At 41.7% G+C, this 72089-nt stretch overlaps 1 protein-coding gene and 1 long non-coding RNA gene across 4 annotated transcripts; one reads left to right on the top strand and one right to left on the bottom strand.

Moving 5' to 3' along the window:
- Positions 1-25680: 25680 nt before the first annotated feature.
- Positions 25681-57398, bottom strand: LOC122224911. 3 transcript variants are annotated; one of them, XR_006205010.1, is made up of 5 exons: positions 57079-57398; positions 56664-56722; positions 42694-43160; positions 35921-36046; positions 25681-25876 (listed from the first exon to the last, which is right to left on the bottom strand). It is a non-coding gene; the product is annotated as an uncharacterized LOC122224911 (long non-coding RNA). The 3 variants fall into 3 exon arrangements; XR_006205008.1 differs by having other exon boundaries at positions 42694-43113; XR_006205009.1 differs by lacking the exon at positions 42694-43160.
- Position 57399: 1 nt separating this feature from the next.
- On the top strand, positions 57400-60318 carry BTG1 (BTG anti-proliferation factor 1). Its single transcript, XM_042947349.1, has 2 exons — positions 57400-57990; positions 59002-60318. Exons 1-2 carry the CDS (start codon positions 57843-57845, stop codon positions 59367-59369), a joined length of 516 nt encoding a protein of 171 aa, XP_042803283.1. The 5' UTR covers positions 57400-57842; the 3' UTR covers positions 59370-60318.
- Positions 60319-72089: the final 11771 nt, after the last annotated feature.

Raw genomic sequence — 72089 nt, 5'->3', positions numbered from 1 at the left:
TTTCTCCTTCTGGACTTTGCATGAAGTCAGATGGGATAGATTGCCTTTGATTTTCCTTATGTAAAAATCTTCCTGCTTGGGGGATAGGTTGTTCATTTAAATTTTACTTTGGCAGCTAGTTCTTAACACTTCGGTCAGTTTTCCTTTATCTACTTGTTGCTTGTCTCTTGCCAATTTTATCATTGTTGTTGCTGCTACTTCTGTGATGATGGAACCCCCCAGGCTGTAACCAGTACCATCATGGAATTCTAAAGCTGTTCTCCATAGGAGCTGATTCCAAAAAGGCCTCACCTCCCCTGCAGACCAGGTCTAGAGGTTTTGAGGTTAACGGTATGCGCGACTTCTCCCTCTGTTCTTCCGGAGGACCTAAAACACAGTCTCAGGCTCTTTCTCCCCTGAGAATAGGAGGGGGTGAATGTTGAAGCCCTACCTAATGACTGATGGCAGATCCAAAAAAACAAGGTCCAATAGCAAACAGGAAACTGAGAGTCCATGGCAGAGTTCCAGGAGCAAAAACAAAAAAATCCAGAAAGAGAAGAGTCTTAGCAAAAATAATCAGGGATGAGAGAGCGGAGATAGATAGAAGGTATCAAGTACACAATGATTCGTGTTCTTTCCTTTGTACATTTTTTTCACAAGAGGGTTTGAATTCCTTGATTTCACTAGCTTACCATAGTTAGCTCAAAACCCTCTCTGAGTTTACCTAAGCGTTCCTTAATTCCCTGACGCCTTCAAATTAAAATAAAGTAAAACCAAGTAACAACAAAACCCAAAAACCCGGTAAAAAAATAAAATAAAATAAAATAATTCAAACTTCCTTGGACCATAGAGTAGAGCAGAAAATCATGTCTATTTACACGGTTATCTTTATAGACTTAGAGCAACATTTGAATACAAGCTCAGGGGTGGAGTGGGCCATAAATTTACCATGCCTAGAGAATCAAGTGAGCAAAGAGAAACAAATTCTCTGCTTTTATATAAATGATCAAATCTTCCTCATGAACCCTAATCCCACCAGGAGATGAGGAGGCAGGTTTTAAATGGACCAAATAATGGGGTCCCAATATGTTTCCATTTAAATAGTCTCTTTTGAATGACTCACTACATTTCAGGTAGTTTCTCAGTCTTTTAGATTTTTCTTTCTTTCTCCTTGCTCATCTTCAAGAGGTCACCTGTGTCTGGGGGAGTGACAGCTCATGGCTTGATAGGCTTCTTGGGGGTGGGGGGGGAGGCGGTCTCAGATCCACAGACTTGTCAGAAGGTCTCTCCGGCTTCTGCCATGAAGTTGCTAATCTGATTGAGTTCCTGGGCTCTAATCCGTTGAGATGTGCCTGAGTTTTGCCGGCTGATAACTCAGAACTCACGCTTAAATTCCAGGTTTGCCACATCCCGAAACGAAGTCCCCGCAAAGCCTCGTTTCTCCAACTTGAGGACCTAGCCCATCCGCCATGTTCTCGGCACTTCTGTGTCGCCTGAGGGCGCTGAGCCTCACTGTTCAGCCTGACTGGACCAAGTGCCATCTGTTCTGCTTTCCTAAGATAGAGTAATTTTTATTACCACTTTACTTTCCTCTTTCTCTTTCTTTTCTCCTCCTTTCCCTTTTCTTCTCTAAGCTAGCTGCCACAGAGAGTACCCCCTCACTGTGATGTTTTTTTGTTTGCTAAACGTATGGAATATATGTGGGAACATGTTACATCCCGGGAAAGGACAATATGCTGCAGTGGTTAAGAGCTCTCCACAGTTGAATTTAAATTCCTGTCCCAACATGTTCCCCTGCTCAGATAAGTTCCCTCACAGAGCCTCTATTTCTTCATCCTAAGAATGAAGATAACAATATTGTACGGTAAGAGACTCATGAAGACAACATCAGGCATCTCGATCTTAACACGTCCGAGGTCATACGCTTGGTTTTCCAAGCTACAGAACTATGCCTCCTCCAATGTATGTTTTTAAAGTAATCTCTACTCCCAACATGGGGCTTGAACTCGTGACCCCAAGATCAGAAGCGGCACACTCCACCGACTGACCTGGCCAGACACCCCTCCACTTCCAATCTTTCCATCTCAATAAGTGGCCATTCCTCCCTACGCATATTCCAGGCAAAAACATTTAGATGGTCCTTGGCTCCTCTCTTACTACCTTACCACATCCAAATCCTTGAAAAATCTTGTCACGCTACTGAGGATGTAGAATCTGACCACTCCTCATCATCTTCACCTCTAGCGCCCTGGTCCAAGGAAAAATGACCCATCGCTTCTTAGTTTAGGTAATCGTAGATGCTACTGTGGAATATCTCAACGGTTTAACACCAAAGAAGTTGGTTTTACGCTCTTGATCAATGGTCAGCTTTATCTCAGCAGTGAGCTTGGGAACAACCTCTTTCGTCCTTGTGGCCCGGCACCTTCGACACTGGCATCAAAGCTGCAGACGTGAAAGATCATGCAGGTGGCACCCGGGAGATTTGGAGGCCAGGCCTGGAAGTGGCATACGTCGCTTCACTCACGTCGCAGAAGTCAGAAAGCAGTGAGATGGCCATACCTCACCGCAAAGTTGCTGGGAAAAGTCTATCTGTGTGCTAAGGAGAAGAGAAAGGGGTCTGGTACATAGCTAGGCAGTCTCCACCACTCTCAACCCAGACAAACGTCCTCTACTTACAAACATTCTCTAATTCTTTCCCATTTTTACCTTTGTGCTCTCCCAGTTCTTTTTCTCCACATATCAACTTACTCATCCTTTGAAACACAACTCAGATCACCTCCCTCGTTTGCTCAACACCACCTAATGGTTTTTCATCTCGAGTGTGTATGCCAGAGTCCTTATGACCCAGGGCTTTACATGATCTGCCTCTTACCCAGTTTCATGATTCCTTTCTTAGCCTTCCCCTACTTGCTCACTCCACCACAGCCACACTGGCCAGCATAGTCTCCCTCAAATGTGCCAAGCACATCGCATTTCCTCTCTCTTCTGCCCAGAACACTCTTCCCTCCAGATACTCTCAGAGCTCACCCTCAGATTGCCTTCAGACCTATGGTCAAACTCCAGCTTATTAAGCAGCCTTTGTTGGAGAGCCAATCCAAATGACTCTCTCTCCACTCCCTTTTATGTTCCACTTCACAAAAGATGTATTTATTTCTAGGCTTAGTGTCTTCCTTCCAAAAGCAGAGTGGTTTCCCTCACGGGAGCAGGAACTTTGTTTTAACCCCAGCCCCTTGGTAATAAGTGCACAGACAGGGGCTTACCAAATAGTCTTATTAATTATTGAAAAAAATGACTGAATTAGTAGGCGAATTAATTGTTTAGCACACAGCTTGGCAAAAAGCAACCAATAAATGGTAGCATTGCTGTGATACCAAGTTTTTCTCTTAGTTTGGAAAGGATGTTCATTTTTTTCTATTTTATTAATAGTGGGTATTTTATGCTTTTCAAAAAAATGGGCAAATACAAAATTAATTTCTTCCTCATGTCCGCATCATCCTTAACATGACTTTCTCTATTCTTTAACTTTTCATTCTTATGCCTTTGCTTCAATAGATGTCCTACATCTATCAAATGAGGTGGGAGCGAGATCACAGGTAGAGAAGAAAGGAGGAGAATAATTTATAGTTGAACATACTGCTAAAAGTGAAAAAGTCAGTGACCACATCTTGTGCTAAAAAGGAATAATAAGATGTAAAACATTATAAGCAAATGTAACCATTTTTGCCTAATTGAGTTTCAGTCAAAATTGTATGTAGAGTCAAGGCCTCGATTTCTGAAATGGAAGCAATGACAATCTCTATGACTAGAAATAAGATGAGATAAATATAACTCTTTCTCTTACCTTATATAGAAAAAACAAAGCATGTGGAAAATATCTCAGACTTTTGTTAGTACAGTATTCCACCTGATATAGTTTGTATATAGGGAAAAAAAAATCACATGCCTAATCAGAAGTTGAAGGTAGCTTGAATAGAAATTCTAAACTGTGAAAAAGATCGAAGTGTGACTTTCAATTAGCTTAGAAATGAGCTCTAAAACTCTGACTGTGTCTTCAGAAATGATACCTATTATTCCTCCAGTAAATAAAAAGTGGGATGGTAAAGGGTAATTTGAGGCCGCTCCAAAGATTCAGTGTCTGATTTTGTTAACTTCTCAGCTAATTACAGGTACCTAATGAAAAATTACTAGATACCACTGAATTCTTGACAGGTTGGAAAAAAAACACATTCTGAAGAAATTGTGATATTGAGACTTATAATCCATAATTATAAGCATAATTCCCTTTAGGCTTGCTTTCTCTAGCAAGACCAAAATCCATTCAAATCAGTGAGGTTTTTGTTTGCATGTGTAGAAGGGTGTGGGTGGGGGTGAGGGCCATTTGAGAAAACTTACATAAGATCCATTGTTATATTAATGAATATATATTGTAAGGTAGGATATGAATAACACTGACTTTTAAAACACTTTGAAACTGAGAACAAACTGAGGGTTGATGGGGGGTGGGAGGGAGGGGAGGGTGGGTGATGGGTATTGAGGGCACCTTTTGGGATGAGCACTGGGTGTTGTATGGAAACCAATTTGACAATAAACTTCATATATTGAAAAAAAAATAAAATAAATAAAACACTTTGAACGCGCTACTGCTAGGTAAAGTACTTTCAAAGGAAGAGGCCACAATAACCTTCTTAGATGACGTGTGGACCAGCTATCCCATTGTTCCACCAACTGTCCTCAGACAGTGCTAATAGGATCTCCTTACCCCACCCGATGGAACTTGCCAGCTGCTCCAGCTGAATGGTGGTCAAGCCCCACGTAAGAGATGAATCTAGGTTACAGCCAGGTTGAACTTTCAGAGAACCATTTTAGGTGGAGTCAAGAGGGAGGGATAACAGATATGTAAGGGGGAGAACTCATAATTGCCGAAAAGGCATTTTATTAATAAGTTATTAATAAGAGAGTTATTAATAGGTTAGGAGCAAAAGTCAAGCTGCAGTCATAGGGACAAGCTGGGAAGCAAACTTGGGTGTAAGGGCCGTTTGCCTTGGAGCTCCTGGAGTCAGAGAGAATGCAGGGCAGCCAGGCAGAGCTTCACTTACCTGGGGATGATAAAGATAATGAGGACAGTGGGGAGGGGAAGGAGGAACAGTGGGGGAGTGGTCTTGAACATATGGCAAACCCAGAACTTGCTAAACGTTTGCCTCCGGATGCGGCTTCTCTATCACTTGCATCAGAACCCTCTGGGAGGGGAGGTTTCAGACACAGATTCCCAGACTCCACCCCACACCTCCTGAATAACACTGTTGGAAGTGGAGCCTAGGAACAGAGACTTTTAGGTAGCTTAGGCACATTTACATTTGCATGCTAAATTCCTTACCTGTGCCCTTCAGCTTAATCCTCCAACAGCTCTATGATGCTCGTGTCCTATTATTATCCCCTCCCTACAAAGGAAACTGACTCAGAGATGCTGACCAACTCAAGGCACAGAGTTTACGGAATGCAAACTCAGATATTCTGACTCTGGATTCTGTGATCGTTCATCGCTGCAGACCAGGGGTACTCAAACTTTTTCCGTAAAATGGCCAGATCATCATCATCTAAGGTATTGTCTGCTCTAGGGTCTCTGTTGCAACTACTCAACTCTGCCATGGACAATGTAAACAAGTGGACATGGCTGGGTGTTCCAATAAAACTTTACAAAAACAGGTGCCTTTCTGATGACCCCTGCTCCAGACTCAGAATTGCTTTTCGAGGTATGGTATTCAGAATAGCAGCATCTTGGGATCTTACCAGAAATGCAGAAGCTTAGCCTGCTCCAGACTTGCTGAATCAGAATCTGCATTTAACGCGGCTTCCACGTGATGTTTATGCACATTAAAGTATTAGACTCCTACTCTACGGCATTTTCAAAGGACTTCCTTTGAAGTGCATGCACCTGGCTTCTGACAGTGAGTGTGTTGACTGGGTCCCGAAAAAAGTTTAAAAATAAATAATAAAAATCTTTAATCAGGAAAAGAAAACTCTTTCAACTAAACTTTTTTTTTTATTTTTATTTTTTTAACGTTTATTTATTTTTGAGACAGAGAGAGACAGAGCATGAATGGGGGAGGGCAGAGAGAGAGGGAGACACAGAATCAGAACAGGCTCCAGGCTCTGAGCCATCAGCCCAGAGCCCGACACGGGGCTCAAACTCACGGACCGAGAGATCGTGACCTGAGCTGAAGTTGGATGCTTAACCGACTGAGCCACCCAGGCGCCCCTCGACTAAACTTTAATCAGTAACTCTTACTACTTCTTTTACTGTCTTTATTCTTTGCAGCACATAAAGGATCAGTGTTCATCTCCAAATAGTAGGAAGACAGTGGGAATGGGATTAGTATTTAACTATTAATTTGGTATAGGGGCGCCTGGGTGGCTCAGTCAGTTGGGTGTCCGACTTCGGCTCAGGTCATGATCTCACCGTTTGTGAGTTCGAGCCCTGCGTCGGGCTCTGTGCTGACAGCTCAGAGCCTGGAACATGCTTCGGATTTTGTGTCTCCTTCTCTCTCTGCCCCTCCCCCACTTGTGCTCTGTCTCTCTCTATCAAAAATAAATAAATCTAAAAAAAAATTAATTTGTTATAAACTTAGAGAAAAGTTGCAAGGATAATATAAAGTACTCTTCTACCCCATACTAATCAATTTTTACATCATTTGCCTCACTATTATGTACCTGTCTAGATAGATAGAAAGAAAGACAATAGAGATGGATGAGTAGATGGATGGATGGATGGATGGATGGATGGATGGATGGATAATTTTTTCTTTCTCAAACTGAGAGTAGATTGCAGAAATCATTCTTTTTATCCCTAAATACTTCAATATGGTGAATGGATGGATGGATAGAGGGATGGATAGACGGATAATTTTTTTCTTTCTCAAACTGAGAGTAGATTGCAGAAATCATTCTTTTTATCCCTAAATACTTCAATATGGATTTTCTTAAGAATAATATAATTCTTTTACATAACTAAAGTCCAATTATCAAAATCAGGAAATTTAATATTAATATACCTTTATCTAACCCACAGCCTATACTTAGATTTTGTCAATTGTCCTATCCAGAGTAACGCATTGTAATTGGTTGTTACCTCTCTCTGTTGCTCTCTCTCTCTTTTTTTTAATGTTTACTTATTTTTGAGAGAGAGCACGTGCATGAGCATGAGAGAGAGCAGAGGAGGGGCAGAGAGAGAGAGAGACAGAGACAGAGGATCCCAAGCAGGCCAGGTGCCATCAGCACAGAGCCCGACATGGGGCTTGAACTCATGAACCGTGAGATCGTGACCTGAGCTGAAACCAAGAGTCGGAGGCTCAACTGACTGAGCCACTCGGGTGTCCCACAGTTGTTACATTTCTTTAATCTTTATTAATATGAAAGAGTTCCTCAGGCTTTCTTTGTGTTTCTTGACTTGATATTTTCGAAGATTACATACCAGTTCTTTGTAGACTGCCCTTCACTTTGGGTTTGTCAGATGTTCCCTCATAATTAAATACAGGTCATGCATTTTTGACCGGAACATCACTAACGTAGCACTGTGATCCTCTTGGTGTATCATGTCAGGAAGCACACGATGTCACTTCGTCCCAGTGTTTGTGATGTGACTTTCGGCCACTTAATTAAGGTGGTCACTGCCAGAGTTATCTACGATACGGGTACTATTTTTAATTTGTGATGAAAAAGTTATTTATGGAGAGATACTTTGAAAGTATATAAATATCCTGTTCTTCATCAAATTTTTACCACTAGTTTTAGCACTTATGGATGATTTTCTAACCCTACCATTCTTTCTATTTGCAGTAGTTGGCATTCTATAAGAAAGAGCTGGCCTTTCTCACCCACTTAGTTTGTTTTAATTTTTTTAAATTTTTTGAGAGAGAAAGAGAGACAGAGTATGAGTGGGGGAGGGGCAGAGAGAGAGGGAGACACAGAATCGGAAGCAGGCTCCAGGCTCTGAGCTCTGTCAGCACAGAGCCTGACGTGGGGCTCAAACTCACGAACTGTGAGATCATGACCTGAGCCGGTCAGTCGCTTAACTGACTGAGCCACCCAGGCGCCCCTCTCACCCACTTATTTATTGAACTATTAACTTACATCATTATGGAATCTCAGATTCTCCGAGATAATATTTAGATCAGCCAAGGTGACATTTGTGTCAATGCACCCTGAGTTTGAGAGCCACTATATGAAGGAAGGAAGTGAGGTCCAAGAAGGTTAGTTTACCCAAGGTCAGAGAATTAATGGAAGACTAAAACCCTCTCTCCAAATCTAGTGGCTTCTTCATATCGATAACTTCCAAGTCTGGAGACTGAATACCTACAGAATCATCTGAAGGCAGATCACTTGGGAAACCTGTCAAAAATGCTGCTCCCAAGTCTAATCCCCAGGGATTCTGATTTGGTAGGTCTTACATACAGCCTAGCAATTTATACCGGAAAGCAAAACAAAACACACTCAAAGAATCCTTTCTGCTTATCTCAGTTGCTTTTTAAAAAAAAATACATATTATGATATGTCTTCGAATCCAAGGTAACAGGTACTTTAAGAAACCGCATCAACTTAATAATGGCTTTGAAGGCAAAATAAGAATCAATGGCACATTGAAAACACACCTTAAATGTATATATTTTATACAGTTTGGGCTTCAGAAAGATTAGAATATGAAAAATATTAATTTTATACTCGGGGAAGTAAGAATGTAAGATATTCATGAAATAAGTAGGTAACTATTCTGCTTGGGAGTACATATATTAGTTGAAGCTGGTTATTTATTAAGTTATGTGGTAATGAGTCCCCCTGCCCCTTGCTAGACAGTTCTATAAGGGAGTCTCCATATTTGGTTAGCACCTACATGAGCTGTCCACAGCCAGTGTTCACCAGATGGCAAACACTGTTACCACGAGAGTCATACGTCTAAGCAGGGTTTGTCAACTGCTAGCGACATTAGGGACCGGGTTATTTTGTTGTCGGGGACTTTCTTGTGCATTTTAGGATGTGGAGCAGTGTCTCTATCCCTGGCCTCTATCCCCTCCATGTCCCCAAGTTGGGACAAGCAACAATGTTTCCATGCAGGATGACACTGAAGGACAAAATCACCCTTGATCGGGGACCAACGGCACTGAGTTGAACAGTGACCCCTCAAAAGACAATTTCACCAGGAACTGACCTGTAAATGTGACCTTATTTATAAAAGGGTCTTTATAGATGTGGTTTCAAAGGAGATAATCCTAGATATATGTGGAACCTGAAACCAATGACCGGCAGCTTTATAAGAGAAAAGCAGAGGAGTTTCAGGAGATGCTGAGACTCAGAGAGATACTACAGACAGAGGCAGAAATTCACATGCTGTCGCAAGCCAAGGATACCTGCAGCGAGCGGAAGTAGGAAGAGGCAAGAAAGATTCTCTCTTCAAGACTTTGGAGAAAATGTGGCTCTGCCAATGCCTTGATTTTGGACTTCTGGCCCCCAGAAGTTTGAGAGAATAAATTTCTGGTTTGAAGCCACCAAATTTGTGGTTATTTGTCATTGACACCCGAAAGAACTGATGCACCACTCACTGGCCTAAGGGAAAGAGAAGCTTTAGTTCATATTATGTGCATGTGTACTTAGGTGTAATTGTTACTTAATCGCAAATGAGAGAAGTACAATTTGCACCAGTAGCCAAGGGGATTCATGGGGAGAATATTGAGGTACTTGAAATAATCAAGTACAGGCTGACCAATCAAACTTTGCAAAAGTCAGAGATTCAGTTAGCCTTTAGAAAAAAATAAATGGAAATAGGTGTTTATACCTTGCCCACTCACTCCTTTTCTCCATCTATGATTTTCTCTTTGTTTTTCTCCACATAATGGCATGTTCTAGGTTCCAGGACTGAGGCCAATTATGGTCTCCAAGGCTTACACCTGGAGAGTCCCACAGTCAGTGAAAGTCTGACTTCTCTGCCCTCCATTCAGTTTTTAAATTATGGGGAGAGAAAACATTGACCTCATGTTGGTCAGATGCTCATTCCTAGAACAAGCAGGAATGGCAGGGGGGCAGGCCATGTAAAACTCTGTTTTTACCTTATGGTAAACATTATGGATGGCGGGGGGGGGGGGGGGGGGGGGGAGGGGGGAGGGGTGTGCCCTGGTGGCTTAGTTGGTTAAGCGTCCGGGGACTTTGGCTCAGGTCATGATCTCACAGTTTGTGAGTTCAAGCCCCGCATTGGGCTATGTGCTGACAGCTCAGAGCCTGGAGCCTGCTTTGGATTCTGTATCTCCCTCTCTCTCTCTGCCTCTCCCCTGCTTGCATTTCTATTTGTCTCTCTCTCTCTCAAAAATAAACATTAAAAAAACTAAAAACAGGGGTGCCTGGGTGGCTCAGTCGGTTGAGCGTCCAACTTCGGCTCAGGTCATGATCTCACAGTTCGTGAGCTGGAGCCCCACATTGGGCTCTGTGCTGACAGCTCAGAGCCTGGAGCCTGCTGCGGATTCGGTGTTTCCGCCTCTCTGTCTCTCTCTCTCTACCCCTCCCTGGCTCGCACTCTGTATCTCTCTCTCTCAAACATAAATAAACATTAATAAAAAAAAAATTTTTTTAAACCTAAAAACAAAAAAAACAAAAATAAAACTCTTATGGATGGGATTAAAGAACAATAGTTTCCAGGAGAAAGAAAAGATTTCGAGCAACCAAACCCACAAATATCTGCCATTGTACATAAATCAACATGATTAGCTTTAAACTATAATTTTCATATCAATACATTTCTCAGAAAGCGTGATGGCAAACAAATTAATATTTCCTCCACTCTAAATTTAGTCATTTGGCCAAATATATAGATAGGCACAGTGGTAGTAAAATATATATGTGTGTGTGTGTGTGTGTGTGTGTGTATATATATATATATATATATATACACACACACACATATATATGAAAATATATATATATTTATTATTATAAATATATATATATAAATTTTATAAATATAAAAATATAAATATTATTATAAATATATATTATTATATATATTTATTATATATATATTTTATATACACACACATATATATGAAAATATATATATATGAAAATATATACATACTATATATATATATATATATATATATATATATATATTGGAAAACATAACTAGAACCACCCAATGGTTTTAGTGTCACGGAAGTTCAGTAAGTGAAAGAATAATGGAGTCTTCAACAAAGTCCTGGGTGTGAAAATTCCATAACAGAACTTTTTAGAAGTGAATGCCCCACCTTAGGAATCCAAACAAAGCCCATAATGAATCATTCAGATGTCCTGAAAAGAGACCTATTTCCAAATTGATTAGAATGATCAAGCGTATTGTCATTCTATCTTGAATGAGATATAAAATAAGGCAGGATAAAATTTTAAATTCTCTCTCTCTCTCTCTCATTAATCTGTTAGTCCTTAAAGGCCCTGAGCTTCCTGCTTCATCAGTATTGGTAAGTATATCATCGGGTCCCTCCCCGCTTATGCCGGATGTAGGTCTTTTGTCTCCGTGCCTTATTGGATTGCAGAGATTCCTGAATATTTCCTCTGACCAGCCTGTCTAGGAATTTAAAATGCACCATCCTAAAATGGAGGTGATGGCCTCAACACATGGAATGTAGCACCTTGTTTGGACAGTAGAAGTGGGACTATAATCGGTAACATCTTACTATCACTTTCTGTTGCAAGGAATATTTTCCTCGTGGTAGGCTGTGGCTGAAGACTTTCCCCCAAATCATAGAAGTCAGCAAATACTCTGAGATCAAGGGAGCAAAGAGTGATATTTAATAAATATATTCTTAAGATATTTTGCATGGTTGTCTCCTCTACTGCATAAATAACCCTTTGCTCAATATTCAGTTACTACAACGATGGATTGAAAGACACAGTCCCGAATCAGGGTGGCAGACATCCGTTTTGGAACCCAGGGACTTATCCTTCCAGATTCTGGGAGTGGCGGCTACTGACTCTCACACTTGAGTCCCTCTCCATGACTGCCCTTGGCCCAAGGGAACTGCCTCGCCCTGGTCACATCCTCTCTGGGAGTAGCCTGCAACCCAGGATTCACCGTGAATGCAGGGCACACAGGCCCAGCCACTTTGCCTCCATGGGGATAAGTCTGAAGAGCTAGGTCAAGAGCTCCCTGTGTGGAGGACACACTGAGGCCCTACTGGCATCTGCAGCACAGGCCCAGCTCTCTCTCTGCTCCATCCTGCTGCTCAGTCATACACACATGTGTTGTTCCCAAAAGCCCACTCCCACCCCGGCCCAGTTACCTACTGGTAGGCACATCTCTGCCTCAGAAACCTTGAAGACCCCAACCTAAGACAAAGGGTCGTGTCAGAAATACTGAACCCAGAAGCAGAGGATCTGAAAACCATGGAGAACATAACTCTGGTAAGGAGTGTGTGCTCTTTTCGTCTTCACACGGAGATACCACCTCACGCCGCTCAGAGTGGCTAAAATGAACAAATCAGGAGACTATAGATGCTGGAGAGGATGTGGAGAAACGGGAACCCTCTTGCACTGTTGGTGGGAGTGCAAACTGGTGCGGCCGCTCTGGAAAACAGTGTGGAGGTTCCTCAAAAAATTAAAAATAGACCTACCCTATGACCCAGCAATAGCACTGCTAGGAATTTACCCAAGGGATACAGAAGTGCTGATGCACAGGGGCACTTGTACCCCAATGTTTATAGCAGCACTCTCAACAATAGCCAAATTATGGAAAGAGCCTAAATGTCCATCAACTGATGAATGGATAAAGAAGATGTGGTTTATATATACAATGGAATACTAGTTGGCAATGAGAGAGGATGAAATTTGACCATTTGCAGCAACATGGATGGAACTGGAGGGTATTATGCTAAGTGAAATAAGTCAGGTAGAGAAAGATACCATATGATTTCACTCATACGTGGACCCTGAGAAACTTAATGGGGAATCATGGGGGAGGAGAAGGGGGGAAAAAAAGGGAGGGAGGCAAACCATAAGAGACTCTTGAATGCTGAAAAGCAACTGAGGGTTGATGGGGTGGGGGGGAGGAGAAAGTGGGTGATGGGCATTGAGGAGGGCACCTGTTGGAATGAGCACTGGGTATTGTATGGAAACCAACTGGACAATAAATTATATTTAATAAAAAAAGAGTGTGTTCTCAAAAAGGGATTCTATACTAACCTTCCAGCTACTTCTAGTAACCAAATGAGTGAATACTGGAATTCTTGCACTCTCTGGGTCCCTAAAAGGGAAATAAATGGAAAAGGAAGGATGAAGGGGAAAGAAGGAGGAAAGCAGGGAAGGGGGGAGGGGAGCAAAGGAAGAAAAAAAAAAAAAAAAAAGAAACATGCCCAATAAACTGAGTCTGCTTTGCAGTTTTACACTTTTGAGAGCTCTTCTAAGTATTGCAATAGTTATTTTTAGAGTATAATTACCATCCATTGGATACCTATGCTACTCTTGCTGCCTTACACATGCTATCTCTAAACTTAAAATCAATACCACAGGGGAGATAATATTATCAGAGAGGTTAAGTGATTTCCCCAAAGGCACAGAGCTAGTAAAAGACGAAACAGGAATTGAAAACAACTCTTGGCACTAAATCCTGCTTTCTTTTGTCTAAGTCAGATGCTGCCTCTGTTCCCAGTGAGGAGCACAGACCCACGCCAGGAGCAAAGTTTGACTTTATTTTGAAAGATAGCTGCCTTATTAGTTGGGACTCTTTTCTCAGCAAGGGACAGAAACTCAGTTCAAACTAGCTGAAACACAGAAGCTAATTTATGATGAATAAGGATACTTCTTTATACTGTTTCATGCATGAACACTAAGAAAAAAATATTACTTGATCTCAAAGGGGAAAAAAAAATGTGACCAAGGACAACAAAACTGTTAGGATTCACTTTCTCTTTGCCACATGTGGAAAACATTACAGCCAACATCCCTGGAACTTTACAGCTCCGAAGAGAAAGATTGGCCTATTTTCTTTGTCCCAAGGAAAAAAAAAAATATATCCCACTTCGTTAGCCAACCCTGAACCAATCACCCCTGACCTGGGATCAGAGTTACAATGTAATATGTTTGTCTTTACTATACCCTGCGGCTAGAAGCAGCAAGGAGAGAGTGAAGATTTTAGAAAGAGGAGGAGGGGCAGGGATGTTACTAAATATCACTGTATAGATTCATCAGATGTCCTCACAATGTATGAACTTGGTTAATGTCCACACTGAGCAGCTTTCTGATTTTCTTTAGATAGCTGTCAGACATATGACTGCAAAATGTGGCCATTCCATGAAAGATGGCGGGCAGGGTTGGCTGCGAGAACAGCCCTGAAATCGTCCCTTTGTTATTACAGAAGCGTGCTGTTGTCCTTGTACCCTCCAAAAGAAAGGGGGTTGAAAAGACAGAGCAGGAAGTAAAGTCTGGGCCATTTTGGAAGCTAAAACTTTCCTTACTAAAGCAGGAAATTAACGTCTTCCTGATCATGATGGCTGAAGGAGATTGAAGAGAAAGAATCGGTGATGAAGACGCTTAAGACACATTTTTCTGACGGCATTGTGCATGAAGTCCTAAGAGAAAACTGAGCAGAGAGTGTGTGCTTCCCGTGGAAGTGGGTTAGTAATCAGATACATACTTTATTAACATATGCTTCAAAATGTTTCCCTTCCTGACTGATCAAAGTGGGGGTGGGGAGCGGCCCTGATGGAGCCCGAGGTTTCTCTCCAGGCCCTTCTTAAAGACCCAGTTGCAGACCCACCTTCAAAGTACACAAAAGGACAAAAGGGCCTTTCATTCTACCCTCCCTAGAAGGGCTTGAGGTTGAAAATGGCTATTTGTTCCCTCTGCGACATATATGTCTGATAATATGCATGGGCACGAATAATTGACTGGCTGCATTATGTATGAATTAGACCCCACTCTTGTTTGGCAACAGCTGGAGGGGTTTTTTTTTCTTTTTTTTTTCTCCTCCAGATGCCCAGCTGCAGTAGGGCCCCCTCCCCCTCCTCAACATGTGCCTGTGCCACACACACACCCCACACATGGGCACTGGGGACAATTGTCCTAATTTACCAGAACCCAAGAACCACTATAGCGGGCGCAATGTGTTTTGTTTGCGTTGCTTTTCTTTTGCTAGAATTCGTTTTTCTTCCACATTTCATTGCTGCCCTTCTACCAATGGAACAAAGACTCGGGCCAAACAAGCGCCCTAGTAATCACCTTGGTTCATTCTCACAGCCAAAGGCTTCTAAACGCACTGTGTTTTCAAGCTGTTGGCTGCATGGTCTCCCTGGGGAAATGCTTGCCACTTTTAAAGACATTTTGAGCCAAGAGAAACTAGGATAAAGGCACCATTGGGTAGTTTTTCTTGTTGTTGTTTCTTTGTTTGTGATCCATTATCACCAAGTCCCCGATCTCTTTTACTGAGAATAAGGCATTGTAGGTGGAATTAAAAAAAAAAACAAACAAAAAACGTTATAAATATGATACCACTTACGCAGTTCTAAGTTGAAGTACCATCTAAATGACATGGTTTTTAGGATGAAAGCTGCAATAATTAGCTGGTTATTTGCAAAATATTTCAATGAAGTGAATATTAAAGCTCTTGGGGATGGTGGGGAGGGGTCTGAGTCATTGCCTGAATTTTGCAATTCCCCCTGGATATTCGCCATCCTACCAACATAGCTTGTATGTCAAAAAAAGAAACATTGTATGTTAGAAAATGTTATGGGGAGCGATGTAAGTTTCTTTCACTCTATTCAACAGAGGGGAATGTGTTTGTAGGCCCTACACAACCTAATCGATGGGCTGAAAATATCCTGGCAAAAATGACCCCTGCTACCTTCACCCCCCTCCCCCACCACCAAGAAATTCTCCCAGAATAAGCTCCTCTTGAAATGTTTCCCAAAGAGAGGAGCCTTTATACAGCGGCCTTCTGAAGACTCATATGAAAACATAATAATCTTGATCAACTTGGCTGCCTAGTGGAGAAAGCGTTATGAAGAGTCTAATGACCATTTTCTTGCTGAAATGTCCTCTATAGCGGAGGTCAATCATCCAGCTACTTTCTCCATCAGACAGCTTGAAAGAATAAGGACATACAGGTAATCTTCTTCTGTATCTCACCAAATTTCTGAGGTCAAAGCACTTATGCAGTGAGGTCTCTCGGTACCATTAACCGTGAAAATATCCAATATCAAAATAATTCTGAATTTCAAAACCAATTTGAGTTTTTATCTGAGTATTCAGGGTATTCACCCTTGATATTGATGCATCCAACCACCAGCTCACCTTAAATTGGCCAAATTGATGAGGTCAGTTACGTTAAATAAGAGACCGCAATGCACTGTCCCCATTGTTTGCATGGCTGTTTTTTGCTTTTCTCATTATTCCTTCAGTACAGAATTTTGAGACAGCGGATTTGGTATATATATTACAAAACGAGGAGTGTTCTGGTTCTTATTGCTCTCTGCTCTCCTGCCTCTCAACAGTAGTGCAGGGGGAGGGGGAGGGGAGGGGGAGAGGGGGAGGATTTGGAGAGATAAATGAGGAAAAGAATGGTATCTAGCATAAAGTGGAACTTGAAATGGCTATCATCAGCCTGGTGTTGAGCCAGACCATCCTTGGAATTAAAAAGACACGAGTTTTAATTTCTAGCTCCACTAACTCTTTAACAGCTTTCTCTCTGAGCCTCATTCCTGAAACAGAGATAATAGTACCTTTCTTTCAGAGTATGAAGTGTGATGTTGGAAGGGCCAATGCCTAGTAAGGGCTCAGTTGACCCAAGCCGGCTTATTTCTCCCGTTCAATGCTCTGCGGACACTGTCCTGAACTCCAGTCCATTTGTCTAGAGTCCTGCACCTAGCTCTAGGGTCTGCACCATGTTCTTGCACTTCTAGATGGATCAGTCCCACAGAGCCAGGCTGCCATGTTAAGAATCTACCTGGAAGACGTTATTGGCTGCCTCCCCACCTCCCATAGCCATATCCCCCTTCCTTCTTGCCAGTACAGCTACAGTTGGCTCAGATATCAGATAACGACATGTTCAAGAAAGACAGTCTTCCCCAGCATTCCAGGGCATTGGCTCAAACTGGACTATGGTTAATTCATTCCCCTTTGCGTCTGATAAGTGGCGTGGGAAATATTTCTCTTCTCAGATAGAAAAGAGAGAGAAAGAGAGATGGGGGAAACAGAACTGCCCTTCCTCCTCCTCCCGCCTGATCTTTTGCTCTGCCCTTAAGACTTCGCCATACGAAGATTTAGTGTTTGGATCTGGGCAACGCCATATATTGCCACCCACTGTGAGGGTAATGCCTCTAGAAAACACAGAGGAGCAGGCCCACAACCCTTGACGTGATTGAGCTATTAAATTAACCAATCCTGCAACGACCAAACTCAAAAATCCTTATTTTGTGAGATGATAAATCTCATTGAATTAGGTTTTCTATTTATTGCAGCTGGGAGCATCGTAACTGACACACACACACCACGTTTCTGTGCTCTTCCTGTGATGTTTGCAGACCAACAGGGCCTCCCTAGATTGGATGGTGGTGCAGCATTTCGCTCTATATCTAACCCAGCTGTATTTCCTTCTCTGTTTCAAGATGTCTGTGAGACTGCCTTGGTCACCTCACAAACTTGAAGTCACTCAAACAATTGCTACACTTGATCTTAGCCAAAAGGCCGAGAAGCGATCACTCAAACAATTCTTAATTAGGTTTATGATAAGCTTTTCTTTTCTTTTTTCTTTCCTTCCCTTCTCTTTCCTTTCCTTTCCTTTCTTTTCCTTTCCTTCCCTTTTTTTTTTTTTTTAAGCAGGCTCCACACCCAGCACAGTGTCCAATGCAGGACTTGAACTCATGACCCTGAGATCAAGACCTAAGCTGAGATAAACCATTGGACGCTTAACCAACCGAGCCACCCGAGTGGCCCAAGATTAGCTCCTTTTCGTTCTTCAAAATCCTCGATATACTCTCTTAGGAATCCATTGTGTTTTAGAGGATATGTAGAAAAGTTTTTAAGTTCTATTTTCAGTAAATTCTCAATAGTCTGGTCTACGTGTCCAGTTGTGTGGATGACACGTGAAGACGAAGGGAGACTTTTAAGTTTGGTAAAATATGTGGCAGAAAGCAATAAAATTTATCTCCAGTTAGAGGAGGAAATCATTAAAAATACTGGCATCGAACTTCATGAACACTCTTGAGTTTATGTGGATTCAGATACCGTGATATCTGTGATTCAGCAACCTTAGCGACAAAATCAGTTATTTATTTTGATCAGTTGAATGTGATGAAAGTAATACTGTTACCTCCAAGCCTGGGCCATCGAGGTCTCCAGCTTCTACGTTCACACGTGGAATGTTCCAACCCGGAAGCCCCGCTTTATTATTGTAAGAAGCACAAGAAGTAGGAGGGGCCAGGTGGAGGCGAACCAGGGGCTTCTGTAGACAGTCCCAGGTGAGCTCCCAGTCAGGAGTTCATACCCACTGATAACCATGAGGAGAAACGATCTGGGATATTCCTGTTCGGTGAAGTCTCTGGATGACTGCGGCCCTAGCTGATCCCACCCCGGAGCAGAGAACCACCCAGCTGAGACCAGTCGCTGCGCTGAATGTAATAGATGGTTGCTGTTGTATTAAACTGCTACATTTTGGAGTGGTTTCGTCACACAGAGCAATAGATTGCTGGAACTTTGCCCAAGCATACAGAATGAGTTTCCAGTGATGTCCCAGTCAACCGGCTGTCGGGAGAGAGAGGGAAGGGGCAAGGAACAAATCCTGATTGTAGTACTCTCCCATTTCCATGATATCAACACCCCCGCCTTGGCTGATTTCAAGCCACCAACACCATGTCAACTGGCTCATATAATTCCTGAAAATGGGATAATCAGCTCTCACAAGCCAGTACAAACCAGTTCCAGCAGGAGCCAACTCCAGCCCATCACTGAAATGATCCTGAAATAAGTAATAACTATTTTACCAACTTGATGCCCCAGACCTTTTCTAGCTTGTAATTCAAATAACATAAAGTTTCCCATTTGCATAGTGATTTATGTTTTTAAGTCACCTTTTTAACATCTGGTCTATTTTAATTTTCACACGAACCAAGAGAAATTGTTACCTTATCACTATAATGGAAATAAGGATGCTAAAATTTAAAGAATAATTTGCCAAACTTACACCCAGATCTTTTCTCTCTGGAGTCAAGATTCTTTGGAACGGCACAGATTTTACAGGATAGATGCCCCCAGTTCTACTCAGCATTATGACCCTCTCCCTCCACATTTTCTTATACTGAGTGTATAATGCCTTTGAATACAAAGGGATAAAAGGCTACAATTCATTGCATATATTGTATGAAGGTCTCTCTGTATAACCGTCCAAGGACCAACTAAATTCATTTACTCGTCCACTTGGGGCCAGCTTCTTATCCATTCTCAAGTTCAAAACATATTGTATTCTGAGCCCACGCTTTGAAGAAATCTAGTATAAAGAGAGTTGTCTGTGGGAGGTCTGTTCCTCGTTGTTTCCAAATAATCATTAAGTGGACATATGGTGAATTGAATCCATACCAACAGTTCTGAACCTATTCAATTTCTTTTTTTTAACAGTGAACTAGAGGGTAACCAATTTGTAAGCATTTTCAGAACTTCTCCATTGAAATTAGGTTTTAATTATCCCAATTCTCATCATATGAATTAAGAGTCGAGTATAAAAGAAAATGGATCTTTGCAAAAAGATAGCCAAATCCCACATGCCAGGTATAGGGTTTGGGATTGTATGTGTTGTTCCCAAATTAAGTGTTTTCAATGGTGAGCTATCATGAAAAATTACAGTTTTTGCGTGGTTTTTGCAACATGTGCAAATCACAAGTGTGACTTATGGAGACCAATTTACTTCAGTGGCTGGGCTCTCCAACTGCCTTTAATTCAATTATAAATTTAGAATATCCTTTTGTGGCAGAAGGTATGTGAGGAGAAAGGGGGGTTGGTAGGAAAGAAGGCAGAGCCTCTGGTACGTCTTTCCTGAGGAAGCCGAGCAGCAACATTTCAAAGCTTATATATCAAGGGCGGAATTTTCACCATATTGGTAACATTAGTCTCAGTAAATACTATTCCCTGTGTGCCCCAGAGGAAAAGATCAAATTACCTCAACACACTTAGACAGTTGAAAGATTTTAGTAATCTTCCTATCTTCTTTTCTCTCTCTCTCTCTCTCTCTCTCTGTGTGTCTCTGTCTCTGTCTGTTTCTGTCTCTTCTATACACAGTATAACCTGCTCTTAAGGAAAGTTATAACGTGATGATGTGAGGTTATAGTTCAATAATAAATGATTATTCAAATCCTTTGGAGACATGCTATTTTAATGTACACAATGGTAGAATCTTCTCCTTTGTGTTTCTGGAGAAGGCGAAAGGGCTTCTAAAAAAGCCATGGATTCCAGCCTTTAATGGGCTTTGAAAAATACCAGACTTGAGGGTAGTAAGTTGATGCCATTAGGACAATTCAATAATATTCTTATTTTCTTATTATCATAGAGGCATCTGTTGCTCGGGGAGAAATCGCGAGATGAAGTTTTCTTTCCTACACGCCAGCACCATTCTGAGATCTTTTGGAAAAACTGCTTCTGCAGCAAAGAACAAGTGCAAAGCTACAGGTCAAGGGCAGATGGAGTCCTGTGTAACCAGACATACTGACTCCTGCCTGCCTGATCTTTAAGCAGAAAGTTGACACTTGGTTCTCTAAGACAAGTTCTGACCTGAGAAAGCAATATAATCATCTCAAATAAGGCCAGAATGGCTAGAAAATTTCAGCTACTTACTACTGGGCTGATTTTCAGAGCCCAAGGGCCTGTTTATTTTATGGCAACAAGCTTCCTGAACCTTCCCTTCATTCGGGAAACTAACTAAATAAATAAATAAACAAACACACAAACAAACTTGGAGAATCTCTGAAATTTTCCCACATGAAGAACACCCTTCTGATCTTATTTTCTGATTTGTAGAAGTGATAAATGCATACCTTTTAAAAAATATAATCTCAAGCTAACCAGTATTCACTGTTTTCAATTATAATTCCTGCTGCATTTCTTTCCTGGGGATCAGGTTTTGGAAAACAGAACAAATTAATGGCAGATACCTGCAAAAACTCTGTGTTCCTTCAGGATCCCCGTTTCCCTGAAGTCCTCTTGGTAAAAGAATTAAACACACCTCCACATCACTATGGTGAAAGGGACCCATCAGTAAAAAAAAAATCCCTGCTGAGGGTGTTTCCTTAATATGTTTGGAATTGTAAGAGGGAGAGGCTTTTCTCTTCGCACTCCAGCCTCACGTACCTTGGAGCTGATGAATTCTGCACGTCCCTGGGATTTGCGGGAGGTTACAGAACAAGATTATGCGCCCCGGTGATATATTTACGGCAAGGACAACCCGGGCACAGCTGCAGCTTGAAACCAGAAATGTGTAGAAAGACTGTAACCATGAAATACTTACGGCTATTATTTCAACGGAGCATCCTTGTGTACCTGGGAAATGGAGCCAATCAATTTTGCTTTTGCTTTTTCATCGTTGCTGGTTTAATGTAATTTAGTCAAGGAGGATGAAAACTGGTACCTGACTTTATTATTTTCTCATGGAAAATCAAGGCCAAGAAAAAATGGTGTCCAGCGACGGGAATTTGATGCAGTTAACTGCTTTGCAAAGAATTATAAGAAGGCAAAGCTCTCAGTTTGTGCAAAAAGGGAAGGTTGGGGGTTTCCTGTCCTTTTAGGATTAAGCTGCAAATGTCATTTAACATTGAATGGCTTTAGACGCGATATCACATTGAATTTCTCAAGTGGCTTCCCCAGATCTTTTTTTTTTTTTTTTCTTTCTCCCACTTCCTAAATAATTATGCTGAGGACAGTCTGGATGGAGCAGTTAGCAAAGCAGACGGTGTCCCTCGTGGAGTCCATAACCTTGTTAGGAAAAGGACATTAAAAGAAAAAGTAGGAGGACGAAGATAGTAACAAAGTCACAGGCCTTCATAAAGCTAGCAAAGTGATCCAAGAGAGCGCACTTAACACGCCTCACGTTTACGTCTTTGCTTCCTCGATCAGTCAGCCTGTGAGATTTGTGACTGAAGCAATGTGTTATTTGAACTGTTGCTTTTTTTTTTTTTTTTTTTTTCAGACCCCTCTACGGTTTATCATTCTCTTCCCGGAGACTTGCACAGTGCATGGCACACGGTGAATGCTTACCAATCTTTGTTAGTGATGTTTGTTGAGTAAGCCGGCAGTTGCTGGGAATTACTCATGTAATCCTTAAAAAAGTCACGTGAGCTAAATTAGGCATCTGTGTCTTCTTTTTACTGACAGGAAAACAGGGAAAAAAAAAAAAAAAGGACTACAACGGGTCTTTGGACTCTGAAACCAATGTTCTTTCACCAAACAACACTGCCTCCAGAAAAACACAGGTGATGTAAAGGATGAACGTGATCCTGATGAAACTAACAGACTGTACGTGCTTGTTTGCCCGTCAGTAAAGGGGGTAGGAAACAAGACGAACGCTTCCGAATTATGCCTGAATTAAAATGCATCCAATTCACCCTCAAATGAAAATCTATGGGATAAAAGCCAAAAACTTTCTTAGATTTTTGTATCTCCAGCAACCTATATTTAAGCAGATGTATTTCTTTTTAAAGAACCCTCCTATTCAAGCTTTTGAAAGGGAAGATTTGCCTTTTAATGGAATATCTTTGTTCCATCATGAAGATAAGATGCAACTTTACAAGTTTGGTTATTTATTCTCAATTTTAGCAGACTTTTTCCCTAAACTATTACAGTTAGCATATAAAAAAAGACAGACTCTGCAATATATTCGATGCCAGACAGACTGGAAACATCCATAGGAAGTGTCTTAGCTTGGGCTTGCCAAGACAAAGTACCATAGACTGTGTGGCTTCAACAACGGAAATTTATTTCTCACAGTTCTGGAGCCGGGGAAGTCCAGGATCAAGGTGCTGGCTGGTCAGAGTTCTCTTCCTGGGTCGCAAATAACCGCCTTCTTGCTGTGTCTTTAGGTGGCAGAGAAAGAACTGTCTCTCTCTTTCTCCCTCTTCTTACAAAGCCATTAATCCCATCATGAGGGCCTTACCCTTACGACCCACTCTAATCCCAATTATCTCGCAAAGACCATATCTCCAAATATTATCTCAGTGGGGGTTATGACTTGAACACAAATTTGGGGAGACATAAACATTCAGTTTATAACATGAAGTATAATTGGAAACCGTTTTTAAGAAATGAAACTAATTCCATGACACACACACGTGTGTGGGGGCGTGCATCACCCCCCTTCCACACACACACACATAAGACTTTAGACCAAACTTTGAACCTTTGACGAGGACCATGCATAAAGTTATGCCAAATCTTGAAGCACTGAATCTAAATAATAAAAATTAGACTGACAATCCACAACAGAAGGACAAGTAAAGCTAATCAGGAATGGTTCATGTACTTGGCATTATTGGAAAAGAAATCAGAGATAGCTTGACATAAGTAAGGTAGCAGGGAAGTCCCAGAGTGCTATAACTGGTCCAGAAAAGACTTTTAAATTTAACTTGAGCATCTTGGCGTTGTAAGAGCTGAAACATCTTTGTTTCAAAAAGGTGCAATGTGCATAGAATCCATTTATTAGAAATTTAAAAGTATTCTATTGACAATGGTTTCAGATTTATTACCAAAGTGGAAGAAAATGAGCACATTTTTTATTTTGCTATGTTCTGTCCAATGAGCAAAAAGAAAACAAAGAAAGGATGAATTGTAATGATACTATATTTCAGTCCTTGTGAAAGAAGCATTGATGACCGACATAACCACTGGAATACCAAAACCTTGTCTTGATTAATTGTTATCTTAAGAATAAAAATCTGCATATAGTGTGCATTTATTTTGATATGTGTCCTGCCTACTTTCAAATAGAATTTATAATGGTAAAAAATAAATCATTATGACAATCCCTATCAAAATAACACCAGCATCCTTCATAGAGCTAGAACAAACCATTCTAAAATTTGTATGGAACCAGAAAAGACCCCGAATAGCCAAAGCAATCTTGAAAAAGAAAACCAAAGCAGGAGGCATCACAATCCCAGACTTCAAGCTGTATTACAAAGCTGTAATCATCAGTACAGTATGGTACTGGCACAAAAACAGACACTCAGATCAATGTAAGAGAATAGAGAACCCGGAAATGGACCCACAAACATATGGCCAACTAATCTTTGACAAAGCAGGAAAGAATATCCAATAGAATAAAGACAGTTTCTTCAGCAAATGGTGCTGGGAAAACTGCACAGAGACATGCAGAAAAATGAGCCTGGACTGCTTTCTTCCACCATACACACACAAAAAAAACTCAAAATGGATGAAAGACCTAAGTGTAAGACAGGAAGCCATCAAAATCCTCGAGGAGAAAGCAGGCAAAAACCTCTTTGACCTCGGCTGCAGCAATTTCTTTTTAACACGTCTCCAGAGGCAAGGGAAACAAAAGCAAAAATGAACTACTGGGACCTCATCAAAATAAAAAGCATCTCTGCACAGCAAAGAAAACAATCAGCAAAACTAAAAGGCAACCAACGGAATGGGAGAAGATATTTGCAAACAACATATCAGATAGTCAGTTAGTATCCAGAATCTATAAAGAACTTATACAACTCAACACCCAAAAAACAAATAGTCCAGTGAAGAAATGGGCAAAAGACACGAATAGACACCTCTCCAAAGAAGACATCCAGATGGCCAACCGACACATGAAAAAATGCTCAACATCACTCGTCATCAGAGAAATACAGATCAAAACCAATATGAGATACCACCTCACCCCTGTCAGAATGGCTAAAACCAACTCAGGCAACAAGAGATGTTGGTGAGGATGCAGAGAAAGAGGATCTCTCTTGCACTGCTGGTGGGAAAGCAAACTGATGCAATCACTCCAGAAAACAGAATGGAGATTCCTCAAAAAATTAAAAATAGAACTACCCTATGACCCAGCAATTGTACTATTAGGTATTTATCCAAGGGATACAGATGTGCTGTTTTGAAGAGGCACATGCACCCCAATGTTTATGACGATAGTCAAAGTATGGAAAGAGCCCAAATGTCCATCAACAGATGAATGGATAAAGAAGATGTGGTGTGTGTGTGTGTGTGTGTATATATATATATATATATATATATATATATATATATATAATGCAGTATTACTCAGCAATCAAAAAGAATGAAATCTTGCCATTTGCAACTACGTGGATGGACTGAAGGGTATAATGTTAAGCAAAATTTTTGAGTCAGAGAAATACAAATATCATATGACTTCACTCATATGAGGACTTCAGGGTACAAAACAGATGAACATAAAGGAAGAGAAGCAAAAATAATATAAAAATAGGGAGGGGGACAAAAACATAAGAAACTCTTAAATATAGAGAGCAAACAGTTGCTGGAGAGGTTGGGGGGGGGGAGGGCTAAATGGGTAAGGGGCATTAAGGAATCTACTCTTGAAATCATTGTTGCACTACATGCTAACTAACTTGGATGTAAATTAAACAATAAATAACATAAAATGAAATTAAATAAGTAAATAAATAAATAAAATCAGAAAAAAAAAATCATTATATTTGTTAACCCATATTGGATTGTAAGGTCCAGCAAACCCCAACTACGATGGTTTAAGCACAAAAGGGAATTTATCAGTCCATCTAGTTGAAGTCCTGAGGTAGAACTCACATCTAACACAACTAAATCCGGGATTCAAAGAAGTCATCAGGTATCTGTTTCCCTGTCTTCACATCTCAGGTCTGCTTTCCTTTGGGTTGGCTCCATTGTCAAGCACCTGTGGAACAAAATGGCAGCCTAAAACTCTAGTTTCTCATGCCCATATTCTGAAAATTAACACCGTCTTCACAGTCATGGTAGTGAAAGGCTTTGATAGACCTTATGTTAATATCATGGCTCATTCTTGATCCAGTTACAGTGACCAGAGCAACAGAGCCCATTGATTGGCCTGGCCTGTGTCATGTTCCCACCCTTGACTCCAAAAGACCAGGACTAATTCCCTCTAAACCACATGGACTGAGAATGGCAGAAACGAAGCAACCGAGAAATAATGACACTCTATTACCACAAAAGGGGTAAATAGCTTTCACGTAGTCGAACACTACAGATGTCTACCACAGTCCCAGTACAATTAAATTGAATCATTGACAAATATGGAAAAGAAAAAGTCCCATATAATAGTGGTAGTGGTCTTGGGGGTGTGGAGGGAAAGAAGGGGTGATGGTACATCACAGAAAACTGGACTGAGAAAAGCCAGAATGAGCAAGTATAAGAACTTTGCTTTGAGTTTCCGAGAAGCCGTGGGTCGTGTCGCTCTCCTAATCTAATGAAAGGAAGCTCCCAGCTTGTTAGTTGATATACTTTCCTGGTTCTGAATTCTGAGAATAATTTGTGTCCAAAGCCTTTAATAAGAAATACTCAAAAACGTAATGAGGTACCATGTTTTCAAAAAGCAAGATTTCAAACGGAGAAAGATTTCCTTTTGCTCAATGAAAGCCAAGGACATAGCATTACACTGTAGCTCCGTAAAGTCAATTATTCAAAAGGCTAGTGTGACATGGGCCAACTATGTAACTTAATGAAGGGCTCAACCATAGAAAACCTGCAGTGAAATGTTAGCTCTGCTACTTATTAGCTGAGCCACTTAGCCATCCCTCTCATTCTCTAAGCTTATGTTTTTTAATTATAAAGAAGGAGTAATAATACCTATATTTTTGACTATAAATGAGAATTAAATTAAGTAACATATGAAAGTACTTTTAACTCTTTAATATATATTTATAGATATACAAAGTATTTTCATCAGGAAAATGATACTCTAGGATCTTCTAGATAAAGGATAAAGTCAGATGGCATTGTATATATCTTATGACTGATTACAGTTGATGAGCCATTCAATAGTAAAGGGCTATTTCAAGTTTTCATTGCAGCTCTAATAAAAGCCTTTTTTACTGCCCCTCTTTCATTATTTTGCTCTTAAACTTCCTAGGCTTCAAATAAGTGAGGTGTCACCAACAAAAGAAACTGTTGTTTTTATTTGTGAAGTACTTTAAAGTAGTGCCCATAACCCTGAATAAAGCTTTGTGGACATTATTATTACCGGTAAAATCATTCCTACCGCATTACCTCAATCAATCGCTACCATATATTGAGCATTTCGTATTGGCCATACACAAAATGAATCACTTTTGCATCCATTGAAAACGCGATCCCTGGACTAGGAATGAGGAGAAGGATGGCTTTTGTAACAGCCCTTGAGTGGTAGAACATTGGCCTAACCACCTCCTGCTGACTCCGTTTCTCCAGGCATAGTATGGGTATGACTGCACATCTTACAAGTTTCCTTCCAGACTTCAATATCCTATCATTACTTCGTCAGGGTTAACTTATTGGTGAAAAGATTGTTTCTCACATTTGTGGTGTTCCATAAGCACTTTTACCCTGGTTATGAATCAGTACTTTTGTTACAGTGTTCTCTTTGGTATTTTATCAGAAACAGCACCATTTTTTTTTTTTTTTCCTCCAATGAACCTGATGGGCTGCTCTTCCGTAAGAGAGAAGAACGTGTCTGCTACAATTCATGGAATTTTGTGGAATGTGTTTCCTTAAGGAAACAGAAAAGACCCAGTAAGTTTGTGTTAATGTCTTAAACAAGCAGGTAGTATTGTATTTCCAAGGGAAAATTCATTTCTTTTTTTCTTTTTTTTTTTTTTTTTAATTAAAAAAAATTATTGAGATGGGGCTCCTGGGTCGCTCAGTTGGTTATGTGTCCAACTTTGGCTCAGGTCATGATCTCCGGGTTCGTGAGTTCCAGCCCAGCGTCGGGCTCTGTGCTGACAGCTCGGAGCTTGGAGCCTGCTTCGAATTCTGTGTCTCCCTCTCTCTCTGCCTCTCCCCACTCACACTCTGTCTCTCCTTCTCTCTCAAAAAATAAGTAAACATCCAAAAATTTTTTTTTTAAATATTGAGGTGTCATGGATATAACACTATATCTTAAGTTCCCTAATAGTTCACCAGCTTTCATCAGTCAAGGTCAGAGTTAATACGCCAAAATGGCATCTAGCAGTGGCTTTCAGCTTTGGATACACATTATAGACATTAGGGAGCTTTAAAAAATATCAGTGCCTGAATCCCACCACTAGCGATTCTGAAGAAATTGGCCAAGGGCGCAGCCTGGAAATTGAGATTTATTTTCTAAAGCTTTCCCAGATGATTCTAATGTATAGTCAAGATTAAGATTTACTGGCCCATCTGGTGTTATCCGTGAGGCAGGGCATCATGTACTTGAAGACAGGATGCGCCAATCAGGATGATATGGTGGATAGATACACTGTTGGAGAACATCAGCAGGATTGCCCAGTCAAGCCCCAACCAGCATTTGCAAGACAGGTGAAACCAGTGGTATAAAAAAATGGCTGGTTGTAAGAAGGATTTTTGTACTTATGTATGCTGTTTGGGGGACTTTCAACTGAGGAAAAGTAGAAGAAACATACGTCATCTTCAGTGGAAAAAGCCTATGTGAGAATTTTCTTTTTTTTCTTTTCTTCTCCCCCCTGCTCCCATTTTTTAAATTGTCAAAATCTAGAGCAGACACCTGGGGAAAAGATGTTCTGCATTTGCCCTCCCACCCCTTTTGGTGGCATTAAATTTTCTTTTCTATTTCGGAGGTTTTCTGGACAGGGTTTATAATATCGTTGTTTCCTGCAGGGTCTATTTTAATTGACAGAACCAATAGACACAAGAAATCTTTACCAAAATGAGAAACCAACTGGATGTAATCCTTTGGGAATTTCTCTGCTTTCTTAAATAAACTCCAACACATGGTCTTGTCCTGGCATGTTTGGGCAATTATGCCCATTACGTCTCTTTGCTGGCTTTTTAAACCAGTTTTTTTGATTTCTTGTGAATTTTTCGGAGCAAAGCTAAATTGATCTTGCACCGAAAAGATAAACTCCAATCCAGAAACCAAAAAGAAAATGTTTATGTGGTTGAGGTGCATATTTATAGAATTCCTCACTGGAGGGTGAGACGTGGGCGGGGGGCGATGTTTCAGCTTCTGGTGGATATGATAGTCCTTTGTCAGTTCTGTGAGATGAGAGGTTTTCATCCACCGTGAAGCTTGCCAAGCCTGGTCTACAGATGGTTCACATTTATGCTCTTCTTATATTGGCTTGTGAATTCTTGGGTGAAAATTTGAGGTTAAATGTACAAATAATATGGAAGGAAGTAAATGCTTGAGGTTAATGTATGCAGGAAAAACCGGGGAGGGGACTTTTTGCTAAAGGTTTTTTTGAAAAGCTACTCTACTTCCTACAGATGGATAGAGTAACCCAAGATAAGGGAGTTTAATTCTTTTTTTTTCAATTTTTATAATGGCCACAAAAACACACCTCATACTCTGAAGAAGGGAGAAATATCGAATTGGTCATAAGGTTATATTATTTTGTTTGTTTGTTTGTCTGCTTTTCTATTTCACAATATGAGGAGAGAAAACTAAGATGTTTGGAAAATTAAAAGACAGTAAAATAACTTTCCTCCATGGTAGCATTTAGGGATTAAAAGACAAGTAGTCAAAAAGAATAAGAAAGGCCACTAATCATTGTTATATTCACTGATTGCCTAAAGATTTCAGAGATTTTTATTTTCTTGTATTGATTTTCCTGTTGGTAAGAGTCCTTAATATTTTGTTTTCTTGGATCTCAGGCTTTACCCCTGTTAAATAATCTGTTAGGTAGGGGTGTGTATATGTGTGTGTGTGTGTGTGTGTAGGCAATTTAGAAGTGTAGTAATAAGTTGTCTTATAATTCAATTATCTCTTGATTTGAAAGGTGAATTTTATTAAACTATAGGATACATGTAAGAAGTTTTGGCTGTAAAGAATAGAAACCAATTTGGCTACTTTAAGAAAAAAATCAAGATTCATTGCAAAGATACTGGGGTTATTTCACAGTACCTAAAGGCTGAGAGATGTCAGTGTATTAAGTTGTTTTTAAAATAGCTCTTGGGAAGCCTGGTGGCTCAGTCAGTTAAGTGTGTGACTTTCCCTCAAGTCGGAATCTTGTGTTTCATGAGTTTGAGGCCCACGTCAGGCTCTGTGCTGACTGTTCAGAGCCTGGAACTTGCTTTGGATTCTGTGTCTCCTCTCTCTCTCTCTGCCCTTCCCCCATTTACACTCTGTCTTTCTCTCTTTCTCTCTCAAAAATAAATAAACATTAAAAAAATCTTTTTAAATGGCTTTCAGTGATCCCTGACTCGTAATATTTTTTACCAAATATCATCCCCTCCCCAAGAGTGTGGGCTGGCTGGATCTAGTGACTTCTAATAAATAGAACTTAGCAAAACTGATGGGATATCTCTTCCAAGATTAAGTTATAAAAGACTGTGTCTTCCATTTTCTTTCTCTTTCCAATCTGATGAAGACAGATGCCATATTTTGAGCTGCCCCGTGAAACAGCTTACGTGACAAGGAACCGAGGGCAGCCTCTGGCCAGCAGCTCAAGAGGAACCAAGGTTCTTAATGTAACTCCCGGCAAGAACAGAATTCTGCCGTCTGCTATGTGAGAGCCTGGAAAATATCCTTCCCTAGTTGAGATGTCTGATGAGACTACGGCTGTGGTCAGCACCTTGACTTTAATTTTTTGAGGGATCTGGGGACAGAGGGTCCAGTTAAGTCATGTCTAGATTCCCAACTTGCAGAAATTATGGGAAAATAAATGCTCTTCATTAATTTAGTGTTGAGTTAATCTGTTACATAACAATAGATAACTAAGAGAGTCAGCAAGAAACTGGCAGAGCACTGGGGGAATCCATCAAATGTCTTTTTTTTTTTTTTTTCCTGCTCCTTGATTTTCTTTTCCTTTGGGTGTCTTTCATTCATTTCTCCCATTACCAAGCCACTTTGCCTACTCCTCAGGACCAGGGGCACCAATCGTTCCTATATTACCAGCTCTCAGTTTCTGTCACACAAAAGGAAATTAATGTATTTTTAGGTACATATCCACACCTCTAATTTTAGGTACATTTCCAAACTTTGGACTGGAGGCCCACATTTGAACCAATCATCTATGCCCAGGAGGGAAGCATAAAAAGAAGAGACTGTGATTGGCCCTGCTTGGATCAAGCATACTAACACTGCAGTGTTGGGAGCAATTGTGAAGACTGGAGAAGGTAGTTACATCTGCAATTTGTTTCAATATCTTGTTCACTTTGGTCCACGTTTATACAATTTGAATTACTAATATATATTAGTAAAGTATTTGAATGACTAAACTAATATAAGCCGTCACTCTAAAAAGTAAATGTAGAAAAACTGAAGGTCTCTAGAAAGACTTTCCACCTAGAAAATACATCCTGTGAAACTTGAGGTTTGTGCAAGTTACACGCCAAGAAGTAGAAAGTAATAGACACTGACATTCTTGATTATTCAGGAAGGATATGGTTTGACATTTAAGGCCAACTGAAGCTTCTTACCCCAATCATAACGCAAGCTCCTTTGGGCCTCCACTCTTTATTTATTGTCCTACATGTGTGTGGAAAAACTGATACAATTCTGGCAAAGGGCGGGGTGGGGGGGAACCCACTAAGATCTGTTGGTTGTACCAGGATAGTGAGCATTTATCAAGCTACAGTATTTTTCAAGCTGCACTTGCATAATTGTGACCCCTGAAAAGGTCCCTTCCGAACTGCCTATACATAGAAGGGCAGAACGCAGACAATAATCAAACAATGTAGACAAAACAGGGCGGCTTTGCCGCTGTCTCTCTGGGATCCAAGGAGAACAAAGGGTGGCAGGTTATGTTGTATTTTGGCCATCAGACTTGCTTTGCATCTCAAAAGCGTTCTGTAAAAATTACCTCTGGAATCAGACAAAATAAGCATACTTCTCTATTATTTTGGTGTCCTAGGAGAATCAGCGACACAGTGAGATGGTCAAGGTAATAAAATCATGCATTCAAGGGGCGCCTGGGTGGCTCAGTCAGTTGAGCGTCCGACTTCGGCTCAGGTCATGATCTCGCGGTCCGTGAGTTGGAGCCCCGCGTCGGGCTCTGTGCTCACGGCTCGGAGCCTGGAGCCTGTTTCGGATTCTGTGTCTCCCTCTCTCTCTGCTCCTCCCCTGTTCATGCTCTGTCTCTCTCTGTCTCAAAAAAATAAATAAACGTTAAAAAAAAATAAATAAAAAAATATAAAGTCTGAAGTAATCTCTACACCCAACACGGGGCTCGAACTCCAAACCTCAAGATCAAGAGTCACATGCTCTTTCCACCGAGCCAGCCGGGCGTCCCTATGACATACTTTTTGACACCAGTCATTTGCTCTGTCAACCTCAATGTCCTCATTTGTCAAATAGGGAAGTGATTTTAGCAATGACACATACAAAGTTCTGTGTATGACCCAGTGCATGGTATTGCGCACTCAATCTCATGCATTTTTTCGTCATCCTTTGGGAACGAGAAGGGAACGTGAGTCGGTCGTCCCTTGGTGATCATCTAGGCTCACAGCTGTGGGCACATTTTGGTGTATCAGTTTCCCAGGCTGCCATAATAAATTGCCACAAACGTGATGGCTTAAAACAACAGCAATGTGTTCTCTCTCAGATTTGGAGGTAAGAAATCTGAAGTCAAGGTGTCAGCAGCCCATGCTCCCTCTAAATGTACTTGGGGAGCATTTTCCCTTGATTCTCTCTTTTTTTTTTTATTTAATTTAAGTTTATTTATTTATTTTGAGGGAGAGCAAGAGAGACAGCACAAGCTGGAGAGGGGCAGAGAGGAGAGACAGAATCCCAAGCAGGCTCCACACCATCAGCACAGAGCCCAGTGTGGGGCTCGAACTCACAGACCATAAGATCGAGAGTCGGACGCTTAACTGACTCTGCCAACCAGGTGCCCTGATTCTCTGAGCTTCGGGTGGTTTCTGCCCGTGGTCTGTGGCGGCAGAAGCCCAATATCTGCCTTTATCTTCCTTCACATGGCCTTCCTCCTTCCCCAGTGCATGTCTGTCTCCCAATCGCTCCTTCCTTTCTCTTAAGAGGACACCAGTCACTGGATGTAGGTTTGCCCTACATCCCGGATGATTGCATCTGGAAATGATAAACTAACTGCATCTGTCAATACCCTATTTTCAAATAAAGTCACATTCCGAGGTTCTGGGTGCACGTGATCGGGTGTTTGCGGGGCAAGGGCTGGGGGGCGCTATTCACCACACTGCAGTGGTGGGGTTGCCAAATGCTTCCAGCTCCTCCATGCCCTTTGCCTGATTTTTACTTCAACCTATTCATTCAGCTCACATTTTGGACGCACCTACTGTGTATCAGATCTCGGGACACAAAGGTGGTTCCTTGAAAGAGCTCACCATATTTTGAGAAAGGTGCACACTGAACAGGCTGTCTGGAACTATAGCAACAGAGAAAAGTGGTGTTTTGTCCCTAAGTGGTTGGAGAGGACTCTCTGAAGGAAGCAAATCCTGTAGGTGTCACAAACTGTTTCCTCATCTAGGCAAAGCACAGCTGCCAGATGAAGGTATATAGGGTGAAAGAAGGAAATGGACATGGCCAGACAGACCATTCTGGCCCTCTGGGTTAAACAGAAGTAGGCGACATCCTTGGGTGCCCAACCAACTTGCTTCAAATAGGATTGCACCCAACATTCAAGGCGAACGTATATCAAGGTGTAACAATTAGAACCCTGGATTGTAAAAATTTTATTTAAATAAAGGATTTAGGGGCGCTTGGGTGGCTCAGTCGGTTGAGCGACCGACTTCAGCTCAGGTTATCATCTCACGGTTCGTGAGTTCGAGCCCCGCGTCGGGCTCTGTGCTGACAACTCAGAGCCTGGAGCCTGCTTCGGATTCTGTGTCTCCCTCTCTCTCTGCCCCTCCCCCGCTCATGCTCTGTCTCTCTCTGTCTCAGAAATAAATAAACATTAAAAACAATTTTTTTAAATAAAATAAAATAAAATAAAATAAAGGATTTACCTGAGTGTCTGCTATCTACGAGAAATACAGTTTTATTTAAAATGGGGAACGTGCACTGCAAAATGTATGTATGTGCGACCACTCATTGGCTGGAATAGAACATCACTGGTTTCTAAATTATTTAATTGGTGACACATTGCCATGATATGCGGTGACATTTAAGCTCCCTTTGTAGTTATGTTTCTTTCAAGGGGATGTTTTTATAAATCTAATTTCATACACATCATAGTTTAAAATTCTTCCCTGCGGCAAAGTGGTAACTGAAAGCTAGATGTTAGCTTGTCATTGCACCTTGCTTTGAGAGAACTCGGGAGGTGCAAGAACACTTATTTTCAGCACTTGGAATGTGACAAATGTGTTATCTCTAGACTTCATGAGGTTCACCTCCACCTCCCTCCATTGCACCTAGATTCTTGGTGAGTGTAGGTGCTATGTTTTCTATGATAGAGGCTTTGTCCTCAGACAAAAAAATTCCACGTGCAAGCGTTGCCACGAGGATTCGATTGTATGTCTACAACAACTACTTCTGCTGGCAGGTGGTGGCTTAAGCTACGTCACCCCACAATCAGGCTCTGAAGCTATGCCAAAGATATCAGAAAGCCCTGGTATCTATGAAAGAATAATTACTAATCCGAGGTAGTTGAACAGAGGGGACTCACCTTGAATGAAATTGTGAAGTAGGTAAACATGTTCATTATCCTCTTACTTCCCTTTGCTAGACACTCAATGTCTGAATAGACAAAGAGAACACAAGGATTTTCCATGTCGTTCAATAAGCCTTAATATATTTAAAACTTAAGGGGCACCTGGGTGGCTCAGTCGGTTAAGCAGTCGACTTCGGCTCGGGTCATGATCTCGTGGTTTGTGAGTTCGAGCCCCGCGTCGGGCTCTGTGCTGACAGCTCACAGCCTGGAGGCTGTTTCGGATTCTGTGTCTCCCTCTCTCTCTGACCCTCCCCCGTTCATGCTCTGTCTCTCTCTGTCTCAAAAATAAATAAACATTTAAAAAACAATTAAAAAAATATATTTAAAACTTAAGTGAATATTTTACTGCTTTAAGAATTAGAAAATGGTATGGAACCAATATGGCTGCCATGAAAAAAATTCAACACTGAGGTCTTATTGCTTCCAAGAGCAGGCAAAGGTTTCCCCAACGGTTCCTCAAAGCCCAGTTTCACCTATCCAACCTTCAATCATAGGCATCTTTAAGACATCTTTAAAATATCATCAGAGGCACCTGGGCGGGTCAGTCATTTAAGCATTTGATTCTTGATTTCAGCTCAGGTCATGATCTCAGGGTCTTGAGATGGAGCCCCACATGGGGCCCTGAGCTGACAGCACAGAGTCTGCTTGGGATTCTCTCTCTCCTTCCCTCCCTGCCCCTTCCCTGCTCATGCTCTCTCTCTCTCTCTCCCTTTCTCTCTCTCTGTCTCAAATAAATAAATAAATAAATAAATAAATAAATAAATAAATATTTTAAAAAATACGTGATCAAAGATATGGATCTTTCCACCAAAAAAAAAAAATGCATAGATACAATTTACAAATGTTTTCAGTGGATTTTAGAGTCACATCTCCATTCCCTAAGATCGGGCTCATTCTTTTACTGTCTTTCGACTCAGACACACCCTTTCTTGTGTTGGAATGGGGTAGCAGCTGGAGTGGCCATTATACTTCTCCCCTTCCATATCAGGCTAGCTTCTGAATGTCTTCTTCCATGCTGTCATTCTGCAGACAGACCCACTGATCCTTCTTATTTTAAGGGCTTGTGTGTCAATCACCGTGAGAAACATTACGGGGAAACAATAGCAGGGAGATGACAAAAATAACAACAGGGCAGTCCCAAAGCTTACCTCTTAAGGCCCGCATGCCCGCTGAGAAGGTTCTAGGAGCCCTGCCCTTCAATAGCTGCTGTCTGATTTTCTTCTTTCGAGTCGGATCTCTTCTGATTAACTTGTTGGTTGAATCCTTTCTCCTTTCTAGGAAAAATTCAGAGTGTTTGGAAAGATGTCATGGGAGTAGATTTATCTCAAGGAGGCAAATTGCGCCCTTGCGCTCCTGTGCACTGGGCGACCCACCCAAACGTAGGTACTTTCTCACTACACAGATTCCCTGCTCTTTTCCCTAAGAAATAGGTAAGTGTCATGAATTCCTTACAGAAGGAAGCCAATAGTTTTTAAGAACCTTGTAAAGGCATTGGAAAAGGGAATAGCGTTAAGGAGAGGGTTCATTCATTCAAAAATCAGTTAATGCTGATCTACTCAAAGTGAGAGATTGCAGAGGGAGAGTGCCCTGATGGTTAAAGAGAAAACTGCCCTTTTGGAGCTCACTACTAGGATTCTCATTGTTTTCCCATCTTTTCGGTCTTAACATGCTTCTCTCACCCAACTTCATTATGCTACAGTCCACATATTTCTTCAGCTTTAGGGGGTGATTTTGAGTTCTAAAAAAAAAGACGCTCACCACTCTGAATTTCATACCTTTCTCTCACTGTTTACACTCTTTTCCTCAATAACTCACCTGTCCAGGGTTGCCAGATTTAGCAATAAAAACAGTGAAGTCTGAATTTCAGAAAAACAGCAAGTGATCTTTTAGCATGTAACATTTGGAACATACTTATACTGAGAAATGTATCGTTGTTCATCTAATTCTGATTTAACTGGACGTCCTGATTTTTATCTTGCAACCCTACCATTATCCCAGCCCCTCTCTCCAAAATGTTGGCCCTCAAACTGAGTGACATCCACAGATTTAGACAGGATCTTCTTGATTTTATAAACCCAGTCACGGAGACATGCTAAACGCTCCGTAGGAAACCACTCCCTGCCAGGCAACACTTATTTGCTCCCTTCTGACATTGACCCTGTTAGCTGAATGGGACACTCCAGCCACTGCTAACCTCATACAATACGAGTCACATCTGGAGCATGTTTGTTTGGTTCCCCCCCTCACTGATTTGAATTTTTGATTTTTTTTTTTTTTCCTCGAGAAAACAAATCCTGTGGGCCTTGGCTGTCTGTCCCCTGTCCTGGGTCTGAGTGTGTCTTTTGTTTCTGTGACGAAACTAAATGAGGATCGTGTTGGTAATTATCAAGCACATATTCTCCAGCATCTGTGGTAACAAGGCAAGAAAGACTGAAGCCTACAAGTAACTTACACCTAAGTTTTGATCTTCTCTAAAAAGCAAAGAAGAAAACCAAAGGTGAACAACTGGTCTGAATGTCACTCCCATCGTTCCCCCTGCTCATAGTGTGGTAGGATCTAGAATGTATGAAGCCTCGTGAAACGGATTTTGGATTAGCTCCTCTCTGACTGAGAGTTGGCTGTTCTGAGCTCAGCAGATATCAGAGTATCATGAGATTGGGAAACACCCAATGTGTAATTTATTTGATGCAACACTTTTGTAGGTATACTATTATGCCAACTTTTAACCTCAACCTAACTGAATTGAATTATGTTATCACTAATACCCTAAATCAGCAATTTCTAAAGGAGTTTATATGTGCAGCTGCTTTAAAATGTGCTTACAGATTAGCAAAATGTCAGAGCCTACTTTCAAAGATAGCTGTCTCCTGGGACACCATTTATTCTCGATCGTGACTTTAATGAGATTACCTCCCACCGAAGCAAACTGGTTTTCTATAAAATTCTAAAGAGAAGTTATCCACAGAAAAAGCTATGATACTTCCAGTCAGTATGGCCACCTCTGAGACAGGTAATAGACGCTGAAACTTCTGTGACACCAACCTCCAGTGTTCATTGCCAAACTAATTACACAAGGAGGCCATCAGACTGAGGTGGTTCCAACACTTCAGCAGCCTGTGCAAGCAAACCCAAAACGAAACCTGTAAACGCTTCGAGGTTAAGAAATCAAAATCTAAGAACAACCAATCATAGACAACTAGGTTTTTCCCAAATAACGCAATGGCTGAAGCTGTAGCCAATTTAATCATTTCTTTGTTTTGTTTCTGCCTCTTTTCTTTAAAAGTCTAACCCCAGCAGGATGGAGGTTCCTCAAAAAATTAAAAATAGAACTACCTATGACCCATTAATTGCACTACTAAGGATTTATCCAAAGGATACAGGTATGCTATTTAGAAGGGGCACATGCACCCCAATGTTCATGGCAGCACTATCAACAATGGCCAATGGATGGAAAGAGCCCAAATGTCCATCGACGGATGAATGGGTAAAGAAGATGTGGTATATATACACAATGGAATATTACTCAGCAATCAAAAGGAATGAAGTCTTGCCATTTGCAACTACGTGGATGGAACTAGAGGGTATTATGCTAAGTGAAATTAGTCAGTCAGAGAAATACAAATATATGACTTCACTCATATGAGGACTTTAAGAGACAAAGCAGATGAACATAAGGGAAGGGAAGTAAAAATAACATAAAACAAGGAAGGGGACAAAGCATAAAAGACTCTTAAATACAGAGAACAAACTGAGGGTTGCTGGAAAGGTTGTGGGAGGGGGGATGCGCTGAATGGGTAAGGGGCATTAAGGAAGACACTTGTTGGGTTGAGCACTGGGTGTTATCCATGGGGGATGAAGCACTGGAACCTAGTCCTGAAATCATTATTGCACTAACTATATGCTAACTAACTTGAATATAAATTTAAAAATAAGTAAATAAAATAAAAAAAAATTAAATATATCCGCCTCCCCACCCCCCACAAAAAAAAAAAAAAAAAAAAAAAAAAAAAAAGTCTACCTCCAGGCTTCTGACAGTGGAGTGATCCTAACCATTTCAGGCCTGGAACTGCCCTATGTGAATCGGTTTTTGTTCCAACAAACTCTTAAAATGTTTACTATATCTCAGTGTATGTTTTAACACTATAAAGAAATCATTTATAAACCTGGAACTTGGGCGGACGGAGATTTGGATGGAGACCAGATGATTATTCCCCAAGAGCAGAATCTAAAATGGGACAGCCGCTCGTGCCATTGGTTCACAAACTCCACTTTTCACAGAAACAAAAAAGTGTTTCTGAAATCCGCCTGAGACTCCCTAGGGGGTCAAGGGAGAATGCAGAGAACTGGCAAACAGTATGTGAGCCTGTTCAGGCCCATCAGGAAATCAGAGTGCAGAGCCTACAGGGTAGCCCAAGGGAGCACTCTCGGGCCTGAGCCTTGAGGCCTCAGGACCTTGCTTTACAACCCTGGGGAAGACAAGCCCCCGCCTGCCTGTCCCATCGCCTGCGGGTCACATAGGTTACTACTCGGCGCACATCACATCGCCTTCGGTGTTTCCTGATTCAGGCCGGGCTGGGGGTCGTTCTGTACTGTTTTGATTATATCTGCCGGTTCTGATGAGCTCATTGCGTTGTTAATTAAATTTTTAGCTTATTTGAGTCTCCTTTTAATAGTTCACTTTTAACGGCGGCGAAGAGGACATAGCACCTCAGAGAATAGTGTCTGCCCCAGAGGTAACTCCACAGCCTTCCTTCCTGGGCTTCAAATCCCGTCCTCTTGCCAGGCCTTCCAGGGAACCCCAAAGGCACAAGTTAAAAATCTTCCTCCAGGTCGTTTAGGAAGAGCATGGATGAAATTACCCTTCTGAGGGGAAATGCAGATAGCCCTCCAGCCTCTGGGGAATTGCCAGACCAGAGAGGCCCAGAAGCTGTCACCCGGACCAAAGGTGAGGGCTCTCACCTCACGTATATTGTGTGTGTTAAAGTGCTTTTTCCACATTGTTTATCAATTGGGATACAATAACTCCCTAGGTGGTCTCTCTGGGCACAGTATAGGCCCTGAAAGGAATCTTTTCAGATGTGATCATCTATAGTCACCTATTCTCGTCCCTTTGTCTATGTAATGTTAATGTGGGATATGTTCCCCTGAACACTGGCTCTTTTAGGTGAATGAAAAACTCAGACAATGCCAGCTCTTTGTTTATTCTGTCTAGCCCAATCCCTTAAGGGTATCAACTCTGTTAAACTTTAAAAATTGTTTTGCCTAGGGGTGCCTGGGTGGCTCAGTTGATTCAGCATCCCACTTCCACACGGGTCATGATCTCACATTTGGTGAGTTCGAGCCCCGCATCGGGCTCTGTGCTGACAGCTCAGAGCCTGGAGCCTGCTTCGGATTCTGTGTCTCCCCCTCTCTGTTCATCCCCCCTCTCTCTTTCTCTCAAAAATAAATAAACATTAAAAAATTAAAAAAAAAATAGCTTTGCCTAGTTGTCAGTTTTTTTCTGTTTTTCCTTTTGGGTTTTGGTGGCTGGAAGTTTTAAATTTTCACGCAGTCAAATCTGCGTTTCTTATGAGGATATATTTCCACGTCAGAGTTTCTTGCACTTTTGCCTTCAAACAATCCATTATGAATACAAATTTTAAAATGTGCAGCTAAGCTTAAAAACTGTTTAGATAGATAGCTATAATAGTTCCGACCAGTACAGTGCCTCATGACGTTCAGCGGTACGATACTGGACTGACGCAGTCAGGTACGTGCTCATTTGGTCTCTGCCATATGCTAGCTCTGCATCCTCGATGCTCTGTTGGAAACCCTAGGAACCCTCCTTTTTCTCTTCTCTCCCTTTCCCGAAAAAGTCAGTCTTAAAGAAGTTACATAGAATTGAGCAAAGTGGACGTGAGCTTTAGGGCAGGGCTGTGGGATGGGAAATTGGCATGTTCCAGAGGTGATGTCAGAGCTCAAGTGAAGTGACAAGGACAAATATCTACCTTCACTCTAGACTTTATGACTATTGGCCTGTGGTCCACAGGTGGGGCAGAACATTTCATATTCTTACCAAGAAGTTAACTATTTAATAAGAAGTCTCAGTTAGGATGCTATCAGTTATAAGGGATAATAACAAGTTAAAATGGCTTAAGCAAAAACAAAACAAAACAAACAAACAAACAAACAAACAACTACTGGAAGGCTCTTGGGGTCTCTCACAGAATCTAAGGAGGAGGTGAATGACCAAGTCATAAGGAGGGCCAGAATGCAGCAGAGAGAACACCCTGGAACAACTCAATTCAGGAACTTAAATGTCCCCAGGATGTTCCCTATGGCTTTCACTTCTGTTTTTTGTGTTTTTTCTTTCTCTAGAATGGTGTTCTTCACAGTGTAAGAGAAAATGACTGCCAATGGTTTCAAGATTTTACCTGCAACACATATGACTATAGGAGAGAAACTGCCTTGATTTCCAGTGTTTCCAGGTCCAAAAATCCCAGTAAACGAACTCATTGGCCAAGCTTAGGCGCCTAGTCATGGTGGCTCCTGGATCCTTGGATGAAAGTGAGATCCCTGAGGGAGTATTTGAAGGATTTCCCAGAATAGCGCCTGGTGGTTCAGTCAGTTAAGCATCTGACTCTTGGTTTCAGCTCGGGTCATGATCTCCTGGTTTCATGAGTTTGAGCCCTGAGTCGGGCTCTGTGCTGACAGCATAGAGTCTGCTTGGAAGCCTCTCTCTTTCCTTCTCTCTCTGCCCCTCCCCCACTCACACTCTCTGTCCCTTTCAAAATGAATAAACTTAAAAAAAAAAAAAAAAAAAGGAATTGGGATGCTATGTATAACCCCTGAGTATCTAGTAGGCAGACCGACCTACTTACCTCCATCTCTTAAGGGTATAGGTGAGCAGTTCTGCTTTAAACTCATCCTGACTTAGCAGTGTTCTCTACAATAATTCTACATTCACCTCTGATGGTGAACTCAAGAGAATGACATTTATAAGAAGTGAGATCTTCTCAGTATGTTGCCTTCTGTATTACATGGACTCTGTAAGCGAGTGTCAAAAGTGGGATGTCAAAGTCTAAGTATATTTTTAATGAATACATTTGACCAGTTCCTTCCAAAAAGATTGTAGCTCACTGTATTCCCATAAACAAAGTGTCAGAAATGGCATTTCCCTATAAACTTATGGGCATTGGACATCATTAATTTTTTAATATTCATCAATCTGCTAGGTAACAAATGGCATATTGTTTTATTTTGCATTTTCCTGACTACTAATAGGACTGCATAACTTCTGTTATTGTTATCTACCTTCCTTTATTGTCAAATTGCCCATTCCTATATTTTTCCTATTTTTCTCTTATTTGCTCATTTTCCAACTTGTAGGAGTTTTGTGTGAAGATAGTAATTTAACCTTTTGCATTTTAATTTTTTTTTACTGTATTTAATATTAATCTCTATTTGTCACATGTCACTGATTTTTTTTTTTTTTTTACCCCTCATTTGTATCAGCTTTGTTTATGGTGCTTCTTACACAGAAACAACGTAGATATATGATCGTATAATTAAACGATATATTAATCATTTCCTTTATGGATGCTTATTTTCCTGACTTACTTAAGGAAGTTTTTCTACCCATCCCAATCTGGTGGATCTACACATTTCCTAACTTTTCTTCTACTGGTTTTGATTTCTGCAATATAGTCCAAGTGGATTTGGTTTTGTATATGATGCAGCAGTCTAACTTTTAGCTAGAAGGCCAGTGTTCAGGATATAGAAAAATAAGTAAATGCCAACCCTTTCAAACATAACCTCAGAGGAGTACACATCTGATGTTCACCTTGGATTTTTTCCTATGCACATATAATTCTTTGAGATGTGTTTGTATATATGTACACACACATATGCACACACAAATAAATTTATTTTACTTATTTACCTTATTCTCCTTCAGTTTGCTTTCTTTGCTTAAAATTCTGGGAAGGAACTCCAAACCAGTGGTCTGTGGCTCTAGCTCATTCTTTCAGAAGACACAATAGCATGCTACCTTAAGAATTGACCAACCGGATGCATTAAGGCATAACCAACTAATTAACTGCTCCCAGCTGAAGTCCCCAGGGTAAAATCTTCAGCTGCCCAACCTCTCCAAGTCCTGCTCTGAATAGTCAAACCTCCACAAAGCTCTGTGACTGACTGCCCTCTCGATTCTTCTTGGACAGAGTCACAGTATCCACCTCCGTCTTCAAAAAGGGTAACTTTCTCCTGTGCCACCTTCAATCAGCCTGCTCCACAGATGCTCCACATTCTGAGCTAGCTTTCTTCCTAATCCATTGTGGGTCTGGCTTCTCCATTTAATATTCTGCATGGAAAAGGAGCAGGGAAAGTACCATTATTCTCCTGCTGACCCTGTTTTAAAAAAAAAAAAATGTGTATTTAGTTACTGAGAGAGAGAGAGAGAGAAGGTGGGGCAGAGAGAGAGGGGGAGAGAGAATCCCAATTAGGCTCCACGTTGTCAACGCAGAGCCCGACTCGGGGCTCTATTTCACCACTGGGAGATCACGTGAGCCAGTATCAACAGTCAGATGCTCAACTGACTGAGCCACCCAGGCCCCCCTGCTGCTGACCCTTTTGATACTTTTTAATCTATGGTGGGTATAGTTAAAAAGAACTGAAGACTACTGCAATATTTATTGATCGCTCATCCATCTTTGATTCCATAGGCAGGTACCACTTAGCCAAGCCATATGATTTTGATACTGATTCAGGTTTTTTTTTTTATCTTCCCTCGGAGCTTCCGCTGCGGCAGCATCTCAATCAGGGTTCATTTATTCCTCAAATATGTATCGATGCCACAATTTACCAAACACAGGGTCAAGTGCTGTGGATAGACTGGTAAGCAAAATAGTCACAATACTGGGGAGTTACGGACTTCCTCCGAGCAAATTCTAATCTTGGATGTCATTAAGAACATTCCTCACCCTCCATATTCCTCTGAAGCATCTATTCAAATGTCTGATGCAGATTTAGCCTTCCTTACGTGCTCTCGCCATAAAACAAAAGGTCAGCATCTTTTGCTGTCTAGAAGAGAAGGTGTTTTATGCCGTAGGTACCACCGTGATACTTCTCAAGCAACAAATAGTTTCGCATCTTTTTAGCAACAAGAAAAATGTTGTTGCTATGAGTTAATGATCACCTAGTTTTCAAGAAATAGTTATCGAGCCCAGATTATAAAAGAAAGACACACCATGATCTAGTTTTAAGGTCAAGATGCAGAGGTTGTCACCGGAATCTACCCGCAAAACCAAGAGCACGCTGTATACACTGTATATTAGCCAACTTGACAATAAATTATATTTTAAAAAAAGATAAAAAATAAATAAAATAACCATTTTGCTCCCTGCTGAAAACCTCCCCCCTCCCTCCTTAGCCTTTTGTTTGGGGAACCCGGGATCAACTTGAGAATGACTAATCTACAATTCCTGTCAAAACCAGGTAGGTCCTGTATTTCCCTTTAGACCGCCCCCCCCCCAACCCGCACCCGCTTCCTGGGGGATGGGGGGATGGGGGGATGGGGGGGCGGGGGCGTGGATTACCCTTTCTGAAGGCCATAGCCTGCTTCAGCCTCCTTTGCTCAGCAAAGCATTAAAGCTATCGTTCCTCTTTATCCCAAACTTTGCCTGTCTTCACGTTATATTTTGCGTCTGAAGCACTGAGGCATGTTTTTGACAATAGTGGGTGATATGTGTACAAGTCAGGAGTGTGGGAGTTTGATATGGGGAAGGCCATTATTCGTCCTGCATTATTTACATCTTCACAGATTTTTTTAACCTTTGAGCGAGCTCATTAGTAGAGAGGTCAAATTTTGCTTAAAATAAGCTTGAAAACTTATCTCTAGAGCAAAAATAGAAGCAGAACACAAACAATGCAAACTACTTGGAGGCAGCATGTGCACACAACAGACCAAAGGCTTATAAGAAATGAAGATGGTAAGTTTCCAACTCTTGCTTGGTGTCTACAGGCAAAGCAAGAGTGTCTGGGTTCATCGGAGCAGGGCATCCAACTTAAATTTGCTACCTTTGGTGCTTTGATGCCAAAACTCTGCTGAGTGAACTGGTGAGTGGTTTGGGTCCAAAATTATCGTACTGACACAATTTCTTATACGTATTTAGTGTGTTTGGGTGAAATTGTTCTTTATACTGTTGAAAAGAAAGCGACAACAACATGGAGTCACTTAGGTCAAGTCATCAAACTGGGGTTTAATACTTAACCTAGTGGCAATTCCACCTTCCTCAGACATGTAGTCTTGACCTATCAATCAGGAAATTTCTAAGCAGCACCAATGAGGTCACATGGGCCCTCTCCATCCCTCCTCCCACCATAGGAAGATGAGGTAACCCACCTAATAAGACCCCTGCCTTTCCCCCTAAGGGAATGTGACTTTGCTGGAAACAATCTTTTCTTTTGCTAATAACTTCTTGCCCCACCCTCCTTCTGCAAAAACCTTCCATTGTACACAACTCCTAGGAGCCTCTCCCTACTTGCCTCTGGTTCATGAATCGCCTAAAAAAGCCAATTAGATCTACTGGGTTGAATTTTGTTTTTTGACAATACTGGGGATAAAACGTTTCCCAGTAATCATGACTTTTGAAGAGTTTTATTGCTGAAGAGACATTACCTGAATGTTCATTTTGTGAGTTACATCTGTTAGCATATTCTATAGACAAAACCCAAGGACTCAGCTGGGGGCTTAAAAAACAGAACAAAATAACTGAACAAAACAGACATAAATCCTTGCCTCTAAGGAGCTCATATTCTTCACAATCTACACAGATGATAATTTTGTTCACAGGTCATTTCTTTCAGCTCAGAAGGTGCATTTTGTCCCTGCTATATAGTCCTATCACAACATAGTTCTCCTAAATCCCCAAGAGAGCACAGTTATGCCATTAAAGGTTTGTTTGCTTAGAGGGTTACCATAGCCTCTGAACTCTTCTATCATGATCAGCTCTTAAATGCTTCTTGATCTAGGTCAGAGATAGGCATAGTATTGTCAAGACCCAAGTCCATTACCTCCTGCTTTGTAAATAAAGTTTTATTGGAACACAGCCATGCCCATATTGTCTATGGTTGCTTCTGTGCAGAGATAAGAAATTGGGACAAACGTCTTCTAGTTCACAAAGTCAAAAATATATACTATCAAGCTCTTTATAAAAAAATTGCCTATTATCACTGATCTAGATTTCTGTGGCTTCAAGTAGAGTATTGAACATTTGACCAGATCTAAAGAAGCATCTTAAGAGATGTGGCCTTGGTTACAGATACTTTTATAGCTCTCCCACAAAGGAAATAACAGACAGAACCTCAGAAAAATAGATCTTCACTTTCTAATTTTCATCATAATACTAGCATACCCATTGCCCTGTGCTTAATGAGTGTAACTCTTAATATGCAAATCTGTCTGTCACTGCTTTGCTTCAAACTCCTGCACGACACCTCCCTTATTCTTTGGATAAGATTAATGTTTTTAAAGGCAAGTTAAAAGACGCCTCAGGCTCTGACCTTACATACCCTTCCCGCCTTATCTTTGGTCTCTCTACTTACATTCTTCCAACTAAGACCACAGGGTTCTGCTTTGAGCACACCTCTCTGTCTCCTTTGTAAATTCACTTCCTTAGTCTACAGAGCAAGTCTAACACCCTCAGATCCCACCCAGCCTAATTCCTACTCCTCCTTAGACTTCTGACTAAAGCCCTTGCTGAAGGAAAGGCTTCTTTGATTGTCCCATCAATTAGGTTCACTTTCCTAGGTCCTGTATTTTTCTTTCACAGCAATCTTCAGAGTGGCAAATAGGAACTTATTTTCACTACTTCTTAATTTCAGTCTTTCTACCAGATTCAGTCAAGTGTGCGACAGGTCTTTTTTGTTTGTGGATGTACCTCCAATGCTTAGCCATTAACTCATTAGTCAATCAAATTTGTGGAATGAGTTTATGAATACGATAGAACACATGCAGCAGACATTTAGCAGTGAACTTGTTCTTAGCTCCCATTGGGAGAGTCAGATGAAGAATGTACTACCCTAGAGGTGCCTTGGTGGTTCAGTTGGTTGAGTGTCTGACTTCAGTTCAGGTGAGATCTCTTAGTTCATGAGTTCAAGCCCTGCATTGGGCTCTCTGCTGTCAGCGCAGAGCCCGCTTTGGATCCTCTGTCCCCCACTCTCTCTGCCCCAACCCCACTCATGCCCTCTCTCAAAAATAAACATTAAAAAAAAAAGAGAGTGCACTGTCCAAAACATGTTTCCTTGAATATTTTATAAAATTATGTAAACCTATTCTATATTATAAATTGATAAGCTTATCAGCGTTTAACACCAATAATTTTTTTTTCCTTTGATGGTATCCTTTTTTTTTTTTTTTAAAGTTAGCAAAAGTTGGTTCCCCTGGGTGGTTCATGGTTCAGTTGATTAAGTTTCCAACTTCAGCTCAGGTCTTGATCTCATGGTTCACAAGTTCGAGCCCCGCGTTGGGCTCTGTGCTGACATCTCAGAGCCTGGAGCCCACTTCAGATTCTGTGTCTCCCCCTCTCTCCTCCCCTCCCCTGCTTGCGCTCCGTCTCTTTCTCTCAAAAATAAAATAAAGTTACCAAAAGCAATGCACTTTGCTTCTCTTTTTCCTGGATGCCAAAAAGCTCAAAAGTAAATGTATTGCTTATTTACAGGAATGTTCTCCAAACCCAGATTCCTGGTAAAAATTCTTCCTACTTTCTGTACACGGCTTATTAAGCCTTTTATTTATTATTTTTAAAAATGTGTTAAATATTTGCTTCATGTCAAGTTGCCTCGACTTTGCATAATTATATCTTGATCCCATTGAAGACTCATAATGTAATGTTCCTCGTTGGAGTAAATTTAGAAAACTACATAAACAACACCTCTTCAGCCGTATCTTAGCAATTGGTAAGGGTGGAAACTACATTGGGACTTAGGAGGTTCTAAGTGTCCTGATGGAAATTATGTGACTAGTTTGGGCTGGAGAAGAGGGGCTGGGGAGGAACCATGTTCTTAAAGTCATTTTTTTTTTTTTTTTTTTAAGGCAGCAAAATAAACTGGAGTAGGTTATCCACTGCTCATGAAATTCAAACAGCATATTAATACAGTGCAGGGGCACCTGGGCAAAACTTGGCTTCCTGTGCTGTAAGTGTGGGCTGCAGCCTAACATGCACACAGTCTGAAAATGAGGACCCCCTGCTTCTCTGACAGGCTGATTTTCAGGTCACTTCTCCTGCCTAAGTAGAGTGGGGGACAGGGGGCAGGAGGTGACTTAAAAGAGCTGATCTGTTTAGGAGTTGGGGGGGAACTTAATCATAAGTTTGCACTTTCTTCAGATGGTTAAACAATGAGTGTTTATGAAATCAAGAAAAATGTGTCCTGCCCCCCTCACCACCACCCCAGAAGTTTCCTTTTCAAAGACGTCTCTGTGTGCACTCTGGCTAATTTAAAAAGAGCCTCATTGGGTGCTTATTTTTTTTTTTGCACATATATTGCCAAAGTAGTTCCTGTTTTGGTTTTAATGTGTTCCTTCTTTTTAGTGAGATGAAAGAGAACTTTCTTTAAAAAAAAGACTTGTCTGCTGATCATGTTTGTTAGAATGATCCTAAATAAAGCTTCTGTTAAGAGTTTAACTGTTTAGCTAAATCCTCTGGGCTAAATTATCTGGCAGATTTTTGTCCTTAGTTGGACTATGTACCTACAGTGCTCTTATTACCCTCTTTCTAACCTGAAATTTCTGCCTCTCCCAGGACTTCTCTGAAGCGAATGTCTTCAGGAAGGAGTTTTTTCTCTCAATCCAGTCGACTTATTTTTTTTGCATAAAGATACAAGCGCTCTTGACTCATAGTCCCTACCCCCTAAATATGGTACAGGCAGCTTGCTTCTACAAGGCAGAAAGCCATGAAAAGAACCATTCCTGGAGTGCATTAATGCTGAGTCTCTCACTAGTGTTTTACAGCTTGAAATCGACTCATGTGGTAACCAGGGAGGTCAGACATGAAAAACGACACGGTGATCATTCCTTGAGTTTGAAGGTCAGCATCACAGTCAACACTCAAATTGGTTTCCAGAAGACGGAAATGTTTTCCTACATTGTGCTGGGTGAAAAGATTTAAAGGAGAGGCCTCCACTACAAACTCTGCAAATAGGGAATGTTTTCAACCCATGCATTAATGCCAATAAAGGATCCTTTGCTTTCACCTTCAATTAATTCAACTAAATCAAACGATAAATATTATCTAAGCTGAAGATTGCTTCTGCTTCATTTAGGGAAAACAAATATTTAGAAAACAAGATACAAACACAAGATAATGAGAAGCCTCTTACCTATGCTATCTGCTTTGGAAAATCATGCAATTTGACATGTAAATCTTAACCTTTCCCCACCCTACCCCCCCCCCCCCCCCCCACACACACACACACACACATCCGCCGCAGCAGACTTCTTGGCTAGAATAGTCTTTTTAGGAATTTGGATCAGTCTAACTTGCTATACACCATAAATGAGTACATTCTAAGTTCTATTTTCCAATGGGATTTTGATCCTTTAATTCAAGCTGAAGTATACCCAAATCCATGATAGTTTTCACAATCGTGTTGAACATCTATATTTAGGACCTCCATATTTATTTGTTTATTGCACTTCCTTTCACCATTTGAATGTTCCTTTATTTTAGTTCACTATCGTGTTAAATAAATGATATGACATCACTCGGTGGCTGTAAATGCTAATCTACTTTGAGATTTTGAATTCGAGTCCCTTGAAAAGGTCAATTGGCTGCTTGTCTTAGAAATGAAAATAAAACCATGGACTATGCCAACATTTGGCTAGATGATTATTCTACCAAGCTTCCTGAGTATTATCTTCTCTCTTGAGAGTAACATGGACATCATTATCTGCTCTAGCTTGCCTAATGTCTCAGAAGCTGGGAAAAAAGCACTTTCCCCAGACTATAGAACTTGAGGGAAGCAAATAACAACACACTTAAAACTTACTTCATACTTCAAGGCCACTTTTATATATTAAATTAGTATGATAGCTTTTTTTTCTTTTAAAAGACAAGATTTCGAACTTGAGATAATACATTCCCAGATAAAAATTTCATTGGTTTTAAGTTACAGAATTTTGCCACTATGTTCTAAAAGCAGTTTTTTCTGAAACATTAGTGTTTCAGATGTGTCTAGGTGGCCTGGCCTAACCCCTGGAGTTTCTTTCTTTTTTTTTTTTTTTTTAAGTTTATTTATTTATGTTTGAGAGAGAGTGAGCGACAGAGGGACAGAGAGAGAGGGAGAATCCCAAGCAGCAGCTGAGCTTTCAGCGGGTTTGATCCCATGACCCGAGCCAAAATCAAGAGTCAGATGTTCAACCGACTGAGCTGCCCGGGCACTCCCAGAGTTTCTGATTTAGTGCATCTAGAGCCAAAAGTTTGCATTTCTGTCCATTTCCGGGGGTGATGCTGGGGTGAAAATCGCTGAGAAGTCCCAGTCTGCTGTCTAATTAGTCTGAAGGGAAGGAGAGATCCATTGTTCCCTATTCAGAAAGTTAAAACATGCTAGAGGCCGGGATCACAACTTGTTAAGAACTTTGTAATGACTCTTTAAAGTTCACAATTTTCCATACTTGATTCTTATCATCTGTCACTTTCTCTGGACTACTGTTAAGCTTTTAAAACTGAACTAGGTCTTTGGCAGCTGGGGAGATAGATGCAGAGAAACATCCCATAAGCCTGAACACTGGCGGAGACAGTATATGGTGGTAACTTCACAAAGAGCAAAGTAAATGGAATCCTAGGGTTCTGCTAAAAGGAAAGAGACAAGGTCAGGGACGGAGGCCTGGCTTTGAGAAGTGGCCCTGGTACTTAGCTAGAGAAGGTTCAAGGAGAGTTCCTCCAGGGCAAGTGATCAAATTCCAAAGCACTGCTGAGATAAACACACAACCTTATCCTTCTAGCCGCCCTTCTTCCTCTTCCACCTGATGCCCGGGCTCCCCTCAGTTGCTGGGGAAGGGGGACTGTGGGGTTGACCCCTCCCTGATTCCTCCTGCCAGTTTAGGCCAAAGCAGAAGTGAGGAGCTTCAACAGTTTAACATAGAAGGCATTTTTGCTGCTTTCTCTTATCAGCCCCTAGGGATACTTTTCATTCCAGCGAAATTATTTTATTTGGCAGATTAATGTTTTAATATGTTCTTTGATTCATTTTTCAGTGAGCCCTTTAATGAATGTAGCTGTGTTTTCCTGGGTTATGTCAGCCATGAGAGGTCTCCTTAGCTGTCTTGAGTTTTTTCTTTTTTCTTTTCCTTTCTACTGTCTCTACTCATCTCTAAATGGTCTTCTAACTTTATAGGGTTTGATTTCTCACAGTCCCTTTTAGAAAAGGTAGTATCGGGGCGCTTGGGTGGCTCAGTAGGCTGAGCGTCCCAACTCTGGATCTCGGCTCAGGTCATAGCCTCAGGGTTCGTGGGATCAAGCCCCACGTTGGGCTCCACGCTAACAGCTCAGAGCCTACTCGGGATTCTTTCTCTACACCCTCTTTCCCCCCCACCCCCCAAATAAATAAACTTAAAAAAAAAAAAAAGGTAGTATCAGGAGCATGTTTCCAAGTTTTGGAGTTTATGACTTGAGAGTTCGAATCTGGTTGCAAGACCCTGGGAAAATTATTTATTTTCTTTAGGACTGAAACCTCATATGTTTCACTGTTAATTATACAGACCTAGTGGTGTTTCTTGGAGAATTATTTGGGAATTATTCTTGGGAATTATTTGGGAAGCTCACAGTGTGAGTTTCACAGTGATACATGACCATCGCTATTGCTGCTGGTAAGCCTGGTAAGCAACACTTTAATCCCCCTTTTTTTTTTTTCCGATTCTCTATGATCTGGATTGCTTTAACAAGAAGAAACAAGGTTAGTCCCAAATCTGTATGTGTCACCCTTGGATTTCTAGTTCTCTTCTGTTTTCGGAACCCCAGTAGATCCAAACCTTAGTACAAATGCCTTAGTGTGTGTCCTGGGACTCAAACCTCAGCAAAGCAAGGCAGGTCGCCAGGTGGGGAGGCTGCTAAAAGTGGTCTCCTTCCTGTGGGTCACCAAAACAAGAATAAATAAAAGCCATAGGTCTCTGTTGAAGAGATAAGCCCACGTGCAAGCTAAATTATTTAAAGATTTAAGTAACAATTGGAGACAAAAACAGAGAGGTCACTTCAACATTACCGTTTTCCAATCCGTCATCCTCGGGGCTCTCCAAAAAATAAATCTGGTCCTATCACTTCCCTGTCAAAAATATCCCACCTCTGAACATCCTATGCACCCCTAGCCACCAGTTTTTTCGCTACTATTTATCTTCCTTGTGTTGGTTTCAGTCTTGAAAAGACTCCAAGTTCAGACCCCTCCTTTTCTTCCTTCCAAAGAGAACTAATTATGGGCCAATTTAACTGGTTTAGCAGAGATTATTCACTTTGGGGGCTTCCTTTTCTCTTTCTGAACCCAAACACCTGTGAAAATAAGTGCCTTGTCTCTATCTGCTGTTAACACTGGAGAGAACTCTTCTAGTGTACCCTGAACTTTTTGGTTAAGCTGAGTTTTCTAAAGCAAGCGGCACTGACACGTAGCACTCTATCTGGAAGTAAGTTCACGATAAGTACAACTTTAGTGAACGCAGCCAGCTGACAGGCAACAAGGAAGCCATCTCCAACTCAGCCTGGAAGTCTGGGTCTAAAGGTGCCTTCAGGGGAGGGAAGGTCCAGATGGATAACAAGACCTTTGCTAGGTGACATTACTATATACAAGGGGGAGGTGGGCAAAGTCCTTCCAGACAAACTTTCGAACTGCAATACAGCCATTGAAAAAATTCTGGGACTTTCCCAGCAATAATCCAGAAATCCTGGATTTCATAAATAAATTGAGAGACTGGAGCATTGGAAGGACACGTGAGAAACTTCGGGATACAATGGCAGTATGAGAGAGTGGCACATAAGCAAATGACACAATGGCTAACCTGATGTAAACATACTGAAACATGTCTACACAGCATAAGGGGAAACAAAGCAAAAAACCTTAAATGGGGGCAATGTGGACAATACCACAATATTCCTGAGCAACATATCTAAGTTACTTTGGTCTCCATTTGTCTACCCTAAAACAATGTTTATTTATAAAAGCAATTTATGCAATAATCTAACACGGCAACCAGGAAAAAAGTGCCACGGACTTTATTTATCTTGTCTCCTCAAATATTCACTGTCCAATTTTTAGCCGCAAAAATTCTCTGTATATTATTTTGCACCCGGAAAGTCGCAAGTAATGGTTCTGATTTGCCTCATTTGAATTTTGATATGTCTATTTAACATCATTCAAAAACATATACTATGCATTGGGTGTTAGGCATTGAGGGTATAATAGTGAGTTACGTAAGATGCTTGCCCTCAAAGAATTTACAGTCTAGAAAGAAAAAGAGACCAGTGCACATAGTAAATCTAGTATGTTTGATAAGTGTCAGAGCCAGGGGAAGGGAAAGCAGAATACTGCAGATGTTTACGCAAGTGCAGAGGATCATGGAGGGCTTCTTGGAGGATGAGCAAAAAATCAGCTTTTTGGGGGGAAGGGGAATTGGAGAAGGTATCTCAGGCCATGGGACTGGCATATAAAATGAATAGCATACTAGCTTAATTTAGTGTCATCGTCTTCATAGATTTAACAGTTTAGATGAGTTCCCAAATGTAGGGCCATGACACGCAAAAAGTGGCATTGAGTGACTTTAAATTTATTCAATTACAAAGACCCTGCTTTATTCTAATATGGATACCTTTCCCACTCTGGGGATGTTAAAATACCATCCGTTTCCCAATACGATCATGACAGCAGATGGCAATGGGATTAAAAAAAATCTTTGGCAAAATAAAAGATTTTCAACATTGTGTGCATCCTTAATTTTTACTAGTCTATGAAACAGACAAAGGAGTTCCCCTGCCCTATGTAAATGTTTCTTTTTTTCTTTTTCTCTTTTTGGTTAGTCCAGAGCAAACTGTTCTAGTAACAGTTAAGCTGAGGGATGGGAATATAAATCCCCAGCCCTTTGAAACTCTAGTTTGTTGTCCAATAGTTACCTCTATAGAAAGTACTTTCTGAACTCCTAAGCACTCTTTCCAAAGACCTGACAATCTGTGCTTTTACTTGCAAACTTATTTTGAAAAGCAGTTTCATTTTCTAGATTTGTTTTGATAGAATTCCTAAGTGCTGGTTGTGTGTGTGTGTGTGTGTGTGTGTGTGTGTGTGTGTTTCGTGCTTTGATTTAAATTTTTCTAGGTTTTGGATATAAATTTGATATTATCAAATTGCCTGATGACAATTTAAGCCAGCTAATATTTATATATTATGTACAAATTATATATATGTATATATTTGGAGGCTTATTTAATGCCAGAGATAGTGCTAAATAGTTTCTACAGTTATTCTAGTCAGTCCTCACAACAACCTTTCAGTTTCTGAAGAAAATATTATGCAGAAAGTCTAAGTAACTTGCCTCTTACACACAGCTGAAAGAGATGGGTGTGTAAATACAGTTGACCACCAACAAGGCTTCGAGCTGTGTGGGTCCACTTACATGCGGACTTTTTGATCAATGCCACACTAGATTATAAATGTATTTTATTTTCTTAGCTTTACCTTATTATAAGAATACAGTATATAATACATATAACATACAAAATACCTGTTAGTTGACTTTATGTTATTGGTTAGGCTGCTGCTCAATAGTAAGTTATGAGGAGTTAAGTTTTGGGGAGTCCGAAATAATACATGGATTTGACTGCTTCTGGTCCCCTGCCCTTCATCCCTGCATTTTTCAAGGGTCAGCTGGAGTTGAGACTGCCCTATAGTTTAGCCTAACAGAAAAATAAGAAAGTGCCTTTATAATTCAAAAGCTGTTGAGAAACACCAGCTTGTCTTTTAGATGGGAAGAGCCTGACTAAACCTCTGGAAAAATATTACTAAACATATATATGTCCAGAATTGAAAACTGTTGGTAATTAACATGGTGCACTATCTAAAGCTTGCATTTAGGGCCAATGTTTATTTCCAGTTCTTTCCCCGAGTTCTCTCCCTAGATTCCCCCAACGACTAATTTCTTAAATCCATGTCTCTTAAAAGAATGATTTAAAGTGGGAAACATACACATACAATAAAAAAGTGTGGGGGTGAGTTTAACTTTCTGGTAACCCTACCTAACTGACTTTAAAAAGTTTTCAGGAGGGGCGCCTGGGTGGCACAGTCGGTTAAGCGTCCGACTTCAGCCAGGTCACGATCTCGCGGTCCGTGAGTTCGAGCCCCGCGTCAGGCTCTGGGCTGATGGCTCGGAGCCTGGAGCCTGTTTCCGATTCTGTGTCTCCCTCTCTCTCTGCCCCTCCCCCATTCATGCTCTGTCTCTCTCTCTGTCCCAAAAATAAATAAAAAACGTTGAAAAAAAAAAAAAAAAAAAAAGTTTTCAGGAGTCCAGCCACTGTCTGGGAAGGCAGTAAAAGTGGAAAGAACAAGGACTTGAGAGACAAGTCTGAGTTCAAATCCTAGCATTTTGTTAACTTCATTACTTGTTTTGCAGAGGAGTCAACTGAAGCTCCGATTATCAGGAGTCCCAAGTTGGAGACCAGGCTTCATTTGATTTCTCATCTAATGCTGGAATGACTGATAAAGTGAGGAAAATGAACACCGCAGATGATTAAGGGTGGGTGGGGTTAGGAGGGCTATCAGAAGATCTTGTGCTAGGGCTATGGTGATTTTAAGCATTTACCTTGGGGGTACCTGGGTGGCTCAGTCGGTTAAGCATCCGACTTCGGCTCAGGTCATGATCTCATGGTCCCTGAGTTCAAGCCCCTTGCCGGGCTCTGTGCAGACAGCTCAGAATCTGTTTTGGATTCTGTGTCTCCCTCTCTCTGTGACCCTCCCCCGTTCATGCTCTGTCTCAATAATAAATAAACATTAAAAAAAAAAAAAAAGAATTTACTTCAGTTTTCCTATTTCCTTTTGAGTAGTAAGAGGTTTCATGTCCTCAGTGAATTACCGTGACGTTTGTTTTTAAACAAAGTTCTCTCCAAAAAGTCCTAGAATGGAACAGATGTACCTTATTTGCCATTATTTTTGATGCATTTATCCAAAGAAAAGATGTTCACAAAAGTTAATGCTTTTAACAATACTATCTTTAAAGTATTTAGCTTAGTTTAACTACCTAATTATTGTGTATGAATTTAAAACCTAGCAGTTTTTCCAAACCCAGTTTTACATGTTTCATTTAAACAATAAAACGTTTTCTCCTTCAGCTTTATACAAGTTCTACTTTTGCTACATTTCTATACCCTTTGGCTAGTACTTAAAACACACACACACACACACACACACACCTCAAAGTGGTGTGTTTTGCAATACTGATGACCAACTAAACTCAGGATATTTATTTCCATCTGGTAGAGTTCAACTTCTGCCTCTTGTTTGCTTTCTCCATCTGTCCGACTCACCATCTTTTTTTTTTTTTCCCTCTCCTCCTTACTGGAGTCAGAGTTAACCCTCTCTTAGGCTTAATCGTTTTAGCAGGCTCAAGCCTTAGCACAAGTCTTTTTCTCTAGTTTTGGAAGTAGGGTTTCCAGTAAACTCAAATGTCTAAGCCTAATACTTCCCTAAGCTTCAAATTTAATCTTTATTTTCTTCTGTTTTTATAAAGAGCAAGGGCCAGAGAGCTATTTGGACCAGAAAAAAAAGGAAAACAATCTTTGGTTAAGGTATAAACGGTGTAAATGCATTACACAAATGTGTGTTTCCAGTACAGCCTTAACTTTACGGGATCCGCGTTACTACATTATCTTCAGAAACAGGCTTTCCTACCAGCACGACGCTCGATTCAGTAAGGTCTCCACTCCTCTCTCGTTTGACTCCTGAAATTACTGAAACAGCAACCACAAAAGGCTTACTAACCTTCTATTTATTTTGCAATTAAACTTTTACAAAGACACCCCCGCTCCTCCCGAGGGTGAAGCTGAAACGGTTCCCTGACGTAGGCAGCACGTCTACTAGGAGACCCCCCCCCCCCCCCCCGGCCCCCCGACTCCCTAGAGCTGCAGAAAGACCTTCAATAGTAGCCCTTTCGTTCCACTTTCTCCGTATCCCCGCTGCACGCCCCCGCACACTTTCAGCACCGGCACCCGAACCCCGCTGCTCGGCAAGAACCTCCCGCTTGGGCAACCAGCCTCTTAGGAGCGGGGACGAGATTGAAACACCCAGCGCGCGAGGGGACAGGCACCTCGGACTTGCAGCCGGATCTGCGCGCGCGGACGCCAAGAAGGCTTTTATCTGCCCGGCACTGAGACTCCCCGCCAGCGAGCCCAGGCAGCTCACTCTCGCAGAGGATGCGCTGGCGCTGGGCCCGGAGTAGCTGAACCGGGAAGGAGGAGCTAGGGCTGGGGGCGGAGCTTTCACACGCGCACCCTCGCTCGGCTCCGTCCCTTGGCCACAGCCCGCCGGTCCCGGGCCGCCGCTCCGGAGTTTATTTGTTTACAAGCGGATTACGTCAGCTCCTCCCTCTCTTCCCCGTCTCCGCATCCACCCCCTAGCCCCCTTTTCCCGCCCCCTCCGGCTCCGAATCTGCTGCGTCACAATGGTGCGATCTCCGGATTGGCTGAAGTCGGCCGTCATGCTCCAGGTACGCCACTTCCTTTCCGCCGCGCTATAAAAGCTACTGCACGGCTCCTGCATCTCTTCGCCGCTCCGAGCTGGAAATGCAACTGTTAGGAGCTTCGGAGGCTGCGGAGCTGGACGCGGAGGCGGCTGGGGAAGTCCGAGCGATGTGACCAGGCCGCCGTCGCTCGTCTCTTCCTCTCGCCTGCCGCCTCCTGTCGTGAAAATAACTTTTTTACTATAAAGGAGAAAAAAAGTAGCTGTCCGCCCCTCCCGCCCTCTCTTCCTCTCAGCCCTCTGACCTGCGAGGGAGCCCGGGGTGGCCGCTCCGTCGTCGGGGCCGCGCCGCCGAGCCCCGGCCGCCCCGGGCCGCCCCCGCCCGCCGCCCCCATGCATCCCTTCTACACCCGGGCCGCCACCATGATAGGCGAGATCGCCGCCGCCGTGTCCTTCATCTCCAAGTTCCTCCGCACCAAGGGGCTCACGAGCGAGCGACAGCTGCAGACCTTCAGCCAGAGCCTGCAGGAGCTGCTGGCAGGTGAGCCGGCCGCGGCGGGCGGGCGAGGGGCGCCGGGCGGACGCGGACCGCACACCCGGGGCGGGAGGCGGGCCGAGCCGTCGGGGCCGCGGAAACCGCGGCACTGCCCCGGGCCGGCCGCGCTCGGGTCCCGCCGCGGGAGCGGGGCAGGCGCGCCTGGCGGCCGCTAACGGCGGGTCCTGGCGAAGGTTTGGGGGCTGGGCCGAGGGCTCCCCCTCCCCCCACGGCTGCCCCACCGAGGGGAGAAGGGAACAGGCTCACAACAAAGAGACTACAGCCACTGAGGCGGGAGCTGCGGTCCTCGGACCGTCCGCGGATTTGGGGACAAAGGAGCTGCGGGGCTGGGGTTGGTTCGACGCCCCCTCCCCCAACCCCCTCCAACCGTTGTGGGCTCGGCGGCCGGGCCCGGGGCTGGGAGACAGCGCCGCTGTCCCGGGGCCAGCCCGGGACGGACGTGCCGTCGCCCCGCGCCTCCTACCCCTGACCATTAATCATCGGATTTGTCACCGGTTCAGTTGCAGCCCTGCCCAGAGCTTGGTTTAGTTAGGGTTGCTTGTTTTTCTTCCCTTCGGGGTTAACAGCCCGGTGGCGCTTCTCCTCCAAAGCCATAAACCCCATTGTGTGCGGCTGGGGTGGGGTGGAGAAAGTAAACAGGTTCCCGCCTGGCCGCCGGTGCCATCCGGCTGCCCGGCCAGCCGAGGCCGCGCGCCGGATTCCTGTTTTGGCGGCTCAACCGGTTGGTTCCTGGAGATTGTTTTGTCCCCTACTACTGTGTTGTTTCTAAAACCCTGCCCGCTCTTTTCCCCAGCCCCAAGCACGCACAGCCGCGGTGCAGTGCTGGGCGTTTTTAAAAGTTGATAGTTTAAATTTTTCACTTTTCAAAGGAGCCTGCGGAAGGAGGAAGCCATAGCGGGATCTTACAGTAACGATCTAAGCATTGTTTCTCTCTCTCTCTCTTTCTCTCTCTCTCTCTCTCTCTCTCTCTCTCTCTCTCTCTCTTTCCCCCTATAGAACATTATAAACATCACTGGTTCCCAGAAAAGCCGTGCAAGGGATCAGGTTACCGTTGTATTCGCATCAACCATAAAATGGATCCTCTGATTGGACAGGCGGCACAGCGGATTGGACTGAGCAGTCAGGAGCTGTTCAGGCTTCTCCCAAGTGAACTCACTCTCTGGGTTGACCCCTACGAAGTGTCCTACAGAATTGGAGAGGATGGTTCCATCTGTGTGCTGTACGAAGCCTCACCAGCAGGAGGTAGCACTCAAAACAGCAGCAGCGTGCAAATGGTAGACAGCAGAATCAGCTGTAAGGAGGAACTTCTCTTGGGCAGAACAAGCCCTTCCAAAAACTACAATATGATGACTGTATCAGGTTAAGATATAGTCTATGGATGGATCATCTTATAATGGATGGATAAATTTGATTTTTGTTTTGGGTGGGCTCCTCTTGGGGATGGATTATGGAATTTAAACCATGTCACAGCTGTGAAGATCTGGCACAAGATAGAGTGGTAAAAAAAAAATTTTTTTTTAAGTGACAGTGCCATAGTTTGGACAGTACCTTTCAATGATTTAATAGCCTGTGAGTCCAAGTAAATGATCACTTTATTTGCTAGGGAGTGAAGTCCTAGGGTGGTTTCAGTTTCTCCCAGATGTTAAACCTAAATTTTTTCCATCAATCCCTTTAAGGCAAATCTGTATTTCAAAGAACCTTTCTCTGCAGTAGACCTTGCGGAGGAAATTTGCACTATCACACTTGAAAATGGTTAACTTTTTTGGCAGCTGACTAGGAAAGCTCAACATTTGAAACATGGTAGTACTGGAAATTTTGACAAGACTTTTACCTAGCACTTAAATTTGTATAAATGTACATAAGACAAACCTAGTAAGCATGACCTGGGGAAATGGTCAGACCTTGTATTGTGTTTTTGGCCTTGAGAGTAGCAAGTGACAAGAATCTGCCGTGGCAACAGGCTTTAAAAAGACCCTTAAAAAGACACTGTCTCAACTGTGGTGTTAGCACCAGCCAGCTCTCTGTACATTTGCTAGCTTGTAGTTTTCTAAGACTGAGTAAACTTCTTATTTTTAGAAAGTGGAGGTCTGGTTTGTAACTTTCCTTGTACTTAATTGGGTAAAAGTCTTTTCCACAAACCACCATCTATTTTGTGAACTTTGTTAGTCATCTTTTATTTGGTAAATTATGAACTGGTGTAAATTTGTACAGTTCATGTATATTGATTGTGGCAAAGTTGTACAGATTTCTATATTTTGGATGAGAAATTTTTCTTCTCTCTATAATAAATTGTTTCTTATCTTGGCATTTTAATCAATCTCTTGTCATGATTATAGAGGTTCAGCTCAAAGAAATATGTTTCTCAGAAGACTTAGGTTCTATAAGCTATGTGAATGTCAGTTGCACACTGGTCATGCTGAAAAACATTTGATGGGAGTGTACATGTCTAGGTGTTAGAGGAAACACAGGGTAACTTTTTTTTTTAAATCTCGAAAGTCAAAACATGGACACATTACCAGGCTAATCTCACGAAATGAGGATAAGAGACAAAGGTAACATCTACCAAAAATGATACTCAGAGGATTATATTTCATTGCTTCCCTGTCGAAGTGAAGATATAAATGTTCCGTTCTGGCCCACCTTTGAAAAAACAGTAATTTTGCCCCATGGAATCCATGTTCAATTAGAAAATCCTGGGGTAGGTGACCCATAGTCTTAAAGAACAGGCTAATCACTGCAGAGATGGTGGTGTTTTGCTTTTCATCAGCTGCAAGATTTACATAAAAATCACTTAAGCTGGAATTCAACAACAGGTACGTTTATCAATTTTTATTCTCAAAAGTTGGAAATGTGAGTTTTTGATCCCTTATTTTCAGACTTCTGTTTCAGATAAATTCTCAGAACCCAAATGAAACCTTGCCAGAGTGTACATTACTCCACTACCCCATGTGATAAAAACTTGTTGGTAGTTCTTTGGTTGAACGGGATTTTGAAAGTGGAGAAGGTTGAGTTTTTCTGTACACCGTTAACTTACAGTGGCTTTTGAGATACGCATGTAATAAACATGATCACACTGGAAGTACCCCGCAGTTGAGGTTCCTTGAAATCAGTAGTCCCAAATTTGGGGGATACACAGAAGTAAAGCCACAGCCGGATACGCAGGTGTTTAGAATACGAACAATGTCTGTGTACTTCACCCGTCATTCGCATTAGAACCACGGCACGCGGAATACCCTTACCAGTTATGGTTTTATTTTCCAGCGTGTTCTTTGAGAAGCCTCCCGGTTTTTCAAATTTGAATGTACAATGAAACAACTGGTAGTGGGTAGTGTCGTCTTCCACAGGTCTCAGCCCAGTTCTGATTAGCATTGTTTGCCAACTGCATCTCTGGTAACTCCTTTGAAGCCAGGTGCTTGCTAAGGTTTTGCATACTAAGCCATTGGAGCCTAAGGCAGAGTGTCCAGAGAGTTTAGGAGTATATTCTAACCGAAAACTTCGGTCATAGAACCGATTCTCAACTGGAAAATCATTTTTGAAGATGGTGACATCAGACTTTTCGGTACTTTCAAAGAAATTCGGTAGGAAGAGAACTTAAAAACATTTCACTTTAGAATGTAGGTGATGTCTGGCACTTAAGGAGCTGTTAAGTTCCTCTTTAAAAAGGCTTGCAAATATCACTGAGACCTAGCATCCTGCTGTTTCCCGGGACTTGAACCCTTAGTTCTCCAGACAATTGCTTACGGTGCTGGACCTTTTTAATTTCTCATTCATTGCTTCTGGGGGCTGTTTTTGCCTTGCTGTTTAGATAAAAACTGTGCTGCTGTATGCACCTGCAGGAGTGTACCAATCTGCATGTGCAGTCATTGTATCTGTGTACTTGTAAGAAATTTAATACTGATAAAATTTAGAAGGCTTTTACACTGAGTGAGAAGACACTTCCTTAAGTCATTTTAAGAAAGGAGGACTGCTTTCAAAAATCATTAGCTGCCGTTGGCACCAAGAGTTCATGATTATTAGCAGTATCGTTATGGGTGCCACTTTTCTGAATTTTAACAGGTAGTTTTAAAATTATTTCCTCTTCTCCAAATGTAAGTACTATCTTGCTCTATAATGCTGAAGCAAGGATTACCCTGGTTTGTGCAGGATAATGTGGCTGTTTTCTCCCCTTCAGTCTGGGATGGGAATCACATGTCCATAGCCTTGAGTTACAATATTTCTTGTATTAGTAGTAGACGGGAAAGTCCACTAGAAAATCGCTTTCTGGTACTGTTGCATAAATGATTTCCCTAAGTCACCGTTCTTCACAAATCGCAAGTAGTTTTTGTTTTGTATGGGTGTTACAGATTGTGGAATTGGCCTTCATGTTGAAGCAGTCTTCCTGACTATTAGGATCTTTAAGAACTAAAGATTAAAAGTGTATTGTATATTGAAAATCATACCTCTCTCCTTTGCACCCCTATTTCAGATAATGTGATGAGATGCTATTGATAAGCTATGGGGAGAAGTTATCAATAGTTTTATTTTGGATTGTCTGAAACAACGTATTTCTTACTTGTCTGAAAGTACAGGGACTGCAGAGAGTTTAATTTCATCTCAGTCTGCGTATATGGCTACTGCTAAAATATAACAGTATTTTTTATGTTTGGAACATAACAGGGTGAAAAACTTGTAGTGAAATAGTTTGTACTGCTAAGCAAACTAAGCCGCTTAAATGAGTCCTGCAGTCATTTATATTAATGCAAAAGGCCAGAGGAATTCATATGTGATTTATAGTTTCTGGCTATATATACACGTGTGTATATATATATATATATGTATGTATATGTATGTTTTTTTGTTTTTTTTTCTGAGAATAGCCTAAAGTGAAGAAACATTGTTAAACAAGATGTTAAACTTTGTAGTTTTAAGGTGCTCCTAAACAAGTAAGCCTTAGGTTGTATTAATAGGATTGCCACCATTTCCTTAACAATTTATGGAATATAATTGACACCAGTTTTTTTTTGACTGCAGTTTTAACTTAGCTAACCAGTTTCTTTTGATATTGTTCAGTGTCAAACGATAGAAAATGATAAGGCTTCCAATTTCACTTCCAGTTGAGGATTTTCGATTCTGTAAGTGTTTTCTGTCCTCTCGTAGTTAAGTAATCTTAAAAGGAACATTTTGGAGTTCAACTTCTGACTTTCATAGGAACCTTTGCATGCTGTTTATCGTTTTAATGTTGATGAATATCGAGAGGTCTGTGCAGCCATCTTTTGGCAGAGAGTTTGGGAAGCACGACTGTAGGGATTCTGTAATTCACGAATCTGGGACCAAGTCTGCGCTCACTTTGTGAACATGCAGGTCGAAGTGGTAGTGAGGTTTATGGTTCATACCAAGTGGAAACTGGGCTGGGTGGGGGTGGGGGGTGGGGAGTGGGATAGCTTAAAGAAAGCCTGTACCTATAGGCATTTTTAAAGACATTCAAATCGAATGCTTAGTGCCTTTGTCTAGGTATTTTATAAAGGGACAATGTTTTTGAAGCTGTTAGGAACTGCTTGATTATAAGCCTCTTTCCTCGTGCCTTTTAGTTGTGAAGGCCGTTTGTGACCCCGCTTCTGATGATAGAAGGGTGATTAAGTGTAGGCCAGACATCTAACATCAGGACAGAGATCACCAGGCAGGAAATGAGAGTAGAGTTAACTGCATTCCTGTATTTGGAGACTGTCACATCAAACAATTATTATTTCAAATCATAACAGATAGAAGACATGGTCACCTGTGGGCACATTTACTTTTAATAATTCTCTAGGTGATCTCCAAAGTACCTTTATGTCATTCTCCTAAAGTATTTTTGTGTGTGTTTTCATGTGGGTTTGCACAAGCACATGGTACATTTTGTAAACAAATATATGGGGCATGTACTGAAAATTCCATTGATAGGGGTGCCTGATCAAAAATACTTTCTCTAGATCACTAAGGTAGATGAGGGTTTGCTCTCTTAATAACTTGTGATTATTATGTTAAGTGATACGTCTTCAAATGAGAAACTGGTAGCATTTCAAAGAAGGTTATCTTGTCTAATTTTAGCTTCTTAAGTCCGTATTTATAAAATTAAGACATTTTTTACAGCCAACAGAAACCCCAAATTAAGTGTCCTACCAATTCAAAGTCTATGTGCTCCTATATATTAAACTATGTATTGCTATGTGCTGAGATCCACATTTTATGTTTTTAGAAATTTTCTTTTTAAATGTTAGGGCTCTTGTAACATTTCCTTTATTTGCATGCATGGTTGTAAAAGAACTGAGTTCATGTAGTTGCACACCAGTGATTACATTAGCCTTAGCATTTATGGGTTAGCCAGAAGTCTCCTGTATCTTTTCTCTCTGGTTCTGAGCAATCTGTAAATTTGTAGGAAGGAAAGGTGACTGCAAATTGGACTTTATTTGATAAGATTCTATAAATGAGCATAAACCTAAAATGGTAAGATTTGACAATGGCACTGTAAACAGGACAGATGTATCTTCCAGTCCTGATTTATAACAGTTTTGTCCCCTCGAGTCCGTAGACTGAATGGAATTGTATTTCCTATAAATTACACTCGTGAGCCTTTAAGTTACTGATGTACGTTCTTCGTTGACCTCTCAACAACTGGGTGAGGTTGACAGGTAGATAGGTCAGTATTTTTTAATCTTCGTGTTCTGTGGTTAGAAAGCTGAGGCTTAGGGAGTTTAAGTAATTTGCCCCAAAGTCAAATGGCTAGTAAACAGCTCATTCATAATTTGAACTCGGGCCTTTTTGACCCCAGAACCTGAACTTTCAACTATTGGTATATTGAGGTGTATGATTTATTTACCGTGTTTCACATTGTTGCAACATGCAGGTTTTCATTTCTCATTGCTGGTTAGCCATCATTTTCAGCCTTTGAAACCTCATCACTTTCCATGCTCAGAAGGCAAAAAAACTGTCTTAAAACCACGCTTCTTTCTTCAGGAGGCATTTGGGACTTATTATAAAGAACACTAGTCATGGACTCAGAAGAATGGGTTGGAATGCAGGCCTGTACCAGCTACTACTTTGTGACTTTGGGCAATTTGATTAGCCTCTCTGAGCCCATCGCTCCGTATGTAAAATGGGATAAAAATAAGTCCGTTATACATGAAAACATCCAGCAAAGAATGGTTGGATTTTTGGGAGTTGAATACTTCAGTATAGCATGGAGGCAAATTCAGCAGGTGGTTTTCTTGGTTTCGTGAAAATTTGACGTCACTGTGATCGGTGGGAGTTTCTTGAAAGTCCGCTTTGGCCAATAGCTGTGAGAAATGTACTTGTGATTTTGAAATGATAGGGGAAGAAAAAGGAAGTCCTTTTTAAAAGTGGAAATACAGATAACCCAGGTGTTGAGCGTATTTATTTCACAGACTTTGCTGAGCTGGGTCCTTAACATTGTGCTTTTCAGAGCTATTTTCCCAGTAGAGGACAGAAAAGAAGGACTCCTTCGGATCTTTTGTCTGTTGAACACCTTCAAGTGAGAGATGCCGCCACACTACCAAATGTGTATAGCCAGGCAGCCCCGCGCAGTGCCTGCTTGAGGGCATTATCGTGTTTTGAGTGTTGCACCTCCTCGCCGTAAGAAGTAAGTTGACTTTTCCCAGGGTTTGCCGCCCTTAGAGCCATTTGTATCTGGCCATGCTTTTGTGGTTTTTTCCAAACAGAACTCTCAATCCCTTCTTAACCTAGAGTGCTGTGAGTACTTCCTCTCTACTGCCAGGAAAAGCAGCCTTTTTGTAAGTTACCAGTTTGGGTTTGAGTTGCTTCTTGTGGTGTAACCGGATGCAACGTTTGCTTGAATCACTGATAACGTCATCGGCTTGTTCTAGTCAGTCACGAGTGAACCAGGGACCATGCGCTGTTTTTAGTTTAAACCCCGGTCCCTTTCTCTGGCGAAGATAACCTTCATTGAGGAGCTTGCTGCTGGGTTGTATAGCATGGCTGCGTGCCTCAATGAAGTAGGTACTCAGCCAGCGGAGCGGCTTGCTGATTTATTTTGCAATAGTATAGGAAACAAAGGGCCCTATTCTTAAAAGAACCTCAAGAGACTTCCAGGCAAAGTTCCTTTGGCCCCTTCAGAAGTCTTGCATTTTACTGTCCCTGTGAGCTTCAGGCCTGCTTGGAGTTGTGGGTAGCCTTAAAAATTAGTCTAGGTGTTCTTACAGTGTTTAAGATGGTGATGGAAGAACAAGAGTTTGGAATTAATTAAAACAGGGTTAAGGTGGCCAGTCAGAGTTGTTAGAACAGTTATCCCCTGAGAGAGGGTAGTTCCGGTCATAGGGTTAGAGGTGGGGCCTTATGTAATCGTGAAGCGTCACACACAGGCTCTCTTCTCCTAACTTTCAGCTTCTTGCATTTCCCCCATTCCCTTGTCCAAGGGATCCCTCTTGGGATCCTTCTTTTTTTTTTTTTTTTTTTTTTAATGTTCATTTATTTTTGAGAGAGATGGAGGGGAGGAGAGAGAGAGGGAGAGAGAGAATCCCAAGCCAGCTCCGCGTTGTCAGCACAGGGCCTGACCAGGGGGGATTGATCTTAACAGCCCTGAGTTGAAACCAAGACTGGGACCCTCAAACAACTGAGCTACCCAGGCACGCCTCCTGGGTCCTTTCTGATGGTTAGAATATGACCGTTTTGTCCCGTATCTACCACATTCATTAAATACTCAATTGAGTCCCTCTGTGTGCCATGTACTATCCCAAGGACTCACAAATAGTCATCGTGTCTGCCTTCAAGGGGCTTCGAGCCTAGCAGCAGAGAGAAGTCCCCAAACAAATAGAAACACTGGAATCTACTAAGGGAAGGAAGAGGTGAAGTGGGGTGTCCCGACCGCAATGATGGACGCGACGCCTGCCTTCATTCTTCCCAGAGGAAGACATGAACTGAGCTGTGTCTGTACGATTTGTTTTTTTATCTTTTTCTCAGTTTCGTCTTTGTCCGTAATTTTATCTTCTTTTTCACTTATTCTCCCCTCTGCCTCATCAGTCCTCGCTGTCACCGCATCTGGTTTACGTTGCACCTCATCTACAGCGTTTCTTAATTTGTCATGACTATGTTTTAGTTCCTTCATCTCCGCAGCAATAGGTTCTCTGCTGTCTTCTATGCCTTTCTCAAACCCAGCGATTAATCTTATTGACTATTAGTCTAAATTCTTGTTCAGTTGTATTGTTTGTGTCTGTCTTGAGCAATTCTTTAGCTGTCATTTCTTCCTGGAATTTCTTTCGAGGAGAAGTCTTCCGTTTCGTCCTTTTGGCTGGTTTTCTGTCCCTTATGTGTTTTAAAAGCTTGTTGCGTGCTCTGCACCTGTGAGCACTGCTATGTTATGCTCTGTCCAGGGCCTGGCCCTTCAGGAGGTGTTCTTTGGAGTGCGTTATGTGCTCTCGGTTGTTGGGACTCTGGTTGCTTTATCCCCCTGCTCCTGGCGATGTTTTGGACCCTCCACCAGGTGTGCTTTGATTTGTTTGTTGAAGTAGCCCAATGACCCACCAGGTTGTCCCCTTGGGCCCCTGGAGACATCTCTGTCACTCTGCAGCCGGACTCTTGGAATTCAAAGTCCTCTGTCCTCAAGACTGCTGTGTTTGAGGGATGAGGGAACATCAGGTCCCCCCACCATGTTGGATCTCTGCCTGAGCTGCGTCTGTAGGGTATGTGGGGATTTGCGTGAAGAAGGCAGGACAGGGGACAGCGCACAAAGTCTGGCTGGAGAGCGAACGGTGCTTGGGAGGGATTGAGAGAGGCCAGGATGAGTGGAGTGGAGGAGAATTAAGGAAGGGAGGCCACATCACGTGGGGCTTTGTAGGTAGAGAGCGACCATGTAATTTGATCGATAAGTTTATCGGCTGAACTGTGACCCTTGAGAGTAAAACAGAGTGCAGTTACTAATTAAACCCAGACTGTAAGCAGCTGGAACAGTCTCCTCGCTTTTACAGGCCATGTTAAAGTATTATCTCTTTGCATAAAGGCCGGGCAACCAGCAACGTATCTACTTTCTAGTAAACGCGTCAAGGAGTTAGAACACCTTTTGCAGTCCAAAAGGAACCCAAACCGAACTCAAGAGTGTTTTCTTCAGAATAGCTAGATTGCTATGATTTGTTTTGGTACAAACAATAATGACTTTCATGTTCTAAAGGCTTAGCGCGGAAAGTTGGTTTTTAGCGTAAGCTGCTAGATTAGAGGCACTTTCATGGTGTATGAAATAGAACAATTGAAATTCAAACATATCTTTGATTATTGTCCACGGTTTGTTGTTACTGTTGTTATAGCACTTCCCGTTTTTGCAGTGTTTATTAAATAGAATTAAAAAAAAAAAGTTTAATTGTGAGTTTACATTTCTAGTGGAAGTAACTCCTAGACGTAGCTTTCGAGGTGTGGGCCACCTAAATCTTTTTTCTTTAAATTGCTGTAAAAATGTAATACAACTAAATGTATAGAATTCAGTGGATTTTGCACACCTATGAAATCCACACCCCAATCAAGAGATAGAACGTTTTTACCACCCCAGAAAATTCCCTTTGGGGACAGTTAAGATTTGGTTAAGAAATATGTTTGGGGAGCCATTCCTCAAATTAGAAATGAGTTGTTTTCCCTCTCCTCTTCTTACTACTTTATTTTTGCTCCCTAAACATGCGGTAATGGTTACTTTAAACATGAAGCTAATTGTCACCAGAAGAAACCGTTGCCTTTCAACTAGTTATGATTTAGTGGTTACTAATATTGTACATCCCTGCCTAATTTGCTATGGCTTTTAGTCTTTTAGAGTGAGTAGTAAAATGTGAGTCATATCCCTATCACTGACTCACAAGCTTACTAAGGAGTGCTTGGTGTTTGTTATTAGGCCAGAACTCTAGAATCGTGATCAATTGAAAAAGATTGTGATGATGCAAAATTTATATAATGCTCCCCCTTGTTTCATTTAGCCTGGTTATGCCACTGTCATAGGTCTTGTAGCTAAGAAGAGACAAGTGTTAAACCTGTATATATAGCTGAGTTCTAGCTAGCCTTGAACACTTTCTCCCATCTCAAAATTCTCGACTCCAGTTGCCAAAGAGCAGTTAGAATATTCACCTAAGTTACAGCACAATCAGTTGTGAAATTGACTGAACCCGCTGCGTGCCACTGTCTTTAAAGATTATTGAATGCAGGGGTGGGAAGATTTGTCCTAAAGAGACTGTTAATAGTTTGAGATCTACTGAGAGAGAGGGAAGGAAGAAATTCATCAGTGATTAAAAAGGGGATTTACTTCTTATTTTCCCTGTAGATTAAGTGTTCCGATTTGGAACCAGATCTTAAATTAACTCTTTTTCGGAGAAGGACAATATGTTCTGTTTAGCAAAGCCTCTGTTGCCAAAGCAGTGGTGGGTTGTGGTGGGGATGGTGATGAGTGACAATAATACCTAATATTTCAATACCGGTTGGACTTTTTCCGCTTACGCTCCAATTACGAAAGGATGGCAACTCAGCGGAGTTGTAAGGAAAGCTAAAGCCAGATTTGGTTACCGGAGATTTGTCAATAACCCATTTCCAGTTGGAGAAACCCCTCCTCCAATCGCCTATTCATTTTCCTAGTAGATTCATTCCTCGTTTTAAAAAAGTTTCATGCATTAAGCATAGGAAAATTCAATATGGCACTTCATTACGTGCATGTTGGAAAGGATTTTATTTATTTCAGCCTCTGCCCTCTTACTGATTAGCTTTCCTGGTAGCACCAGACAGCCTTAGCCACCCTGCTCTGCTGATCTGCTGCTCTGCTTCTATAAAGTTCCGACCCAATGCTGCAGGCACTTCCTGTAGATTTCGGAATCTCAGCACTTGTGAGCATCCCCTCCTCATCACAAACCTGTAAGAGTCAACCTTTGGTACTCTACTCATCTCTGAGTCAAAGAAATGTGGTATAGGGGTGTTATAACTTGCCCAAGGTCACAGGGCAATGGGACCATTCGAGGCTAGAATCCAGGTTTGTCCTGGGTCAAGCACCAGCCCCTAACCGGGTATCGCATCCCAGTGCAGTGCTTTCTGATCCCATTATATTGCAATTGTTTGCATTCGTGTCTTATTTCCCCATTAGATGGGAAGACCTTAAAGTCTGGAACTCTTAGACCAGAGCTTCAGCAGATGCTAAAATTAGTTAATCTGTGTGTCTGTAAGTCTTTGCTGAGTATCTGCTCTATGCCCAGCATTGTTCTAGGCACCTGCAGATACAGCTGTGAACCAGACAAAAATGCGTACTCTCCCCAGAGAGCGGGGGAGAACGAGCCGGAAGACGATGGTAGATCAGATGGAAGGAGGTAGAAGATCAGATGGTGATAGTGGTAAGGAGCAGAGCTGCTCTCTCGTTGCCGTGAACATCATACGAGGTGTGTAACACTGCGTGGGCCCAGCAGAAAGGTGTGATAGGGAGCCGTGGCGGGGGGGGGGGGGGGGGGGGCACAGGTTGCTATTTTAAGTAAAGTAAGGAAGGCCTCATTGATAAGGTGGTATTTGAGCGGAAACTTGAAGGAGACCAGAGAAACGGCCTCGGAGATATCTTGGAAAAGAACATTCCATTCAAACAATTGAATGAATTCCCAAATCCTTCCAGGCTCCTTTCTCCCCAAATAAATAATTGTAATTTGGCCTTCTTGGACTCTATTATAATGTCAACAGACCTGGTTCCTGGCAGTTGTTTTCCTGACCACTCCTTACTTCCTCTCCTGGTTATTGTATGCCTTTGGAATCAGCAGACCAGAAAACCCAGCTAGATAGATAGATAGATAGATAGATAGATAGATAGATAGATAGATATTTTTTTTCTCCTCTTCATTTTAGAGGGAATTGCCAATCATATTAAATAGACTGATAAGAAGACCTGAATTTAAAAAAAAAATCTGATTTCTTTAAACTCTATCTACAATGTAGATGCCGTGTTGTGAAATGAGACATGAGAATTGGTGTTGGGTATGGTAGGGGCCCAGTGTTTTGGGCAATGTAGATGTCCTATCTACAGTGTAGATGCTCAGTATTTTGTTCTCATGTATAGCTAGACAAGCTGATGGACAGCACTGAAAACAGAAAGGGTGTTCTTGCCGACGTTCGGATACCTGGAAAATTCAGTTATCCAAAATGCCTATTCCTTACAGAACCTGAGATCATAGTACCGAGGCTGGTTATCATGTAAAGCCCATGGCCTTTCGTTTTATGGAGGAAATGAGAAAAGAACAAGGGTAATATTGCCATCATCATACATTTGCTCAAAACTCACGGAATACTTGCTCTTTTGAAGGTGCTGGCGGGTAAAGGTCCCGGTGTTAGGATATGAAATGGAGATTTCTCTGGTTCCACTTGCCTTCTCAAAATTGAATGAAAATGTGCTTTCTCAAATAAATTTCACTGTGGATTCTACCTCATCCATGCTCCCAGCCCCAGGTGTAAGACTATCCCCTTCCAAACAGTTTGAAGCTTGCTGTATCCAGTTTGGGTAGCCTTCCTTTGGCTCTGTAAAACTTTGATGAGGACTTTTGGCATTTCAAGGTTGAGTCCGAATCACTCAGCTATGATTCTCCATCATCTGAGAGTCCAACCAAGCAAAACTAAAAAGAAAGCAGAAATCTCAGCTTCTGGGTTTAAGAAAGAGTCCCTCTCAAAGCTCCCCCAATTAGCCAGATAATCCTGGCCATTCGACCAAAATTGGCAGGGCGAGACTGGGAGGAGATATATATAGTGATGATAGGCCCTAATGATGATAGGCCCACAGCCCGAATTCCCTAATGTTAAATTTGGGAACACAAGTAAAATAACCATGTTAATTTGAAACTGGGTATCACGGGTACAGATCATGATTATAGCCTTGTGAGTCTGCTAATAATATTTATGGCAATAATCTGTGGCATTTCTCCCAGAAGATTTCTCAGATTCTTCTGTGCGGATTAAAGTTCATTCTGTTATCAGGATGCTGGCTATGATCCTCTGGCCCTGAAAGGTGTGTTTTTGCCCTTCCGTTTTCAGGAGGAAAGTCCTGCCTTCATTTCTTAATGAGCGTCCCTTTGTTTTTCTTCCTTCCTCCTACTCACACTGAACTTGTC

Source organism: Panthera leo, chromosome B4, assembly GCF_018350215.1.
Source record: "Panthera leo isolate Ple1 chromosome B4, P.leo_Ple1_pat1.1, whole genome shotgun sequence".
Lineage (NCBI taxonomy): Eukaryota > Metazoa > Chordata > Mammalia > Carnivora > Felidae > Panthera > Panthera leo.
This window is presented reverse-complemented; position numbering and strand designations above follow the sequence as displayed.

What these genes read in the sequence shown, in the direction of transcription:
- BTG1 (XM_042947349.1), top strand. Translation starts at nt 57,843, where the DNA reads ATGCATCCCTTCTACACCCGGGCCGCCACCATGATAGGCGAGATCGCC. An exon ending in CCTGCAGGAGCTGCTGGCAG is followed by an intron (nt 57,991 to 59,001) that starts GTGAGCCGGCCG and finishes TTCCCCCTATAG; the next exon opens with AACATTATAAACATCACTGG.